This window comes from Papaver somniferum, chromosome 1 (genome assembly GCF_003573695.1).
Source record: "Papaver somniferum cultivar HN1 chromosome 1, ASM357369v1, whole genome shotgun sequence".
NCBI classification, from domain to species: domain Eukaryota; kingdom Viridiplantae; phylum Streptophyta; class Magnoliopsida; order Ranunculales; family Papaveraceae; genus Papaver; species Papaver somniferum.
This window is the reverse complement of record NC_039358.1, coordinates 173,123,887-173,195,975: the sequence shown is the minus strand read 5'-3', so window position 1 is coordinate 173,195,975 and position 72,089 is coordinate 173,123,887.

Below are 72,089 nucleotides of genomic sequence, written 5' to 3'. Positions count from 1 at the left end.
CAATAGGTGCATATAGTTATAACCGACAAAAAAATTCAAAATAACGCCTGCTCACTAAGATCGCGACCATTGGCCAACATGTGCAATCTGCAGTAGATGTCTATATAAGCTTTGCTTGCATCTCCATGTAGCAATCTGTAGTAAGAAAATCCTTAATACTTGTTATTTTTTGCTGATAATAATATTTCATCAGTAATTGTGATGGAGATGTTGCCGGAATTGACTACCGAGATATTACAACGCCTTGAAACTACAGAAAGCGTTTTAGCAAGCAAAAGGGTTTGCAAAGAGTGGAATAATGTCCTTGCGGATAAAAGAATTGGACTCCTTTTTGGTGTCACACACGGAATGGAGAAAGACAAAGTTACTCAACTCTTCTATAGAGAACGTATTAACGAGGAAGATTTTAACCTGATGGTAACAGCCAACAATAATCACGTCCCGGATAAAGGAATCTATGAATGGACTAATTCACACCCAATAGTTGGATCCTACAATGGTCTGGTATGTTTTTACATTTAACACCATGTCATACAAGATCATGTTTACATTATGAATCCAACAACGCGGGAGCACATCCATCTTCCATAACTAAGCATCCCAATTGCAAGAGATCCAATACTTTCATGGTATCTGCGGTATAACGTAATTGGGGGTTTCAGCTACTGCCAACGTACCAATTCGTACAAGGTAGTTCGCATTGACAGGGATGGTATAGTTCAAGTATACACTCTAGGAGACGAGAGTGGATGGAGAAACATAGGGGAGACTCCTTATACTTTTCGGGGTTCAGGTGTCTAAGCACATGGTTGTATTTTCTGGAAGGAGTGTCTTAATCACAATATAGTATCTTTCAATTTAGACACCGATACGTTCCATTAACATTCTCCACCCCCGCATCATATATATGGGGGTCAATTTTGGATTGATTCTTACCCATCACTTGGGATGGTCATGTGCGGAGATCGCATTTTATTTTACTACATCCACGAGGCGGTTGATAAGCCACAGATAGATTTCTGGGCACCCATATCCGAAGAAAATATTCATACATGGGCACCTGGCGGGGAACGAAATTGGGATCACAAGATGAGCATTATCTTTGAAAAGTATGGGGATGATTGGCCGACTTGTAACCCGATAGCCTTTGGAAATAACAACGACCTCCTATTGTGGCAGAATAGGCGTTTATTGCGTTACAATACACTCACCAAAACTTGGACGGAAATTTGGGGGACAGTACCGTGGAAAACATGGGTTCGAATTATTCACATGAAGAGCGCAGTCTCGTTGAAGAATTTTTACGGGAGGAGCAATTGATTTCCGATGATCCAATCGTATTGCCCGTATGAATTTTCGTTGATACTCCCGCCATGAGTATATGACTAATGGTTGATATTCTCGTTATTGTCCTGTACACTAAAAAGACTTACGGGTCATTACAAAGTTTATTTTCACCCCTAACGGTATAGAGTTTCTTAGTTCGTCAATATGAAATGGCACGTCCATATGGCAACAATATTAAAAAAGCACGTCCCCGTATGAACCATTACAACTCTCAAGAACAATCATGAACTCAATTAAGAATTTTTTTTTAGATATCTATCTTGAGGAATCACAAAGTCTGAGACGAAGAAAACTTTGAGATTTCTATCTATCTTGCCTGAAAGAGATTATGACAACCCCGATAACAGAAAATCAAAATTAGGATACACGAACTTTCAAGGTAAAGTTAGTCGGACCTGGCTTCACTAATCCCCAAGGATACAAAGTGTTAGGGATTGTATTTCCCGGTCGAATGAGTCTCTCTATTTATAGATGTTCAAGACTGAGGGTTGTTTAGAAGTCAAGCTAATATAACTAAAGATTCAAGCAAACACTTTATATGTTTAGATCAAACTCTAATTAAGATTTCAAGTAAGCATGTGAGAAGTTTATCTTGAATCACATAGAAGAATATACACAATGGTTCGGGTACGTGAACCGTGTATAATCATATTTCTTAGGCAAATATACCTTTGAACTAATAAGCAATATCGTATTCATTTAAACACTTCAGAATTTAATTTTGATGCACATACACAAAGTGTTCCAGTGATCATAGATGTCTTAGTGGTATTTATGAGAGTCATAGCAATGCTAAACATATTTAAAAAATAAGCCTTTGAGAATCTGCTAAAAATCCACTGGGGACCATTGGTGAAACAGTTTGTGATCCATTGCGACAGTTCATGATTCCGGGATCTACGGTTCGTGAACCGTTAAAGACTCGTGAACTCTAGGCTCTACGGTTCGTGAACTGGGTTCACCAAACTTTGGGCCTTTCACTAATTTAGATTACTACGGTTCGTCAACTGGGTTGGTGAACTGTCCCATTCTAAACTTAAGGTTTTCAAACTGGTTCGCCAACCTTCCCATATTCTAGAAACTCATATATCTAGGGTTTGTGAGATGGTTCTTCAACCTACCATGACCCAAAATTATAGAAGTTATGAATTTTCTATTTAATGTTTGAAACCTCCCAAATGATAAAATCATTGTTTGGAAATTTTCAAATGATCCAAAACATTAGTTCTTTAAAAATAAGTTGTTACAAACTAAGTTTCAAAAGGACCAATAAGCATCCATCGCCTGAATCATATTTCGAGATATTTAACAAGACAAGCTTGACTGAAAATTTCTTCTTTGTAATAAATTTACTAGAAGTCATATGACATAATCCAAAATACATAAAATGGTAAAGCTTGTGAGTAAATAGAATGGTTTAATCGTCATATACCTTGTTGATGAAGTTATTCAAATGTCGTCGTTGATTTTCAGTCTTCGAGGGTGATGTCTGATATCAACTACCAATTTTTTAATCTTCATATACTTTATTCATCTAACATCCGTAACAAGCTTGAGATAACAAAACTTGTGAGTTCGACCGCGCAGTGCTCTAACAATCTCTCTCTTTGTCAGTTTTAGTGACAAAACTATTTAATGCATATGGATCCAAAATAAATAATCTTTCATCTCAAAATATATTATACTCGGTTTCCTTGGTTCTTCAACATCGTCTTGAATTCTTTGTACTTCAAGTTCTTCTACGGTTTTGCATGTGTTCGTTCACCTCCTTTGTTGTTGAAGATCGGTAGCAATAAAACCTTATGAGAATAATGAATAAGAGCTTTGTTAGAATGAAAAATCACTCTATTCAATGGTTGTTATATAGAAAAATAATATTGTTACCTTCCTCAAAGTTCAATTGCACCACAACTTTGAAGCAATACTACGATGATATATTCTACCCCTTAGTAAATACTTATTTCTTTTGCAAAATAGGTAAAACCTATAGATCATAATCCCCCCCCCCCCCCTACATAATGCTGCGAAAAGATATATGTTGTAGTAGGATACTACTTAATAATTTTCCATCTTTTTGTCACCAAAATTGGCAAAGGTGAAAAATAGGGATCATAATGAGTTAACAAAAGAATATCAAGACTAGAGAACATATACCAGCTTTTAGTTTAGACGATTTCGCTCAAGAGAAACTCGACGTCTTCATCAAGGAGATATATAGGTACAAGAATCTCCTATAATTCCACATCAACTCTCCCCACAAAGATATGACAATTAAGCACAAGTTCAAAAGAACACTCCCCCATTTGATGTCATTCCAGAAAAAACAACATGAGCGACCTTACTCTAATCAGAAGAGAAGGATTTTCTTGGACATTAACAAATTTACTCGCCAGTTACGAACAAAGTAGATTTGTATCCCAATATTTTTATCTTTTCTTGCCAGTTACGAATAAAGAAGTTGAAAAGAACAATTTTAATATTAAAGGCACAACGATACAAGATTTCCGCGAGAAAAATAATCATCGACAAAAACTATTCGCTATACCAGTTACGAACAAAAAGAGTTATTTATTCGATATGACTCAATATAAGAATTATATCTTTCCTACTATTAGAGCATAGCTCGGTTGAACTCACCAAGCGTTGGTATGTCAAGTTTGGTTGTCATATTTTAGTGTGTCAAAACTCATCTAAAGTCGCTTGATTGTAAATTAGAGTCAACTTCGTTTAGGTTAGACTAGAAAGTCTAGGAATGTGGAGACATACAAGTATTACTTCGAAGACCTGAAGAATGTGAAGAAGAAGTGAACTACAAAGACAACATCATCCTTCCTCTTGAGGTTAGTAATATTGACTTGAAATGTTTCATTCCTAACGTATCTTTCAAGTCGTGCAATATTGAAAACATAACTGCGAAGCTGTATATACTGTACATATTGTATAATACTCTAGTGATGTGACATGGTCTTATTAGTATGATCATAGTATTAGAGAATTAGACTACGAAGTATAACGCTTATCTTTTGAACTTCGTCGACATGATATCGACATAATCTTGTATATACTGTTATGATTTATTTAAATGGGTTACGGTGAAAATTTCATCCTAGGAAACAACGTTTTACATTTGTTTAAAAGAAGTACATTCATGAACTTGTTTATGAATCGAAAGGGAAATCGTTAGACTTATTGGTATGGTTATTCATTGCAAATCTTTGGATTACCAATATGTGTGAGATGGTAGAACCGATCGTAACTTTGTTATGTATCTTGGTACAACTAATCACAAGTGCCTGACTTATGATTTGGTATGACTAGTTTTTATTAATCAGTGTAACCGATCCTAAGTAATCACCATGAGATGGTATGATCGATATTTGTAATTGGTGTGACCGATCCTAGTAATTTGTGTGACCGATCACAAAGTGTTGTGTAATCGATCATTCTAATTGACAACCAGTCCTGATAATTGGTGTAACCGATCCTGGTAACTGGTGAGACCGATCACAAGCAATACCATGAGAATATGGTAACCGGTCCTGATAATTGATGTAACCGATCCTGATAACTGATGTAACCGGTCCTGGTAACTTGTGTGACCGATCACAAGTATTTCCATATTGAGGTATAACCAATCCTAGTGACTGGTAGAACTGATTGAACCCATGTATGTGTTTTGATCAAACACATAGTAATCTTGGAATACAGGTGAACCAATTCTAAACTTGTTTGGAAGTGTGGTATAACTGATTCCAAGAATGTAAATCCATGTAAATATGAATAAGGATTTACAGTGAAGAGATGTCAATATACTTTGAACACGTACATTAACTCTTATCATTTATTGTTCAAAGATATTTCTTAGTACTCAAGGAGATCCTGTACCGAAATAAATTGAGAATCTTTTAATTAAGGTTTTTGGTTTTATATGCTTTAGAGAATAAAATGCATATCTCTAGAGAATAAAAATTAGTAATGTGCATTTACTAATTGGATATTTTCTATTGAGAGATTTCGGAAATTTTGGACAAGCATTTATTGGAATTAGGAAAACCGAATTTGGCTATTCATTGCATATCTTGAGAATATTTTCGGTTTTGGAAATTCCTTGGTGTCCAAACATCCTTGGTCTATAAATACCTAAGTTTGCATATCTAGCAAACTATCCTAAGAGCAAGGAAAACTTCATTCTTGTTGTGGTGGAGCCGTCTAATCGGAGAGGAAAGTATCATAATTAGGTGAAATCTCTTACGACCGCTCGTTTAAAGACTTCTGTGGGATCAAGAAGCTCTACGAGTACCGTTGGTGGGAAACTAGATAATTGCAGTGTTATTGTTTTCGATTGATTTGATTGACTAACGGTTGTTGAAACTTTGATTGCACCTAGTTTTTTTATTCTTGAGGATATTCTCTTCTGATATAAGATTCACTCAAACTAGATCGAAGTATCGACGGGATCTTTAGAACTGTTTGTAAATCTAAAGACATCTTGTGATAATCCATTGTTAACAGACTCCGTTCTGTGTGTGATTGATCACAAGAGATTCAAGTGGTGTGCAGGTGTTTATTGAAGATCAAAGAAGATTTGAAGACGAAGAAGATTTAGTTCTCATATTTTTGGTGTGCACAAACCTTGAACGGCTGGGATCCAACTAGAATCAGATTTATTCGATTGATTAGTTGTGTGAGATCGGCATTCTCAATATATCTCTTTGAGATTTATTTGGATTGAGTACGAATCTAAACTTGACTACTTCGGTAGTTATTGGATAGATTGATCTAATCAGGCAAAGGAGTTTATTAGATTAAACGGAAGAACCTTTGCACATGACTTGAGATATCTTTATCTTGAAAGAATCGAAAGAGTTGTTACCATACAGATTTGTTGTTCCTTTACTGTTAGGAATACGATCCAAAAGAATTGTTACAGTGCATGCACTGATCGAAGTCGGAAGCGCAGGGATGTTGAGGAAACTAAGTGAACTAGGCGTAGTTGCTTGGTCTTAACTATACGAAGTTGGTATAGATTTTGTATAGCGGTTTAATTTTGAGAGCATTCAATTCTGGACTTGGTCCCGGGGTTTTTCTGCATTTACAGTTTTCCTCGTTAACAAAATCTTGCTGTGTGATTTACTTTTGTTTTCCGCAATTATATTTGTTTATATAATTTAAAGTAAATTACACAAAAGTTAACTCCGATATACTTGATAGTGATCCTATGGAGTTTGGTTAAGTCCGAACCTATTATCAAATATCACACTTTGGTAGTCGTATTGTCTCGATCTCGTATCCATAGACAATCACACAAAGTGTGAATACCGATTCGTTGCATTGTCTCGACTTTGTCCATAAACGATTACTTTCGGTAAGGGGGCTTATAGGTGGATAATTAAAAGATTGTGGTGTATTTGGGTACCCTCGTCTTTTCACCTAGCCATGTACCAGACGTAGAGATTAAAGATCATCACTTATTTCCTGGCGTTTATGCAATCAAGGAGGAAAGAAGATTCCTAGAGAACATCTTACGGAATCCTTTAGCAATATATTTACAGAGTGTAACCGTGGATAAATCAATACTACAATTCTCAAAATAGTTTACTCCTCTTTTAACAAGATATAAGTGCTTAACCAATGAGAACATATGAGATATCGTTTTAATCACTAGAAATATGACAAAAAAGAGAAAATCTCACGAAATAAGCGGTACATATATATAATCCATGAAGATTAGGTATTGCGAGTCATCTTATAAAATAAAATTTACTTAAGTAAACAGTAAGCATACAAGATGATAATATTTGGAATAGTTAATGTAACACATACAAACTACTCCAAAAGTTAGTGTTCCTCCTTAAAGAATAAGAATAAGAATAAAAATTCTTATAAGGAGTTAACTAGTAAAAATAAGGAAAGAAAGCATCTAATTAGTTACCAGTAGAAGCATCATTGGTTTTGAGACGTTTGAGTTTGTCTTCAACACCATCCACGAACTCTATATGGAAAATCTCTTTATTGAGAAGATCATTGACATGCGATTTCATGAGAACAAGGTCAGAAGAAACCTTTTTCAACTCAGCCCTTAGCATGTCTTGACTTTCAAGGCTCCAACCAGTTGAATCTTTTCTTCTGAAAATTGTTTAAGAAATTCTTAAACAACATTAGCAGAGATCATCTCTTCTTGTTCTACATCTTGATGGTCATATGAAAAGTAGAAATATGCATTAAGATGATCCTTAGTAGCATTAGAGTCTTCAACTTCATCTTCTACCAGAGTTATTTTCTTTTTCCCTTTTGACCTAATACCACTGCAGTTGTTGTCTTCTTCCATGTTTTCGTGAGACAGAACACCTGATATGGGAGGATTATTTGAATGCAGGAGAGACTTGAATGAGAAAACTCAATTCAAGTGCAAGGAAACAGTTGGTGAACCGTATTTCCTTACCCAAGAGTTTCAGCAAGACATAAACATTACTTCAAAGACTCACAAATACTCTTTCGGATCCACGAGGTATTATTGGGCTAAAAAAGTGTTCTTTCTATAGTCATATACTAGGTATCACTGGGGCCTTACGGCCCCGACTCAACCTCTCTTATTACGTACATACTTTATTCCATTAAAAAACACTACAACTTAGTTAATGTATCCAACTTAAAAATCAACTATAACTTAGTCAATTATACAATAAATAACTTATATCATTCCAGGGTACCCATTCTTCTATAATATCAGTAAACACCTAATACATCAGTACTAATAGAATCAATTTATATTTAGGCACACGGTTCCAACAAAAATATATCTTGAGAAAAAATATATTAATTGCTTGATTTAGTTTTGTCAATATGTATCCCTGATTATTTTTAAAAACCAATCATCGTTACTGAATACCAAAATAAATAAATCAAAAGAACGGATGAGTCCATGTTGGAAACTATAAATTAGTTTGGTTTGGGTTAGTACGTAATGGTGATAACGATAAGAGAGCAACAAATGAGAAAACAAAGTACTCAAACTGGGTCAACTCTATGAATAATTAAATCGTTGCGCTTTACTTCGAAAGTACAATATGGTAGTCTTTTTTTATCAAAACATATGTGATTTACAAATCATGTGATTGTGATCCTAATATGGTCAAGTAGGGCGATACTACACAAAAGACATGTAGTGGAATACAGGTACTATAACAATGTGACACTAATGCATCAATACGTCTAATATCCAATTTAGATAAAAGCAATTGGTATATCAGCCTGCTCAATTTGGAACTTAATCGGTATTTCAATTTATAACCAATTGTCATTGGTTAAAAGATGACAAATTTACTTAGATCCTCAATGGTCCTCAATGATCTTCGCATGTTATTGTTAATTTTCTGATGATACTATTCTTTGTAAATTTTTGATGCTCCCCTATCATGAAAAAGTATATTATAAGACCATTGATGACGCGGCATGTTTCATGAAATACATGTCGAGGAAAAATAATGTAATATCGTCTCATTAAACACCTAAAATACATCTACATTATAGGAATAAAAAGAATTTCATGAAATACATGCCGATAGGGAAAAAAATGTAATAATGTTTCTGCTAACCCAAAGATTGGTATACTTGCTTCAAGAAAAAATATTGGTACAATATTTCATGTAGAAAGAATTAGGTCAGGTTTTTAAAGGAAGAGAGAAGATTACACCTACAAAGTATATATGATAGCACTTGATTTTGAACTAATCTTGAACAATAAATCACATTCCTTCGACAAACAAACAGGTGTTAAAAGGCTTGATATTAACTAAAAAATATGACAACAAATAACTAACTAAAAAAAACTCATTGAGTAAGATGATTCTACATAAAAATATGCAGAAACTCATAAACAAAATTGCAGGCGAAAAAATTAACCCTTATCAAGAAATATATAAATCAATAATCTCAAACAAAAATATAATTAAAAGCCCTAGATATGTACATATTCATACCTATTGCAGTCTACATTGGTATGTCACGTTCATCCAAAATAAGAAAGCAGTAATATATGTTGATTAAAAAACGACATGAAAACAACCATAAAGTTTAACATAAAATGTAGCATGACACTACCTTTTAATCCTATTTGACTTATGCTAGTCATTTAACCCGAAACCAAATCCAAATGTCTTTGAATTATGCTCGACTTCCCATTATTGCATTATTTTTTTGACGATGCAAATGTGTCTCTGTAGTTCTTTTTCATATGTCCCCTCATTAGACTCTGAATCTTCTTTGAAAGATTTACCCAGTAAATAATCTTAAAGCATTTTACTTTCACGTGACAATAGATGAGTTGCAGAATTTTTTACTAGATTGTTGATTTCTCCAATGTCATCCAATTCTAAAAATTGGCTATATGTGATGCCATTCTAGTCTTTGTCTAATTTTTGATGTTGTCTAAACTTTGTCAGCTCATTTTTTTTTGTCTTCTCTTTTCGTTGTACATATATATGATCCTATTGTGATGATCTTTAATCCAATCTTTTTTAGATTCATAAAACTCAATCGGATAATATTACGTAAACACGATCTCGTAATAAGAAAATATTTAGACAAAGGGTTGAAATATAATAACTATAACGGATCTCAAACCTTAGTTATTGCTCCGATTAATTGCTCCGGACATATTCATCTGTTACAAAGTTTATTTACTAAGCATGACCTTGATATTAAGTACTAAGAATTACACATTCTCAGGATTTTATGAGATAATATGAAAAAGAAAAGCGACATGCCTCTGGATTTTTGTGCTTTAACTTGCAAAAGTGTCTTTAATAGATGTCTTGAAAAGAGTTAATTAGTGTTTGGGTTGTAGATTTTGGTATGGTAGAGGATTTGGGTCTTAAGTTCGTCAAATTTAGTGTTTGGGTCGTTGATCCGTTAGTCAACTTATTTACAAATTTAACATCCCAAACTCTGTTTAAAATTTGAGTTTAATGATATCGATTGGAGGACTTGTAATATGTTTAAAATATTGAACGGTTTAGAACTGCAACATGTGGTCATTGAAATCGTTCTTCAACGTGGCAAACTCACTTTGAAGAGTATACTCGAACCAGACCACCATCTCGCTACCGATTTCTTGTTCCTTCACTTTTCTCTAAACTCTCAATGGGGTATTAAACTTGGAAATATCGAGATCTTTTCTTGTTCCGAATTTGGTGTTCGTCCAATTTTACATTTAGTTAAATTATTATTTTCCCCCAATTTCTAATTATGTTAATATGTAATTTTGATATTCCAGTAAACTTTTGATATATGGATACAGAGGAGGAGAATCAAATACTTAAGACGAAAGAATCCCTCCTCCTATTGAGCCAAACAAAAAACCCTAATAATAATTTCAGACTAAAGTTTTCTGGTGGTGGTGGTAGTGATCCCTCATCATCCGTTCAATCGTACTCACGCCAGTGGTGGTTAGCTCCTACCAATTTTCACGACGGTGATGTTTAGCACTAACCGTGGTGGTCGGAGTAAAAATTGTTACAGTCATCGTTTAATCATGCCCAAGGCGGTGGTGATGGTATAAGTGGTTTGGTAGTGGTGATGCTTGGAGTAGCCATTTGCATAGTATGCCTCCTCTTAATCATTCCCATGGTGGTGATGAAACGGGTTTAACAATTTTGTATGGTTTAGTTCGATCTATGGGTGCTGCATGTAGCTTTAACAGTGGTATTGGATATTTTTTCTTGGGTAAGAGATGAAGCTCATGTAATGGAGTGGTAGATTTTGTAAATATTAAATTAACAGAAGTTAAATGTACGACCAAAATTGCTGGTCGACTTAGTTTGACTAACAGTTCAACAACCCAAACACTAAATTGGACAAACTTAGGACCCAGATCCTCTACTATACCAAAATCTACGACCCAAACATTAAATAACTCTCCTGAAAACACTATCTTGTGTCCTATTTATAGGTGTCAAAGAAGCGTGGTTAAAGAAAATCGATATTTCCTTATAATTAAAATTGTATGAATTTCTCCGATTAAGGAAATCATTTTCTTAAGATAACTTAAAATACTGAATCTAATTTTTTATTTTTTATTATTCGGATTCCAAAAATAATACAACTATGTTAAACTTGGATTTGTGCGCTATATTTCCCAACTCAAAATGGGCTAGTATTTATGTATAGCCTATTAGAGATGAATCTATTATACATGCACTACCCAACTTTTACCTGATTAATACCCGACATTCCAATTTATTAGTGCATATATATTTATTTGAACATAGTGTACCAATTAAACACGTTTTTTATTTCGCATTGTTTCAGGGGTCTAAAATGCAACCAGGTGTGCTTGCATTCCAGGGTTATCAGTGCATATATATTTTATATCTAACTGAGTTACCTTATCTTTTCCACTACTACTAACCCTTTCATCCCAACCTTTTTGGTTACTGAGGTTAGTAGAAGTTTCAAAGAAATACTAATTAGTGAACTCACATATTTAAAACTAAGTGGCGATGGGACATAGTTTTATTTAGCTTAGTTAGACCCCTGATTGCAGACATTATCAACGTACATATGTGGCTACTTGGCTTAGTAAAATTCTTTATAATGAACATTATAAATTTGCAGTTTATAACAATGGTAAATGATATTTTCCTTAAGTCTGCGCCTAACTACTCCAACTCAGAAAATAAAGAATGGATATACCTAAGCAAACCCATTGAACAGTTGAAGGTAGGTATAAAGTATTTTGACTTTCCTAGAACACCTCCTTACAAAAGAATTTAACAGTATACTGATTTTGTATGTATTTAATCATTTGTTAATCTATGATTGGGCATGGTAATGTTGTTACTCAAAGACAAAAATATTACTGCATGCGTTATCAAATCATTGATCTTCAAGCTAACTATCAGGTAATAAGAATGTGACATATACCTTAATACACCTTAAAGAACCTATATACCTTATTACACCTTCGAGTGTCTTTAAAAAAATGAGTTCGAACCTACGACATCAGGTTTTGGAGACCCGAAGCTTAACAATGGGGTAAAGGTAGGCACTTTAAAGATCCAGTTGAAACAGTGTTTTTCAGACACGATATCGTAGAATAGGAATCGGTCTTATTTCAGCAAGTTGCATGATTCCGTGATAATTGAATATGACCATAGATTCAATGGTAGTCAACGTATAATGTGATTTGTGTGGATGCACATATGTTTTATATTGAAAAATACCAAGTCTAGTTTGAATATTTAGTTATCAAATCGAAGTTAAATTATTTATTTGAAAACGAATAAATGTAAAATTCAATATCTGCTATGATAAATTAGCTTGCGAAAAAACAATACTTTCAAGAACATCAGATTAATAAATCTACATTGTTTTGAATAGTAAGCATAAAATATGGAGATATTTACAACATGCTAATAACGTTATCGTTGTATGAGGATGATAACATGAATAATGTAGAAGCTATTGAAATTGGTGAAGCAATTGTTAAAGCTTTTTGAGGCTGTTAATGTATATTGCATCCTATAAATAAGGCGAAACTAATAACCGGTGCCTTATTGAGGCCAATATCTCATACTCAGGAAAAACCAAACATGAAAAAATGGTAATTTTCATTCTTTTGTCTGGGATAATTACAACAAAAACATAATCAAATAATTTTAAATTAACAAACAGTAACCGAAATAATATAACTTGACTATAAGATATCTTACCAAGAAGTAGATTGAGAAAACTAAAAAAGATTCTTATATATGAAAGAACATAATATTAAAGCATCCTTATCCTCTAAATTGAATGTATATGTCTTTGCCTCATCCATAAATTTGAAGCTTCTTTTTTTTTTTGGGTATTCCACTTTTCTTGCATAGTTATATTCTTTCAAGAGTCCAAATCTTGGTTTCTACATATGTCTTCAATGTTGTTTTAAGTCTTATAGCCTACTGTGATTTGTTTTGATTCCTCCTTCTTTGTATTTACATAAACTGACGCCATGTATTTGCAAATTTTCATTTTGGACTCATCCTTGGAATAAAAATATATTGACGCACGTTCATTCTGCGGATACGGATTCCATGATCTGGTATCCCGAATATGCAATCATTTTCTCGTAAATATCCATGAGTAGTAAATTAGAGTTGTCCTCCTCGTTTTTCATTAATGATTTATTTTCCAGATAATCCTTAAGCATCATATTGTCACGTGGAGATAAGATGCCAATGCTGAAATATAGGCATTGTCCTTTTTAGCTTGATCAGAATCATGCAATGTCAAAATGAGTAAATACAGTACCGTTCCAATTTTTATTTAGTTTTGTAATGTTGTTTATTTTTTCAAGCTCATACTATTGTTTGTTTTCCTTCGTGTGGCTACATATGCCTTTTCAACTTTAGGCTATGTTTAAATCATTACTTATAATATTTGAATGTCTGACTCAAAAGGTTCAAATCTTACACAACTTTCGTTGTTGTTTTTTGCTTCTGATTCTGTAAGAAGTTTTCCGATTTATATTTGTCCTACATATCTCTAGTATCTTTTTCATGAATCCAAGTAGGGGTATATACTCAATTCCAACTCTTTTCGTTGTTATGTAGCACGTTTTTGTTTTTTCAACATCGCGGCCATCCACAATCTTGTTTTCCATATTATTCGCTACTTATTACTTCTGATCCTCTGCGAACATAGTATGTTATTCTTTGGTTGATTTTAACTTTGCATGGTGTGTCTTATATATATAAACATATGTAGTGATTTATGGTTATCCAAGAAATATATTTAGCATTCATTGAATTTTATTTTATACCTCTACCGTGTATTTTATTCAAGAATTTATATCATAAAAAAATACTATCAAGATAGGAAAATATTTGTCACATATATGGTTATTAAAAATATAATTGTTGGTACTTCTAATACGGATACAAAAATATACATCACGTACATGGTTATTAAAAATATAATTATTGTTTATAACTGAACTTAAGGTCTCTTATGCAATTGGCATCGTATATTTAGTAAAGTATCAGATAAAAATAGTATTTTTCACATAGTATATACTTTTAATAAAGTATTATGCGGTTCGTATTTCTAGTAATACTATATTGTTTTTGCATTTTAATGTTTTCACCTAGAATTTAAAACATTTTTGTAGCTCTTTATGATTTTTATGGTGCACACTGATACTATTGGCACTGAAATACATATCGACTAAAACTTAACATCAACTTCGCTGGCCACACAATTAAGTTACATATTTGTGCTTCTAAAAAAAAAAAAAGGTTTATGAGTTCCATAGAGATAACAGTTCAATTCCGTATAGATTACATAACTGATTACTCTTAAACACCTATATGGAATTTAATTTCATACATTCCATACACCTGCAAACACATACATACATGTAAGATAGATATCAAACAGTGACAATGACCACGGTGATCACTCTATTGGTAATATGATGTATAAGTACACTGTCTATAGAACAAAACTTGTAATTTTTTTCAATGGCTTCCCAGAGCAATAGTAAGTCTCAAAGTCAAATCGGCTACACTTTCTCAGCATTGTTTGTAATTCAAGCTTCAAGGGATCTTATATCTATCCTTTAATTGTATAAAATATGTTACGTCCATTCTCAAAGATAGTAAAATCTACAAGACTCAAGTGCACTTGACAAACCCTACCCCTCGGCACTCAACTTCTCTCAGCTACCACTAATATATTATTGCTCGAAACTGTTGGCTTCATTGCTCATTTCGTTGTGGTTGTACTTGCCGTGTGACACTTTAAGTAAAATGTAATGATAGTAACATATTGGACCATGAAAACGAAAAATGAAGTCAATAATATTATTAAAAACATAACCATAACATTTCTTTTTACAAAACCCTAGTCAAACCTCATTTCAGATTCACTTTTATGACTTCTCTACATCATCTTCCTCATTTGCTCCTCATTAATTTCTTTGCCTCACCATACTTAGTGCTCAAATATCACTCAAGAAACAACAAAAATTTGAATGTAAATGCATAATCCAACAATTCAGAAATAGTCTAATCATGTAGCCAAAATCTCTGAATATTGTAGAGAAATATATGGACTACAACTTACCATTTAGGTCACTTTAACTGATTCTTGCATATGATCCCAAGGCAAGCCTTTCAACAGATGAACCTCGACTTATTTTGCAGTTCTGCCATACCAAACTTCAATTCTTTTTAACTTAAACACTTAAGAAAAAAAAAAAGGAGGCAAGCATTATCAACTGCATAGGATTTCAATGGCTTTTCAAATATAACAGGCCTTATTATCATGATGCAAATGAATTCCTGAAAGCGGAAAGGGTAAAAAACTACCACATAGTAGGCCTAGTTTCACTCTGGAGTCATCATTGAATCCTTACCTTGCCCAGTCCATGTTAACTGGATCCCCCACACCATGTTTATTAACTAAAAAACTTACAATAGGTCCCGACTGTATTATCATTGGAGTGGACACATCTCAATTCAGATAATCACAAAAACGGTGACAACAAGAACACAATTTTCAAGTGGTTCTCCGTAAGACCTATACAATTTACAGAACTTACTCATGAAACATCAGAAGAATAACTTACCAATGTTTAGTGACAAAACACCTTGTGTAGCTCGTAAACCATGTGTACTGATGTGGTTTCTAGGTAAGAATTCAAAAGAAGAGGAAAGGGGCAGCGATGGGGTCTGGCTGGTTGTAGTGGTGCCAAAAAGTAAAACACTGGTTGTTCTCTGAAAGTGAAAGCCAGAACTGACTATAGTGTATGGACTACACAAACTTATGTTAGCTTTCCTTATGAGATAAATATTGTATGCTTCCTTAGGTTGCAGCAGAGGACATATACTATGTTTTTTATTGAATTTGTTCTTGCTACACTTGAATCTTTGATGATTAATTTATTGAATATTCTCTTTCTCTTCATTCGCTTCTTTTTAGATGCTTTCCAAACTTCTGACAATGTCAACTTAGACGGTTACACATCATCTCTCATATATGCCACTACATATGCTTATCACATTTTCTACATTTATTATCAACCAAGATAATAACAATGAGGGATGCAATATACTAATTATGACATTTGGTTGAAAATGAATAATATCATATTTAGATACAAAAATTCACTTTACACACTAATGGAAGGATACAATTGGTCACTTTGAAAACAATACTACATGCATGAAGATTTCCTAAGCAGTTAAGAATTGCCGATTCAAGCAAAGACATGAAAACTGTCTAGTCATACTACTGTTTAGATCAGGAGATAAATCTGATTCAAGCAAAGATTTCTACTAAGCATTTCCACCAACTTTAAAATCAAATATAAGAAAACCAAACTAATTTTACTTGATAATTAATCATACTGGTTATCATTATCTTTATTTCATGCTCCAATCATCTGCGAATAGTTTTACACTTTCGGAGGACAAAGGAGAAGAGGAAAGAACATTACGTCCATCTTATACATTCTAAAAACATTTTGTTTTAATGGACTAAAGTAAGACTTGTATCAATTAATATCTTTGTCAGTTAGAGTACTAAGAAAAATGAGAAGATGACTGGAAAAAAACACACAAAGGAATGACTAAATGCAGCTATAAACACCGACCTTTTTGGTGGGTTAAGCTTGTGGGCAATCCATGATGTACACCTTCTACTCCACATACTCTTTCTAATTATCCTAGAGATGTAGCAAATCAACAAATATTTAAAGAAATTGCATCCAAGTTAGGAGGCTCTAACAGACATCATTGTGCCAATGAAAAGCAACAAATAGTTTGTGACTATAAAAATAAAACTCATTATCTGAATCCCTAAGTGTTAACTGATCTATTGAAACCCAACATTACTATTAACTTCTAAATTTATCACAAAATTCAACATCATTACCTATACCACAAATATATAAGTTCGAAAAGACTTTTCCACTGGATAAAAAAAAAACACCATATATTAGCGACAATCCATTCACAAACTTATCATAGGTTATAGTAAATTACTAAATTTGGGTATGCATTAACTTGAACACAGAGTCACCACTTAACGATTGAAGATAAATGTGCGGTTAGATCTAATAAATCTTCAAACACGTAGTCTTAAATATACCTCATCTGTGAGTGCACTAGTTTACATTCTAGGTTCAAAATCTGCCATGTTGTCTGCTGGGAATCTAACACCAACTGTTGGAACAATCTGCACAGAGCAAGTTTAAGAAAATTTTTGAGTTTAACATGTGATTTGGAATTAGGAAGTTCAATCTTGCAATGAACATGAATACCATGATTTCCATTATGAAACTCATATGAAAAAGATAAACCATACATTCAAATTAAGCGTAACCTACGCAAACCAAAATCTAATTAAAATACCAAAAATTATTTTAATCATCGTGCTAAAATTTGAAGAGATTCTCGTAAGAACCGTTAGTGGCTGAGAAGTAGGAGCAAAAAACCCTAGAAATTGATAAACCAAGAAAACCCTAACTCTGCCCAAACCAAATTGCAAAAATCATACAAATCTTATTAGAACCCATACAAAGGAGTAACTCAATAATTCGAAATAAAAACGATTCGAAATCCTAGATATATTTCGAGATACATATCTGTTCGAAGCACTACAATATCTTCCTGTGAGAAACAGTGATGCAAATAATAAACCGCGAATCATACAAAACTAAATTGAAAAAATCAAACAGAATTTCGATTATCTGTATTGTCTTTTAGAGCAACTGAAGTGGACGACTAAACCCAAATTTGGTGTCGAGTGGGCTGGCGTAGTGGGACGGACCATCGATCAAAATTTGATCAAAGAGTAAAACTCGGACCAAATTTGGTCGGCGATTAAGACCAAATCCAAATATAGTCGTGCGTTTATATAATGTCCGCCTACCCGACGGGTGTTGGTATAATGTCCGCCTGTAGCCGCGCGTTCGTAAAGTTAACGCCTGATGCAGGGCGTTGGTATAATGTCCGCCTGGATGGGGCGTTGGTATAATGTCCGCCTGGATGGGGCGTTGGTATAATGTCCGCCTGGATGGGGCGTACGTAAAGTTAACGCCGGACACCCAGGCGTTGATATAGTCATGATCCCACCTTCACAAAGTTTTGAAAACTTTGCTTGGGGCGTTGTCTTTATCAACGCCCCATTTTTTTATTTTTTTTTATTTTTGAACCCGGGCTAACGTATAATCTCCATCCCACACACCAGGCGTTGGTATAGTTCACGCCCCATACAGACGTTATCTTTATCAACGCCCCATACCAGGCGTTATCTTTATCAACGCCCCATGCCAGGCGTAATCTTTATCTACGCTGGACGATGAAGCAGACTTTATATCAACGCGCGACCAAATTTACTCGTCACCCGCTACGCCACAGGACGGACTAAACCCAAATTTGATCTTTTTTTTTTAGTCTTTGGTCTTTAGTTATGCTCGCACCACTGTGGACACTCTTAGAGGGGAGAGAGGAGAAGAGGAAAAGGAAGGATAAAGGAAAGCAGCTCATCATATTTTTGTCACCCCGTAACCCACATTACCACGAGTCTTTCCCAGCCGTCCAAGTCAAAGCTCGATCCGGATGCTGTGGGCCGCCGGATGAAAATTTTCGGTAAATCCTGTCCACTATTTGACTCTTTGATCACAAAGACAAAATTGATGATGGGGAAAAACGATTTGCTGGTTTTTAAGGAATTGAGGAGACGACCGTATGGAGGAGACTCCTCGAACCGAGCGAAATGTTAAACCTCACACAGATGCACCGCTGCAAAGGGGGTGCTTTAGATTCGAGAGATCAATCTGTAGTACTCCGGCCTAAATCAAGACAATGACCGTTCCAGAGTAAATTCGGTCACAAGAGAGGATGGGCTGATCTGTAGGAGGGAAGCTGAGAAATGTGTGGAATAAATGGTAATCAAAGATTGTGGGTGTGTGAATTCTGAATACGATAAGCTCTGAGTGATTGAAATTGCTCAATTGAGAGTAGTTGCTCGATTGATGAGTTGATGATCTCGTGTTGTCAGTTTGACGTGAGATTGATGATACTGATGATGTTTCAATCATGATTCAGAGACTTATTTATATTGTTGGAATTGTAGACACCATGATTCCATGAAGTGTGACAGTTGATGGAATCAAGGAGTGGGGAAGTGGAGATCGTGTTTGAAACCAGTTGCTCAACGTGTGGAGACTTGGTCGATTTTCCACCCACTACCTCGTGAATTCCTTCAACTGATTGCACGACTTGCTCACATTCCATCGTGTGTTTGAACACACGTGCCGTAGACCGCGAGACCAAAACCCTAAGTGATATCCCCCAAGTAACACGATTGACGTCTCGTGGTATGTTTAGTCAATTGATGACTTCGTGGTTTGATGGAACGATGAGTCCATGTAGTCGTTGAGTTGAACATGATGTTTTGAAACTCGTGAATTGAACATGTCATGAGACAGAGGTATAGTTCTTACGATGAAGTGAGCAAGTTGCTCATTCGGTGGATCGTTGAATATTGATTGTTGAACCAATATTCCTTGGTTTGAAAAAATATTTATCATCTAAGCAAGTGTTGCTCATGTGATGAATTGTTGAATATTTGATCGTCTGAGCATGTGTTGCTCGTCTGATGGATTATTGGCAGCGTACCAAAAATATTAATTAGAATACTGGTCGTTGAACCGAGCATAATTAATAAAATTAATGACCATGAGGTCGTTATAAAATTATTAAGGTTAGAATCGGGAATGATGATCCTTGGATTCAGAAACCCTAATTTGATCAATTGATGATCAATTCATGGTTCGTCAGAATTTCAACCATGGGACGAAGGAGGGAGCGATTACATGGGACCGTGGATCTACCATGTAGTGTCCATATTCTCTCGTGAGCAAATACGAAGAACTCCTGAAGAGTTGACGATTTGTTGGTGAAAGAATGATTAAATGCTGGTTTAATCATTTATTCGAAAATGCTCGTCTGAGCCTTAGGTGAGAAAACCTAATTAATTATGACGAGGCGAGGGACCGACCATGGAGTCATAAAACCGGCCCTGGATTGTCCCGTGACCGCCTGACGATCACTTCATGAAAATCCAAAGTGTTTGGGAGAGTTTTGGACCTAATACGAGCATTTGTGCAAATTAGGTCAAAACTGTGAAAATTGATGGGACCGGCTTCCGTGAGCCAAAGAGCCAATCTTGGTCGGTCAAGATAGTGTGCTCGTGTCCCCAAGGCATCCGCGTCTCAGTCCTGAGAATTTTGATAGTTTCTGGCGTGCAATTGAGCATCCATTCGAGAAAATATGCCAAAATTAGGGTTTCGACAAAACTGAGGAAAACACCATGAGATGATGAAAAATAATTATAAAATAAGGAATGAGGAGGCGTGGGACCGCCGTGGTCAAGGCATGGTCGGCCGGCCGCGACCACGGTCCTGTGGTGCCTTTTCCTTAATTTTATAATATTTTGATGATTTTATGAAAAATTCATGAATTTTGAGAAATTTGATGAATTTTGGGAGTTTCCATGAATTGAAGGAGTTTTCATGAGTTCAAGGAAGAAAAAAATATTAAAATAATAAAACAAGGGCGTGTGGGACCATGGAAGGCATGGCAGGCCGGCTAGGACTCGGTCCCACGAGTTTTCCTAATTTTTTTAATATTTTTAGGTATTTCGATGATTTGAGGGAATTTTTCCTAATTTGAGAGAAATACCATGAAATCAAGGAATTTGATGAATTCAAGGAAAACTAATAATAAAATAATAAAACAAAGGGGCATGTGGGACCGGCTAGGGCATGGCCGGCCGGCCAAGGCCCGGTCCCACAAGTTTTCATAATTTATTTTATTTTATTATTATTTGATGATTTGTGCAAAAATACCATGAAATCAAGGAGTTTTTTCATGAAATTAGAGAAATAATAATAATAATAATAATAATAATAATAATAATAATAAAATAATAAGGAACCGTGGGTGTGGGGCCGGTTGGGACCAAGGCATGGCCGGTTGGCCAATGGTCACGCCCCACACTCCTTTCCTTAATTTTATATTATTTTTTATGGATTTATGGAAGTACCATGAAATCGAGGAGTTTACTCAAGACGAAGGAGATTTGATAAAATGAGAGAATTTTCATCAAATCATGGAAAATAATACAAATGCATTAAAAATATAAAACTAGCGTGGGATTGACCACGACACGATCGGTCGTGTGTCCGTGCTCCCAGCACCCTGGTCAATATTTTTAATTATTTATTATTTTCTTCTCTATTTTGCATAGGTTCATCGTTTCGTTGTATTTTTGAAATACTCGTTCGTGCGGTGATTGTTAGTGTATCATCGTTGAATACACCTTCACCATTTGAATCGGGGCTTACTTAGTGGTAGCTCAGACGCCCGGTTGTTGATTATTTATTACTAATTGTGGAATTCAGTGGAGAATAATTCACAAAACTGAGTAATAAGATGTTTATTATTAATTCATAGGATCAGCTGAGGATTCGACTACGAATTCAGAATAATAAAGTGAGCATTACCATTCCATGGGATCGTAGATTCGACCATAGAATCAGAGTAATTAAGGTTTATCTATTACCATTTATGAGACCAGTTGTGGATTCGATCATGAAATCGGAGTAATGAGATAATATAGTTATTGCTATTCTATGAGATCAAGTTGTGGATTCGATCATAGAATTAGAACAATTTTTATTGTCATTCCATGGGACCAGTCGTGGATTCGACCATGAAATAGGAGCGATTGTAATTAGGAATAATTAACTTCGTGGCTCTATACTAGAAGAGGAAGCTGTCTAGGAGCATTAATTATCCTGATACGAGCTTTCCGGTAAGTCATATCCTTTATATAGTCAAGGTAAACTTGTTGTTTGTTCCTGAAGACGTTATCGCTCTATACTAGCAGAGCAAGCTGTCTAGGAGCTGTCCATCTCGTGATGCTATATAGAAATAATCACTGAAAGTATTCAGTATTAAAGATATATGCCGTTGTCCGGTCGTGAGACTACATATCTACATGTACTCTGAGAGAAAGTACTCTCCGTTGAGAATTCGATGAGAGACCCGTGTCTCGATACTCACGTCTGATTGTTGAACCAGGGATTCGTATAATTATGAGTTTACGAATTTAGCCTTTGTCGAAAATCCACCATCTACATTTTATTACGGTGATACTGAGATAATCAGATGATTAAGTCTTAAACATATCAACACGAGATTAGTAAAACTAAGAGCATAAGATTTGTTGACTGATTGACATCATGTTTTCAAATTGACGGAGAGAGAGAGAGACTCTGAGGATTGGGCGACATTCTGAGTCAACTCGGTTTCAAATTTTTTTCTAATTTCTTCAATCTTATGATCTAATCTACTCTCTTGTTTATAGACAGATCAAATGCTACTTCTCTAATTTCTTATAATCCTTTTTACTAGTCTTTTAGTCTGTTTTGATTTCATATTTTCATCAAACAAATACTTTTTAATTTTATCCTTTAAGTTTAAAATATTATGCAAAACTAATCTCATCTCTCCCTATATGTGTTTTCTTTAAAATATCATGCAAAACTAATCTCATTCTTTCCTACAGATGGAGCTGTTGTTAATATGGAATTTGTTTTTGGGAAAATTGTTGAAGGTAGCTCAGGATCAACTAGAATTGCTAAGAGAATTCGATTGTATGAAGAAAGCTCTGATAACTCTCCATCCTCTGATTTGAACACTATGAATGACCTTACTTCTCCAAATCAAACTACTCAAAAGGTCATAGCTGAGGGAAAGCAATCTAACAGCACATGAAGGGAGAACAAAGGTATTTATTTTACAAAACCTCATTCACATATCAGTTTTTTCTTTCAGTATTTTTAGAACTCCCATCATTTTAGATTTCATAAATTCACTACTTGCTTTCTCATTGCTTTCACTTTTATAGTTTCTTTTACTCTCTGCAAGATGAAAATTTTATCATGGAATGTTCAAGGCATTGCAAACAATTTCACAAGGGATCAATTGTAAAATCTGGTTAAACAACTTAGTCCTGATTTATGTTTCTTTCTGAAACCAAAGTTGATTCTCAAAGAATGGTCTCTATAGCTCAGTTTATTCATTATCATAACTATAATTGCGTTGATAGGGTAGGCTATGCTGGTGGCCTCATTTTAATGTGGAAGGATGGTATATCTTGTGATATAGCAAGTACAACAGATAATATCATACATGCTCTCATCAAATTAGATCCTAGTAAACCAGAAGTCCTTATCTCTTTTATGTATGGCTCAACCTATAATGACCCTAAGAAGAAACAGTGGAATTTTTATATGAACTTAGTGAAGTTGTCTACCAACCTTGGCTAGTTCTAGGAGATCTTAATTTCCACTTGTCTAAAAATAACAATAGTTCTGATGTTTGGGTTCAGAATAAGGTTAGAGACTCAGGCTTGCTTGATCTTGGTTATGATGGTAAAGATTATACTTGGACTAGTAATATTTATGGAACTAGTCCTAAAAGAGCTAGATTAGATATGGGTCTAGGTAATAATGACTGGTTTATAAATTTTGTTAATGCTAAAGTTCTCACCTAAACCATACTGCTTCAGATAACTGTCCCATTCTTCTTGTTACTGAACCTTTTCCTAGTAGATTATGGAGACCTTTCAAATTTTTTGGTACTTGGATGCAACATGATTCTTTTAAAGACCAAATGTAGGCTGCTAGGAATGTTACTGTCACTGGTAGTCCTGCTCAAAAGTTTCAATATAAACTGAAGCATACTAGGATTACTTTATCCCATTGGAACAAAATGGAGCTTGGTGATATTCAAAAGAATATTACAAATCTCCAGAATAGTATAGAAAGTGACCAACAAGAACCACCTTCTAATTCTCAGTTTACTAGAGTTACTTAAGGCTCTGACCAGAGACCTTGAAAACTGGTATAAAATCCAAACTAGTTTTTATAAGGAGAAATCTAGAGATAAGCATGTTCTAGATATGGACAAAAACACTAAATACTTCCACTCCCTGGTTAAAAGAAGGAAACATAGAAACAACATTAGTGCCCTTTGTGACAACAATGGTAACTGGGTTACAGATAGAAATGACATTAGTCATCTCCTTATTGATCATTTTAGCTCTATTACCTGTACTAGTAATCATGTTTTATCTGATGATGTTTTTTATATACTTCCTTCTATTATTACTGAGGATGATAATACCAGATTGCTTTCAATTCCTTATGCTGATGAAATTGCTTGTGTTGTTAAGTCTATGCCATCATGGAGTTCACTAGGGCATGATGGTTTCCAAGCTGGATTCTATCAGTCTCAATGGAGTATTATAGGTAAAGATGTTGTTGATGTTGTTCAGAATTTTTTTGAGACTGGATTCATGCCTAGATGCTTAAATAAGACATACATTTGCTTTATTACAAAAGTTAAAGTCCCTAAAAAGCCTGTTGATTTCAGACCTATTGGTCTCTGCAATGTCTCTTATAAGATAGTCTCTAAAATCATTGCAAATAGAATAAGACCCTATCTTAAAAGACATATTTCTCCTTATCAGGCAGCTTTTGTATACAGTAGGTCTATTCAAGACAACATCATTATAGCTCATGAAGTAATATATATTGAAAAGACGAGGGTACCCAAATATACCTCAATCTAAAACTTTTCCACCTATAAGTCCTTTCTCCAAAAGTGATTGTCTATGGACTGAGTCGGGACAATGCAACTAATCGGTTTGCAGTTCGTGTGATCGTCTATGGATACGAGATCGAGACAATACAACAACGAAGTATGTTTACTTGATAAAAGGTTCGTACTTAACCAAACACAATAGGATTACTATCAAGTAAATAGGAATTAACGTTTGTGTATTTTACTTCTAATTATAATTAAAACAATTATAATTGAGGAAATAGAAAAATAAAAGACACAACAAGATTTTGTTAATGAGGAAACCGCAAATGCAGAAAAACCCCGGGACCTTGTCTAGAATTGAATACTCTCAGGATTAAGCCGCTATACAAAATCAAACCAACTTCGTATAGTTGAGAAAAAACAACTAAACCTATAGTTCACCTAGTTCCGTCTGTATTCCCACGCCTCCAACATGTAATAAGTCACGTACTTGGAACAATTCCTTTGGTTCGTATTCCAAACAGTAAAGGAACAAAATATCTGTTTGGTAACAACTCTTTTCAACCAAGTGATGTGAGTTCGACAAATGGCTCTTCCGTTTATCCCAATAAACTCCTTTGTCAGGTCCTTAGATCTATCTAATAAAAACTACCAAAGTAGTAAGTGCACATTACTAATTTTCATTTTCCAAAAATAAAATTAAAAACCTTAATTAAAAGATTCTCAATTTATTTTTTTCGATCCGGTATTTTTCCTTTAGCTATTAAGGAATATCTTCGAACAATAAAAGATAAGCGTTACTGCACATGTTAAAAGTATGTCGACATCTTTACTTTGTAAGTCCTCTTTCAAACTTACAATCTTGAAACCGATTTGCCACACTTCCAAACAAGTTTAGAATTGGTTCATCTGACTTTCAAGAACTACGTGATTGATTAAAAACACTCAATCACCAATCATGGGTTTCACGGTTCTACCAAAACAAGTTTCGGTTCTACCTCCATGTGGGTACTGGAATTAGTCACACTAGCTTTCCAAATTTCGGTTGACTAGGTACTAGGATCGGTTCCCACATATATATGGTATCTAACTTGTATTTGTTGCGCATGTCCATAGGATCGGTTCCCAATATCGAAAAACGTGTTGCACATGTTCATAGGATCGGTTCCCAATATCTAGAAACTTGATGCACCTCATACAAGGATCGATTCCCCTCTTATGATCGGTTGAACCTCGTACTAGGATCGGTTCCCCTTTGCCTAGAGTTGGTCACACCAATTACAACAAATCGATCATACCATCTCAGGTGATTACTTAAGATCTTCACTAATAAAAGTCATACCAATACAAAAGTCAAGCCTTGTGAATAGTTTTACCAAGAACATAAGCAAGTCATGAACGGTTATACTAATCACACATATTGGTAGTTCAAAAGATATGCAATGGATAACAATACCAATAAGCCTAGCGATTTCCTTTTTGATTCACAAAACAAGTTTATGAATTTACTTCCTTTAAACGAATGTAAAACATTGTTTCCTATGATGAAATCTTCACCTCATACCCATACATAATCACAATAGCATTCAAACGATTATGTAGATGTCTTATATACGAAGTTCAAAAGATAAGCGTTATACTTCGTATTGTATTCCTTAATACTACGTCTAACTAGAGTATAATCATTCATGCTTCGCAGTTATGTTTTCAATATGCACGACTTGAAAGATCGTTAGGTAATGAAACAGTTCAAGTCAAATAATACTAACCTTAAGTGGAAGGATGATGTTGTCGTTGTAGCTCCTTACTTCTTTACTTCTTCAAGTCTTCACGTAATACTTGTAATGTCTCATATCCTAATACTTTCAAGATAACATATACGAAGTTGACTCTAGTACATAATCAAGCGACTCTTTAAATGAGTTTTGGTTCACTAAAATATGACAACCAAACTTGACATACCAACGCTTGGTGGGTTCAACCGATCTATGCTCTAAAAATCTCCCCCTTTGTCAATTTTAGTGACAAAACTCTTATATCATATGGATAAACAAATTACAAGAATTCATTACACATACGCTTGATTCCCGAATTCAACAACACAATAACCCGTATACATTCCATCCATAAATGTCGTTGTTGACATTATAATAACAAAGCTAATACTCCCCCTAAAGGTAAGATAGGTAGATTTTCAATCCGCACGTCTTTGTTATTCCTTTGTAGTCCATATAACTACAAGTTTCATATGATATGCTACTCCCCCTTAGTCTATGCTTTACTCTTTCGTTAGATATAACATTTAAGCACCAATGTCCTTTCCCTTAGTGATACCAATCAATATAAATCAATACCAGTATCACTTGTTTACTCCATATATTTCTCCCCCTTCTTGTCACAAAATGACAAAGAAACGAAAAAATAAAGGACAAACCGAAAGCAAGATAACAATAGTTTTTCTTAACCGGAACCAATTGAATCACACACACATCCATATACACATCATGGAATAAAACATCAATTGTACCGAAATTTTGTTAAGCAAAAGAAATAATCATATGCAATAAAATCAGGCTTTTCTTAAACAGGAAAACAATTAACTAACAAAGTCGTTACCTCAAATTTCGCATCCTCTTCTCCAGTATGTTTGCATCTTCTTTCAAGGGGGAATTGATACAGAAATATCATTATGTTGTCATCCTTTTGCAAAATAAAAAAATAACAACAACCAACCTTTACCAGACAAAGGTTGAAAACCGGTTTTTAACTATTGCAAGTGTAGATGGTGGATTTTCAACAAAGGACAAAATCGTAAAATCATGATACTGCATGTTTCTGACACGGATTTCAGGCATGTGATGATTCATATTTTACAATCCATGGTGAATTTGTTTTCGAAAGACCTCCACTAGCTGAGCGTTCGATACCTCGCGTTTCATCATGCCCTCTATGAAGAATAACATAATTGGGCGGTTCTCCGTAAGATTGAGAGCATTAACGCCTTCAGGACGTCGGTGATACTCACTGTTCCCTGACTACATGAGAGATCCCCCCCTTTACATAGAAGAACGATTGGTCGGTTCTCCGTAAGATTGAGAGCAATAACGCCTTCAGGACGTCGGTGACATTCACTATTTCCTGACTATGTAGAGATACTGTGTATAGATCTAGACGGTTCTCCGTAAGATTGAGAGCAATAACGCCTTCAGAACTTCGGCAACACTCGCTGTTTTATGACTATGCACCTTTCAAAACGGGTATGACGCTTTAACTGGCTAGTATCCCTTCTGATAGATTAATTCTACCGTGACATTCACTACTGAATTCCTAGAAGATAATCTATTTTATCTCATTGCTCCGATTTCATGATCGAATCCACGGCTGATCTCATGGAATGGTAATAATATTATTACTCCGATTTTGTGGTCGAATCCACGATCCCATGGAATGGTAATGCCCATTTTATTATTCTGTATTCATGGTCGAATCCACGGCTGATCCTATGGATTGATAATAAACAAATACTCACTTTTATTACTCAGTTTCATGAATTATTCTCCACTAAATTTCATAAACTAATAATAAATACTCAACAATCGGGCATCTGAACCATCACTGAGTAAGCCCCACAAAAATAGTGCAAGTGTACTCGACAATGATGCACGACTGAACACCCGGATGCACAAACGAGCATTAAAAAATATGGAAAGATGAGGAATCCTACGCAAAACAAGAGAAAACAATATAAACAATAAAATAATAAGAGAAGCCATAGGCCGGGCCCACTGGATGGCCGAACGTGCCCTAGCCGTGGCCGGTCCCATGCCTCTCCCATTATTTTTCTTTATCTTGTTATTTTTCATGAACTCATGAAAACTCCTCCATCCCAACATCTTTCCTTGTTTGAGCAAAACTCATGGATTCTCCATAATATCACGATTTCATAAAAATTAATAATATAAAATTAAGGAAAGTGTTGTGGGACCAGGCAACATAGCCGGACCACCATGCCCTAGCCGTGGCCGGTCCCACACCTTGCAATCCCTAGTATTTTATAATTATTATTTTCCTCAATTCATGAAACTCCTTGGTTTGAGCAAAAATCATGATTTCGTCGTAATTTCTCAAATTTTGCTCGAATCATGAAAAACCAAAAGCCAACATGGTTACACGACCGGCTAGCCTCTCACGACGATTTTAAATGTTAAAATGCTCTTATTTTAATATTTACAAAATATTGATCAATTGAGCATACATGCTCATTCCAACAAAAATCAAGAATTTCAGTCAAGATGAAACTCTTCTGAAAATTCACAATGTTGATCGAACGCACATCAGAAAACACTGAAACTCTCAGTACGGAAACACGGACACCATGGTAAAACGTGCATGCCTTCTTGACCGACCAGGGTCATCCCTAGGGCTTGCACAAAGCCGGTCCCACACGTTTTCATAATTCTGACCTAATTTGCTCAATTGCTCATATTGGTCCCAAATTCTCTACAACTAACCTGGGGATTGCTCAAACAACCAACAAATGGTCCTGTGACCACTGAGAGCCGGTCTCATTCTCTCTTGGTCGGTCCCTCACTTTTCCATAATTAGGTTTTATCACCTAATTCTCAATCGAGCACTATTTCAATGAATGATGAAACCGAATTTAATCATCATTCCTTCACCAACCGGTCAACTCAGGACCCTGGTGTACGCTCAGATCAATTGGGCATCACATGGACATCCGTAGTCCCATGTGGTCAGTCCCTCCTTCGCTCATGACCTATTTTCAGTAATTCGTCAATTAATGAGCAATTGATCAAAAATTAGGGTTTCGAACAAATGCTTAACAAATCATCATTCTGAGCAAGTTCAAACACTAAATAAATTTATGTTGATACAGCAAACAACACGCGGATTAATTATATAACATTCAGTAATCTACCAATATTTTAATGAATATTTTATTGGGTCACACACCAATAAATAATTCGTCGAATTGGGAAATACTTGCTCAATTACTCGAATATTGATCCAACTATCAATATTCAGTAATTCGTCAAATTGAGCAATACTTGCTCAATTGCTCGAATATTGATCCAACTATCAATATTCAGTAATTCGTCGAATTGAGCAATACTTGCTCAATTGCTCGAATATTGATCCAACTATCCATATTCAGTAATTATCAGTAATTCGTCGAATTGAGCAATACTTGCGCAATTACTCAAATATTGATCCAACTATCAATATTCAGTAATTTATCAGTAATTCGTTGAATTGAGCAATACTTGCTCAGTTTCTCGAATATTGATCCAACTATCAATATTCAGTAATTTGTCGAATTGAGCAATACTTGTTCAATCGCCGAACTATCAATATTCAGTAATTCGCAATACTCGCTCAATTGCTCGAATATTGATCCAAACCATCGATATCCAGTAATTCGTCGAGCAAGCTCAGTTACTCGAATGTTCTAATGAGCAATTCGTCATTCATGTTCAGTTCAACAAAACCTAGACTCATTGTCTAATCAGTCAACGTGACTAATCAAATACACGTCTGTCATGCAGACTCCACGATTCGTGAGATTTCAATCACGTCACATGGGGGATACCAATTAAGGTTTTGGTCTGGCGGCCTACGGCACGTGGATTCATCCACGATGAGAATGTGAGTAAGTCTTGCAACGATTGAAGGAGTTAGCAAAGTAGTGGGTGGACGGTTAACCAAGTCTCCGCACGACTTGGAACTGGTTTCACCACGATCTTCCACTTTCCCACTCTTTGACTCAAGAAACCGTCACACTTACAGGGATCAATGGTTCATCATTCTTGCAATATAAATAATTCCAAATCGAGGACAACAGAGGATGATCATCATTCGTCAACAACTCGATTAAAACTTATTCACATAACTCAACTTCAACAGTTCATCAATTTGCAGAAACCTTCAACACATTCACAATCCTTGATCATCATTGATCCCACACAATTCTCAGCTTCCCTCCTACAAATCAACCCATCTCCCTCTTTGTGACCGAATTGACTCTGGAACAACCATTGACTTGGTTTAGGCCGGAGTCCTACAGATTGATCTCTCGAATCTAAGCACTCCCTTTGCAGTGCATCTGTGTGAGTGTCGGCAGTTTGCTCGGTTGAGGAGTCTTGTCCACACGCTCGATTCTTCACTTTCCTAAAAAACCAGCAAATCGTTTTTCCCCATCCACAGATTGGCGACCACAGTGGGAGATTAATCTCTCGGTTGCAATCTCTCATTTTCACAAAATGGTTGATCTTAGGTCAGGTTCAGTTACCAATCCTAACCCAAAAAATGCTAGCACTAGCAACAGTGGTACTCCAGAAACCGTTCCTACTTCCAACAATGGCGGTAATACTACTCCTCCACAAACAAATATCAGAAGTAATCCTCTCTTCGGTCGGTCTTCCGAAGAAATCAGAGAAAATCCACCCACTACCGCCGATCTCATGAAAGTCCAGGAAGTTCTCGCCAAAAATCAAACTGATATGGCTACTACTCAGAAGGAGCTATGTAACTACCTCAAAACTCTCACTGACAAGATGTCAGATAAAACTCAAGAGAAGGGAAAAGATAAAGAAACATCTCCGACGGATCCCGAAGTTATTCCGGTCCCTGACGATGATGAAGCCCGCAAATCTGCGGAACCTGAACCTGCCGGTTTCATCACCCGTGAAGACCTGGAACGTTTTATGGAGAATCGGGGAAAGGGACATACACCGTTCGTGCACCGTCATCAACTCCATATCCCGCTGCTACGCAAAGAATCCCTCTCCCAAAGGGCTACACCTTTCCAACGTTCACACTCTACAATGAAACGGGGAATGCTCGAGAACATGTTTCTCGATTCTTGGAAGCATTAGGAGAGCATGAACACAACCATGTGGTCTGTTTTAAGGAATTCTCAAAATCCCTGACGGGTCGAGCATATACTTGGTGCAACAACATTGCACCAGGAAGCATAGCCAATTCGGGAGAGATGATTAATGCTTTCTACAGGAAATACTTTTTTGTTTCTGAGCAGATTACTCTTTATGACTTAGGGAGGATGGCTCATAAAACTACTGAAAATCCGAATGACTATGTGAAGAGGTCCAGGATTCAATCTTTGGATTGTCAGGATCCTAATGTTACTGAGCAACAACTAGTGGACTTGTGCATCAACGGAATGATTCCAGTCTATAGAGCCTTGTTGGAAAATCTTCGATTTCAAATCTTTTCGGAACTTCATGAAGCATCCAAGAGATCAACAACCACTGCTCCAGCTTTGTTAGAAAGAACCAAAACTGTTAAAGTCGAGGAAAAAAATGCTCGAAGCACCACCAACAGGCGTTTAATCAACAAGGAGTACAACGTTGAAGCTTCCATGAATGTTGTTGAAGGGAGCAAGAGAAAATCTGAGGCACAGCAACACAAGAATGCTCCTCCGACATCTCACCCTCCAAAAGCACCAATGAAAGACAACCAGACTAGAAACGCGCAACCACCAGTTCAGCATCAACAGAACGATCAGGAAGCGCATGACTTCCCCTTTCCCATTGAAGAAGTGATCGAACTATTAGAAGTCTAGATTCAAGATGGTGCAATCAAATTACCTCCCGTCAAAAAGGAACCAACTGAGGAACAAATGGAAAATGCACGTTACTGCCATTTTCATAGGTATGTCAGTCATCCAACAAGTGATTGCAGAACTTTGAAGCGCATATTCAAATAAAAGGCCGACTCAGGGGAACTAGGGACTGAAGGAGTGCACAGAAATCCTCTCCCGATCAGATGTTTGCACTCTCCGAGCAACCGGTCAAGGAAACAGTTCAATCCTTAATTGAGCATGTCTGCGAGTTGTTGTACTTGTCAAAGACCCAAAGAGACGACATGTTTGCTGCACTGAACCACATTGTGTCAGGGAAACTACTAACAATTCATGAGACACTCCCTGAACCTCCAGCAACAGACAAAGAGATGTATGACTGGGGACTTCTCACTACAGTCCATCTCAAAGGAAATGAATTCAAGCGAGCGTTGGTCGACGTTGGCACTGCTGTTAACATCATCCCCCTGAAAACCCTCAGAGCTGCTGGCATCACTCGACAAGAAGCAACTCATGCTCCTATCTCAGTCAGAGACCATGAAGGAATCTCCAGATATTCTTACGGTTATATCGTTCTCAAGATAAGAAATGATTCAATCTGGACAGAAACCAAATTCTTCATAATTAAAGAGGATCCGAGATATGACATGGTTTTTGGGCGATCATGGATTCATGATGGAAAGGTTGCTGCGATATCTTCATCTTCAGTTGCACATTTTTCCGTTGAAGAAAGCTCTGACTCGGAGGATGATCAACCGTTCGAACATCTGGGAAAAGTCGAAGCCTTGATGGAACTCACACAAAAACCTGAGAAAAGCGCACAAGAATTTGTCAGGAGGTTCCGTACTCAGGAAAGTCTTATTTCCCCTGATGCATATGTTTTACCAGCTTTCAAATATGCTACCCTAATCTGGGGACTCAGTTCTGCTCAGAACCTAGATATCATCAAATGTTATGAATGGTTAATCTCACCTCAGAAGTATTACACTAAATGGTTGGAGTCTTTCCAAACTGAGAACCCCATTGAAAGGTTTATCGCTGAAGACATGGCTCAGTTCCACAAGCAATACTCAGCACACTTTTCCTTGCATGAGTGTCCACATGTGCCGCAGAATTGGAAAATTCCACCAACATGGAATCCTACTGAACGAGGAATTCCGAACCAACAGAGGATATTCAGGGCACGAGCAACCAAACCCAACAAGTTTCATGAAGGAGATTTGGTTCTTAAGGAAACTAAACGCAATCTGCATTCCACTAAGAGTTCTAACTGGGAAGGACCTTTTATGATTGCTAAGTCAGTAGCTGGAGGATACTAAAAATTGGATGACATCAAGGGAAGGACAAGTATACCAGTGATCCATGAGAATTGGCTCAAGACTTTTGACGCATGAAGCATTCAACATTGGGTGTTTTATGTCCAAGACAAACGCTCAACTCATCTGGCGTTTGCATCTTAAGATTTTCTTTTACCTGTATTTTTAATTCCTCCAAAACGTTTGCAATACTTGCATCCAGTATTTGAATTCAGCAATTTATCAAAAGTTCTTTTGTTTAAAAAGAATCTATATCGAATCCAAAATCCAGAAGGAAATCCTCAGCCACTCATAAATTCAAAACCAATCAAGAAATTCAAAACCAAAATAAAATCTCACATCTCTCAGAAGTTCAAAGTTCAAGAGATTATGGAAAGAAAACTAAAGAAAGCCACCAAAGTACGATTTATGCTTCTCAGCATTCTCCAAGACTTGCAAAGACGCTTTCTCCAACTCCAGCTTTTGAGTCAACTCAGCAATCTTGGCCATTTTCTCCACCACAGCATCACTGGTATAAGGTATATTCTTCACTACTGCATCCTTGATGGTGTTGATCTTCTGACGAAGCCACTTCAAGTTAAAGCCAAGTCTCTCAGAATTCTCCAAGTTGTACTCCCAATCAAAGAGTACATCTCGAGTGACGGTACTTCTGGGCCTGGTACGAATATCATCTATGACACGCAATATGTTTCCTAATTGCATTGTCAAGAAGTAGCTACGTTCAGGATCTCTTGTAACGACGATATGGCCATACATCTTCCACAACTTCTCATACATGCTGGCATACCCAGTGGGAACACTGAATCCACCAACAAATACATGATACAGGAGTGAAGTACCAAATGGAGGCTCACAAATAATCCCTACATTGGGATATTAGTGTATTACTGTACGATTCTCAACTACTGGAGCATCCTCTATTGTCATTGCAACATCTTCTTCTGGGACAGTCTCTTCTGTTCTTGGTTCAGTTTCAACAGCAACTGAAGTCTCAGTTTCCTCCACGGCTTAGGCAGCGATATTCTCATAACCCGGAGGTGCAGAGCTGGTGAGGCCACTGCTTTGGTTCACCATATTTCTCGAATCATCAACATTAGTTCCATTATCCTCAACTTCAATATCCAGTATCTAATACGAAGATTACATGAAATTAGAAGGATTCAAGCATAAGGACCAAAAGAAATCATAAAGTCCAGCATGTAAGTGATCTAACACTATATAAGTTCTTTACTATGCATCCAAGACATGGGTAAATAGTGTAGAAGTCATGAAATACGTTTTTCAAACAAGCACATCTGAAGAAATTCTACACTGCCCTGTATGAAACGATGAACTGGGAGCAATTGGTAAGGAATCTAAGGTTGAGTCATATACCATTCTCTTCGTATGTATGTTCTCTACAACATATCAAAATTACATAACAATCGGATGAATGAGCAAGGAGATGTGGCCAAAACATTGGACAACATACAATCTGAAAAAGTTCTGAAAGTCTCCTGGAAGTTTATTGTTTCGCCTTTTTCAGGCCCTAAACATGCTCAAAACTCAAAAAGCTTCTCCACTAATCTTGGAAATTTTCTGGGCTTGAAGATACATATGCAGATCGCGAAAATCCGACTTCGAAAGAAGATTCTACGGTGTTTTTAGGCTGAAGTCTGAAATTTTCTGGTGACGTATTTCAGCAAAATTACTCGTATACTCACATGGATTCTCATTCATTCATTCCCAAATCAACAATATCATAATTCTATGAAGAAATTACAGGAGATATACTTACTAGAGGAGTCTCTAAATCATTTGAAGGCTCGGCAATGCCGGAATCCCCATTGGCAACCCCGCCATCTTCATTCAGTTCGGGATTTCGGGGATTCCCCATATTCTCATGTCCCAAAGAAGAGTGTGCTTCATCAACATGCTGCTTATCTACAATGATTTACTCCTGGATGCATCAACAACAATTATCATTAATTCATTTCAAGGCATATTACGATGATTGACACAAAGAAAGATACTTACGTCGACTTCCTCGTCAACGCTGGATCCCTGAATTGTTCGACCAGGAGAAAAACGAAGACCGTCAATAACCGATGAGAAAAAATCTGAAACGAATTAACAATATTCTTTTAAGATCCTAATCGCTTGGACGAGAAAGCCGCAACAGTAAGGAAAAGCGCTAACAACTCACCAACGAAGCGACAGGGGACTGCACATCATTCGGTATCATCCTATGAGATGTCTTGCTCCTACCTTCTCCGCCTTGGGGACTTTCTTGGAGTTATAAGAAGTCTACACGGATTCGAGATCTCACAGCACGACCATCCTACACAGAATTAACAAATGATTAAAGTGCAACTATCACATTCTTTGCCAAAATCATGAGAAAGCTTACTTGTGCGCATTCTGGAGACGTCTTCCTCTTGTCACCACGGGAAAGGTATTTCAACCTTGGTCGAGCAGAAATCAAGTCAAGGGAAGGAAAATCTTGTGCTGGAGATTTAACATCCATCATAAAAGCATACAAACGCTCAAGTTGTTGATGCCAGAAGTCTATGTAACCCGGAGTCACAAAATTAGCACGATCAGAGCATGGGAATAAATAATCATTTCCCTCCACACGAGTGCAATCTAAATTAGCCTTCAGATACTCAACTGATGGTTTGTTCATTCGGTGACCTGGGACACACTGGTCGACGCCCATTTGTCGAGCTGCCCTGTCGATGTTATATTATTCTACTCGGAATTCTCCATGCATTACTGATACTAGGTGGCCAGGAGTGCAACTCAATATGAAAGATCTATCTTCATCATTCAAATCAGTACCAGTCTTCAACGTGACATTTTCCTCAGTAGTATTAAAAGTGATCAGTTGCGAGAAGAGATCAGGGACCAACACCCAGGATGAAAGTTGAACTCAGATTCAATGTCCAAAATGTCGGTAATGCATATCTTGTATTGCGTATGCTTTGTGGACCACCGCATGATCCTGGCGTTGTCTTTCTCAAGGAAAGCATGGCGAGTGTCGACATTGGGTCCTTGCAAGACACTACGGGGAATTGGAGCATATTTGTAAAGATGCTCCCACATCAAAGCTTGGAGGAACATAATATTAACATATGTTTTGATTTTCATGAAACCATTGGACACGCTGGACTCTATAACTAAAGAGTCTAAATTGGCAAACAGTGAACCCAAAAATAGACTGCCAATTGGAAGTTTCTCACCTTTAGCCATCTTTATGGCGAATGGAATCATAAACGGCTTCAACAGATGTCCACTATATTCAAGAACATCTCTAGAGAGCAACAAGCATAAGAAAGCAGCAATGGACAAGGCGCCATCAACGGCTTCTTCAGGGGATCCATCCCTCGGCCACCAGTATTTCAGCCATTGAGCATAAAAAAATTTGGAAGACTCGTTGAATTCATGCATTTTAGCTTCCAAAGTGCCAGATATCAACTTCTCTTCTGCTGAGAGTTCTCCAGGGAAATTTCCAGTGACTGGAAGATGCAACAAAGCAACCACATCTTCTAAAGTAACAGTGAACTCTCCCCATCTGCATATAAAGGTGTGAATAGGGATGCACCAACGAGCAAGTAAAGCCATGATACCTGGTATGTCATGATTAATGATTAAATGCCCAGCGGCTTGAATGGCTCGTGTTACTTGTGCATGATCCAGCATGGTCCTGACACGGCTGTGACCCAGCATATTCTTGCCCATCCGGAGAAGTGTGCCAAAGGTTTTCGGGAAAGATTGAGTTCCACATGAGAAGCCAAATAATGTTTCCCTTCCAAACAGAACTGAGTTATTGCTGAAGGAGATACCAACTTGTTCTGAGCAGTGGTCCTGGGATTTATAAGCAACCAAAACGAGAAACCTAAAGGACGCTTTTCAGGCCTGTACAAATACTCAAAGAATCTGTCTTCGATGCTTGGGATGTTCTTGGGTTTGGGAATTTCCTCCTTCCCCTGAGAAGTCCCAGAATCATCGTTTTTGGAGCAATCATCATCTCTGGAAGACGCATTTGTAGAAACACCCTCTCCGGAAGTGTCTCCTCTAGAAACATCACTTTCAGCACCATCATAGAATCAAGTCATCTCTGCAAAGTTGCTGCGACATTCCACACGAATTCCATCAGTACAATGGAATTAAAAGTAATCAAACAATCACGATGCTCACATCAGTTTCTGCAAAAAGTGGTAATTCTAAACTCTTACCTGTTTACGGTTTTACGAACTTAATGATAATAACGTGAAACCCCGAAAACTTGCTTACTATTTCAAACCTACAAAAAGTGAGCAAAAGACTTATCATGCAAGAGTCAACACTGACTTTTCACGAAACCATGAATGATTCATATAACCTTCCATATGAACATCCGCTGATTTTTTACGTGTACATACACTATAAAATCACCAAGCTCATACATACACTACGAATTCATCAACTCATGGATATATTGTTTACTTTCAAAAATTTTCCATAAATCAAAGTTTGATTTTTCTTTTTACAACAAAAACGTGAACATGTCACGTAATTTAAAAAAATCGTGAATTAATAACTCACGTGAATTTTAGATAAAAAAAAAACTTTTTGCTCATACGAGCATTCGTCTATAAAACGAGGATCGTTACTATTTTTTTAAATTCTACATGTTCCAAACAAAGTTTTGAATGTTCACAAATAAATTTTATCATGAACTACAGGTCTTTTCAAAATTCCTTTAACTCTAAAGATTATTATTTATTGCTTCTACTACGAACGAACCTACGTTCCTAAAAGTATTTTTGAAAGTTCATGCTTTGAAAATAAATTTAGGTTTTCATGAAACCTCATAAACAAAGTTTTCTCTACTGAAACTAGACCATGTCTACTCAATAATATACGTATCTCTTTCATGTTAGGGATTTTTGCTCGTTTCTTAAACTATTGAACAAACGTGCATACGTATTCTCAAAAGCAACAAATTTCATAAAACCTACGTATAATACTTGCATGAAATTTTTGTGTTATGAACAACTCATGAAAAACAGCAAACACACAGTGAAAATAAAAAAAAAATTCACGCACCCAGTTGGTGCCGGCCGGAAACTGGCCGGCCGGCCGTCGATCGTCGGTGACTGGAAATTCTGGCGTGATTTTTTTTTCCTTTCTCCTCCTGCTGCTCGGGTGTGAGGTGACGAGAGATGGTCGGTCACTTAAAAAGAAATTAGGGTTACTTCCGTTTTATATCAATTTTATTTCCAAAACCTAATAAAACATGGGTTTCCTTTTTTGGGCTTGGGTCCATAAATCCTAAATCGACCAACACTAGACTTTTGATCGGCCAAATCAGCAATGCTTCATCTCTCCGTGCTCACGAAATCACACTCTATCACACTATCAGAGTCCTCATCCGAACATTTTCTCGTACATGACACCATTGGAGCAAATCGAGGATTCTGAAAATACCTTTGTACGACTGAATTCAACCGCTGATCTCGTCGATTGAAAATCACCATTTAATGCTTACTACGGAACATGATTGTCCCTCAGTAAGCAGGGGACTTAATGTAGATGGTGGATTTTCAACAAAGGACAAAATCATAAAATCATGATACTGCATGTTTCTGACACGGATTTCAGGCATGTGATGATTCAAATTTTACGATCCATGGTGAATTTGTTTTCGAAAGGTTTCCACTAGCTGAGCGTTCGATACCTCGCATTTCATCATGCCCTATATGTAGAATAACATAATTCGGTGGTTCTCCGTAAGACTGAGAGCATTAACGCCTTCAGGACGTCGGTGATACTCATTGTTCCCTGACTCCATGAGAGAGACCCCCCTTTACATAGAAGAACGATTGGGGGGTTCTCCATAAGATTGAGAGCAATAACGCCTTCAGGACGTCGGTGACATTCACTATTCCCTGACTATGTAGAGAGACCGAGTATAGATCCAGGCGGTTCTCCGTAAGATTGAGAGCAATAATGCCTTCAGAACTTCGGCAACACTCGCTGTTTTTTTACTATGCACCTTTCAGAACGGGTATGACGCTTTAACTGGCTAGTATCCCTTCTGATAGATTAATTATACCGTGACATTCACTACTGAATTCCTAGAAGATAATCTATTTTATCTCATTGCTCCGATATCATGATCGAATCCACGACTGATCTCATGGAATGGTAATAGATAATCTTATTACTCCGATTATGTGGTCGAATCCACGATCCCATTGAATGGTAATGCTCGTTTTATTATTCCGAATTCATGGTCGAATCCACGGCTGATCCTATGGATTGATAATAAATATCTACTCACTTTTATTACTCAGTTTCATGAATTATTCTCCACTGAATTTCATAAACTAATAGTAAATACTCAACAACCGGGCATCTGAACCATCAATGAGTAAGCCCCACAAAAATGGTGCAAGTGTACTCGACAATGATGCACGACTGAACACCCGGATGCACAAACGAGCATTGAAAAATATGGACAGATGAGGAATCCTATGAAAAACAGGAGAAAACAATAAATAACAATAAAATAATAAGAGGCGCATGGGCCGGGCCCACCTGCTGGCCGGCCGTTCCCTAGCCGTGGCTGGTCCCATGCCTATCCCATTGTTTTTCTTTATCTTGTTATTTTTCATGAACTCATGAAAACTCCTCCATCCCAACAACTTTCCTTGTTTGAGCAAAACTCATGGATTCTCCATAATATCACGGTTTCATAAAAAATAATAATATAAAATTAAGGAAAGTGTTGTGGGACCAGGCAACATATCCTCCCGGACATTCCCTAGCCGTTGTCGGTCCCACAACGTGCAATCCCTAGTCTTTTATAATTATTATTTTCCTCAATTCATGAAACTCCTTGGTTTGAGCAAAAATCATGATTTCGTCGTAATTTCTCAAATTTTGCTCGAATCATGAAAACCAAAAGCCAACATGGTCACACGACCGGCTAGCCTCTCACGGAGATTTTAAATGTTAAAATACTTTTATTTTAATATTTACAAAATATTAATCAATTGAGCATACATGCTCATTTCAACAAAAATCAAGAATTTCAGTCAAGATGAAACTCTTCTGAAAATTCACAATGTTGCTCGAACGCACATCAGAAAACACTGAAACTCTCGGTACAGAAACACGGACACCATGTTAACACGTGCATGCCTTCTTGAACGACCAGGGTCATCCCTAGGTCTTGCACAAAGCCGGTCCCATACGTTTTCATAATTCTGACCTAATTTGCTCAATTGCTCATATTGGGCCCAAATTCTCTACAACTAACCTGGGGATTGCTCAAACGAACAACAGCTGGTCCCGCAACCACCGAGATCTGGTCTCATGCTCTCTTGGTCGGTCCCTCACTTTTCCATAATTAGGTTATATCACCTAATGCTCAATCGAGCACTATTTCAATGAATGATGAAACCGGCATTTAATCATCATTCCTTCACCAACCGGTCAACTCAGGACCCTGGTGTACACTCAGGGAAATTGGGCATCACATGGAAGTCCGTAGTCCCATGTGGTCGGTCCCTCCTTCGCTGATGACCTATTTTCAGTAATTCGTCAATTAATGAGCAATTGATCAAAAATTAGGGTTTCGAACAAATGCTTAACAAATCATCATTCTGAGCAAGTTCAAACACTAAATAAATTTATGTTGATCCAGCAAACAACACGCGGATTAATTATATAATACTCGGTAATCTACCAATATTTTAATGAATATTTTATTGGGTCACACACCAATAAATAATTCGTCGAATTGGGCAATACTTGCTCAATTAATCGAATATTGATCCAACTATCAATATTCAGTAATTCGTCGAATTGAGCAATACTTTCTCAATTGCTCGAATATTGATCCAACTATCAATATTCAGTAATTATCAGTAATTTGTCGAATTGAGCAATACTTGCTCAATTACTCGAATATTGATCCAACTATCAATATTCAGTAATTCATCAATAATTCGTCGAATTGAGCAATACTTGCTCAGTTTCTCGAATATTGATCCAACTATCAATATTCAGTAATTTGTCGAATTGAGCAATACTTGCTCAATCGCCCAACTATCAATATTCAGTAATTCGCAATACTTGCTCAATTGCTCGAATATTTATCCAAACCATCGATATCCAGTAATTCGTCGAGCAAGCTCAGTTACTCGAATGTTCTACTGAGCAATTCGTCATTCATGTTCAATTCAACAAAACCTAGACTTGTCTAATCGGTCAACGTGACTAATCAAATACACGTCTGTCATGCAGACTCCACGATTTGTGAGACTTCAATCACGTCACATGGGGGATATCAATTAGGGTTTTGGTCTGGCGGCCTACGTCACGTGGATTCATCCACGATAAGAATGTGAGTAAGTCTTGCAACGTTTGAAGGAGTTAGCAAAGTAGTGGGTGGACAGTTAACCAAGTCTCCACACGACCTGGAACTAGTTTCACCACGATCTTCCACTTTCCCACTCTTTCACTCAAGAAACCGTCACACTTACAGGGATCAGTGGTTCATCATTCTTGCAATATAAATAAGTCCAAATCGAGGACAACAGAGGATGATCATCATTCTTCAACAACTCGATTAAAACTTATTCACAGAACTCAATTTCAACAGTTCATCAATTTTCAGAAACCTTCAACACATCCAGAATCCTTGATCATCATTGATCCCACACAATTCTCAGCTTTCCTCCTACAGATCAACCCATCTCCCTTTTTATGACCGAATTGACTCTGGAACGGCCATTGACTTGGTTTAGGCCCGAGTCCTACAGATTAATCTCTCGAATCTAAGCACTCCCTTTGCAGTGCATCTGTGTGAGGTTCAGCAGTTTGCTCAGTTGAGGAGTCTTGTCCACACGCTCGATTCTTCACTTTCCTAAAAAACCAGCAAATCGTTTTTCCCGTCCACAGCAAGCAAAAGTTGAAAACCCCGAAACACATATGCTTTTATGCTAAACCAAACGATTCAACATATTGTGACTTTTTCACATATTGTTTGAATCAGAACCCTTCATGATCCTTTGGTAAAGCCTACCAACATGGGCTAGAACTTAATGCTGCTAAACCAAAAAGTCACCCACACCATAAGGGTTCACAACATATGAGATCGAATATTAAGGTCGTGAAAACCGAAATCAAACTTCCCATAAACATACATAGCAATAATATATAGCATTCAAGCACATGCTATGTAATTTAAACCAAGATAAGCATGGATAGACTGCATTGAAAGCATAAAGAATTTTACTATTACACAAAGGTTCTTAACATGCATACAACATTAAAGATTGTTCACCAGACAAGCCTACAATAATATACATAATATTATACAATAACAGGTTTAAAAGCTAATCCGAGATGTCTTTGTCAGTATCTTCTTCCGAAGAAGTATCTTGATATTTGTCTGAGATGCCACTCAAGGCTTCAGTAAGATCTGCATGTATGTTTGTAGCATGATCAATCAGATCGACAATGCAGTCATTCTTCCTTTGTAGTCTTCTTTTAAGATTTTGTGGGTCTCCTTCAACTCTTATAGGAGGAGGAGCATTAAACACTTGTGCTCTCATTTTGTTGAGAATTCCTTCTCCTAATTTTTTTGGAATTTTTTCCCTGGCGTTTGGCCAGACAATTCCAAAAGAGCTGCATATTCTTGTAATCAAACAAGCAAAACCAGGAGTTCTTCTTTTACCTCTTCGAACTGTGATCATTTGTCTGATCATTAAACCACGGAAATCAAAATTTTTGATTCCTCTAACAAGATGATATGTAAGTTCAGCAACATCTCTAGTCCACTTGGTCTTATGCGTATTGCTAGGACACAGGTTTGCACAAGCTAGTTTTCCAAAAACATTGAGATGAAATTCAATATTGTGAATAAGAAGGGAGTTACCTGACCATGCTCCACCAATTACTTACGAGATAGTATTGTTGTCAACTCTATATTTTTTCATCCGAACATGGTAAGAAGGTATTCAGGTACGGATATAAAATCAATACTGAAATCACTTGTTTGTTAACCTCAAATGATCTTTTACCAATCATAGTACGAAACGTACATCCTTCAAAATTCATCTCATGCATATTAGCATAAAAAAGCTTTACAAGGTCCGGAGTAGCCTTGAAAGAGCTTTCATCGATAATACCCCATTCGTGATTTTTCACAAAATTCACATAATTTCTATCAGAAACTTTGACAAAGATCATTTCCATGATGGGTTCTTTGATTGAACCGAATTTCACAAGACATTCATCATTCAAAAAATAATTTTGAGACCCAACATCATAGGTAAGACTAGGCATGTTTTCATAAGTGATATTCTTAGTAGTGTAGAGCATATTATTCCTATTTGAACTTTCTCCAACATTGAAATTACTTCTACCCCTATTAGCCATTGAATCAACAAAAGTAATAGAGAGCCACTTACAATCGATATGCCCTGTTGAATGTTGATTATCCTTGCCCGAGTTGAATTGTAATGATTTGAGAGAGACCCTTTGTTCTTGTTGCAACTTAGGATTGATTGAAGCAAAAATTTCCACTTGAATCGAACATGCAAAAATCAGAAGTGAGAAACTTTCGAACCCTTGTATGTTGTAGAGGTTTCTTTGAAACCGAAGATGATATAGAAAGAGATAGTCCCATCTTTCTTTGTTTTTATCACCAACTCTATCTTGTATTTGGATGTGGATCCGGATCCAAATAGGAACAAACACCACGTACCGAAACTTGATAAGGGATGTCGAAAAAACGGTCCTTTGACCAATAACAAGTTGTCCAGGTTTTGAAAATTTGGAAAAACTAGGCGTTGACATGAAGTTATCAGTCAATAAAATTTCACTGGACAAGTCAAGACCAGTTTTAGTAGGCTCACAATCTATATCTGAGTCATTATAATCTTCAAAAGAAAATTCTTCTGAAGAGTTATAGAGAGAGTCATCTTGAAGAATATCAGATTCTTCTGAGGTATAATTCATTAAATACTCATGAATGAGATGATTTCCTTTAGAATTATTAGTTTTCTTTGAGTTGTCCAGTTCTTTGAGAAACTCATCAACATCATTTTGAACTCTACTAGAGTCTTCAAGGATATTGAGTGTTTTAGATAATGACTCATCTTCCTTTTATTCATATATCTTAATCTCATTTTTAAGTCAGAAAGTTGTTTTTCCATTTCCGCAAATTCAGATAATTTTCTGTCGATTTTGCTAGAAGCATCTTCTGTGAGATTAAGATATAAGCGACATTCGTCGATTGTCCAAAATTCTTTGGATTGAAGCGACTCAACAATTTCATTGTTTGTTTTTGATTCAAACAGCTTTGAGTCATCTAATCCTGCCATCAGGTTAAGTGAATCACTTATTAGATTCAGTTTCTTATAGGTTGGATCGCACCAAACACAGATTGTTAGATCTTTTCGTGTTTTCCTGCTCTGATACCAATTGAAAAGACGAGGGTACCCAAATATACCTCAGTCTAAAAAATTTCCACCTATAAGTCCTTTCTCCGAAAGTGATTGTCTATGGACTGAGTCGAGACAATACAACTAATCGGTTCACACTTCGTGTGATCGTCTATGGATACGAGATCGAGACAATACAACAACGAAGTATATTTACTTGATAAAAGTTTCGGACTTAACTGATGTGATTTTATAGTCGTAAATAGATTTTTCGTTCACTCGGACTTGATGAGACTGATTTTAGACTTAATATTATAAAAATATATACAAAAGGTTGTAGCAATAACGAGAGGTACTGAGACTCGGGATTCCACCATTAATCAAAATCAATTGGTTTATATATTGGTTCTTAACAATTATAGCTCTTTTGTAGACTCTTTTTCTTATCCAAAAGTAGATTTTATAAAGAATTAGATGTAAATCATAAGCATAGCGCATCAAGAGTTCTTAGACTAAGCATACGCTATCAGACAAAATCACAAATAATCAATGAAAATCATAAATCAATTAAAACAAGTGAAAAAGTCATAAAGAATCAAATATAGTTACCAAACAATTGTGAAATAAGGCTTCATCCGTCATCTCAGTGTTGGGGTTTAGCTCCTCATATCAAAAACACGCTCAAAATAATAATGCATGGATGAATAGGTGTTTTATTGAAGAAAAATTGAGTTTGTAACAGATATAATTGTTACCGCTGTTACAGAGCCGACTGTTACAGAGAATCCTAACTGAAATAATTGTTGCAAAACTGTTACAAATTCGAAAGAAATAATGACGGTTATGTGCTTCTTCTTCTTCCTTCTCTGTTGATGATGAACTCGCCTGCAACTGTTGAGTTGTTGCTCTGCAGGTCTTCCAAACCCTCCATTCGGTCCCCAAAACTCCCCATTATCCTCCTTGTAACTCCCAACACCTTATACATATCACACAAGTCGACACAATCTCAAGAATATCTCCTTCTCCCTGTTTTATTCTCTGCAAGTTACGGCTTTTATTCTTCCCTTTATTTTCTCTGACGCGTCTTCTAAACTTGTCCAAAATCTTCTAAATCTGGTAATCAATCCTGGCAGAATCCAAACACAATATCCTCTCGAACCTTGTACGTAACTTCCAACCAAACTATCCCGAGAAACTTTCTTCTTTCCCTGTTTTGATGCAAGTCTGGTGAGCTTCCTTTTTTATCGATCTCATCTTCAATAACCTCCCTATTTGGATGCACTGGATCATTCCCAGTCCAAAACAAGACCAATGTCCGACTAAATTTCTCTAAACTTTCCCGGAAAATCTGAGAGTATTCCTCAACCCCTGTTTTACCAAAACAGATGACCTGGCCAATTTTAGTCGCCGCAATCAACCATACAGACCCTGTTTAGTCGAAACAAGTCCAGCCCATTCAAAATATTCGATTGAATCTCTTTCCAGATCGTCCAATTTTCGAACCCTAAATCTGCCTGAACCTCCCCTGCTTTCCCGCCAAATTTGAAATTCGAATGGTGAAGATGGAGTGCCCCTTATCCGGTCTAGGGTGCAAACAACACTTTGGATTCCCCTTGGTAATTAGGTTACCCCTTATCCAAATGATGGATGCCTTTAGTGATTTTCTCCCACGAGCACAAAAACCACTTTTCGAGTCAATTTCACCGCAAAAGTTTATTTCACCAAAAATACCTACAAAAACATAAAATGCCAAAATAAGTACAAAAATGGGTACTAACAATATAGAAAATCGAGATCAAAATAGACACATAAATGTGTCCATCAAATACCCCCAAACTTATTATTTGCTAGTCCTCGAGCAAATCTAAATAGAAAATAAAATCCTAACTCACTGTCACAGGCATCGTCGGTTGCATTTAGCGTATGCAACAAGCCTTTAAACCCCTAGGTGGCCCTAGTGGCTGAGTTATAGTCTCGGGAGGGTTTACCAGAGATATACCCTCAAAACCTTTACTTTATACCCTAGCTATCTACGCAAAACCTTGGAAGGCACTAAAGAATCTCCTTGGTTGGCATACTTATTGACTACAGGAGGAAGTACCCTGATGCGAAATTCCAATTGTTGTATACGAGTTTGAACTTAAGCATACTAAAATTCATATATAAGTGACAGAGCTCTACTCAGATAGTCGCACTATGGACATCAATATTCGGAGTCAACAAATCACATGGATAAATTAAGAGATGGGTATAGAAAAACATATATGGTTTTGATGTTGACTAGGTGAACGGTGTTTCTCATATCTGTCTGAAGGCCACTGCCAAAATGAACCTATCCTAATGGAATGAGATACTGGTCTGACTAATATCAACACAACTGGCATATACAAGGGAACCAGTGGTCGATAATCCTAACTCTAGTTCAACACAACTGGCATACACAAGGGTACCAGTGGTTGACTTTATTGAATTTATTCCAGTTGGTCTAGTGGTCTGGTCTCAAATTTTTTTTTTTTTTTCATTTTTGGGTATCTCAATCACTCTATTTCACCCTAGCAGTGGTAACAACTTGATTCGTGAGCCCCACCTAATCACTTAGAGAAACATATTTTAAAAAGAAAACAAAAAAACATAAGTGAAAAGGACTCAACGAGATATCGCGAAACTACCATGTTATTTCTAACACCTGAGCTATGTGCTTTTATGAATAGACTCTTTAGATGTTTCCATCTAATCAGATTGGTTCCTCAACTCCTACAACCAAGATGCTTCCATCCACTTATATTGGTTAGTGTTATCCTTAATAAGCATAAATTTCTAGGCTCTGGAGTTTTAAAATAATGCAACTAAAAAGTTTCTCCCATACCCCCAAACTTAAATCTAACATTGTCCTCAATGTTCTAAAGATAAAATTAAAAGCATGAACAAGGAGAAACTGTTACCATTTGAAGAAAAAGAGTTAAGGAAAGATATTACCGTGTTGCATGAGCATGGGTTACCTCCCAAGAAGTGTTAAGTTTAATGTCTTCATCCAGACTAAGAAAGGATTAGTCACCTCATAGCCAGACTAAGAAAGGATTAGTCACCTCATAGAATCATAAAGTAATAGCCGAAATATCTGTGGGTTATCAAAAACCTAATAAAGCTATCACAAGTAAAAGGAATCTGCAACCTGCAAAGAAAATAAACAAATAAATCACACCCTTGTCTAGTTTCCTGTTTAAGACAACTACATCTAGTTGTGGTCGGGTTCAGGCTCTATGAAAGGGTCTAGATAAAATATTTTCATGGGTTGCGTTTCCTCGTATCTAAGATCCGATTCAGGTATTAGAGTCAGGAAAAACTCAAGTAAAAACTTAGAAGCACATAATAATAACCTAAATAACTGTTGATCCTTAAAGTCAATCAGGTTTGACTCACTGTAGATGGGGAAAAACGATTCGCTGGTTTTTAGGGAAGTGAAGAGACGAGCGTGTTGTCGAGACTCCTCAACCGAGAAAACTTCCTATCCTCACACAGATGCACTGTAAAGGGAGTGCTTAGATTCGAGAGATCAATTTGTAGGACTCTGGCCTAAACCAAGTCAATGGACGTTCCAGAGTCAATTCGGTCGCAAAGAGGGAGATGGGTTGGCCTGTAGGAGGGAAGATGAGAATTGTGTGGAACCAATGATGATCAAAGATTTTGGATGTGTTGAAGGTTTCTGCAATAATTGGTAAACTGTGAAGTTTGGATAAGATCTGATGGATTGATGAATTCTTGAGAGTAGTTACTCGAGAAATTCTGTGTGGACATATGCTGATGATGTACTCAATCATGGATTCAGAGACTTATAGTTATTATCAGAGTTGTGGACACATTGATCCCTGTAAGTGTGACGGTTTCTTGAGTGAAAGAGTGGGAAAGTGGGAGATCGTGTAAAAGTCAGTTCCATGTCGTGTGGAGACTTGACTGATCGTGCACCCACTACTTTGCTAACTCCTTCAACCGTTTGCACGACTTACGCACATTTCTCATCGTGGATGAATCCACGTGTCGTAGACCGCCAGACCAAAACCCTAAATGATATCCCCCCATTTGTGACGTGATTGATGTCTCACAAATCGTGGAGTCTGCAAGGCAGACGTGTTTTAATTAGTCAGTTATTGGATGATTTAGACAGTGAGTCTAAGTTTTGTTGAATCGAGCATGATTGACGAATGCTCAGTGATTCATGAGTATTAATGTTGCTCGTCTGAGCAAATATTGTAAATTCGACGAGTTGTTGAATATTGATGAGTTGCTGAACATACATGGATTATTCGAGCAACTGAGCAAGTATTGCTCGATTTGACGAATTACTGATAAATTACTGAATATTGATAATTGGATCAATATTCGAGCAACTGATCAAGTATTGTTCAATTCGACAAATTGATAATTTTGACGTGCAACTGAGCAAGTATTGCTCAATTCGAAAAAATACTGAACGTTGATAATTTGACGCGCAACTGAGCAAGTATTGCTCAGTTCGACAAATTATTAATATTACTAAATATTGATAGCTGGATCAATATTTGAGCAACTGAGCAAGTATTGCTCAATTCGACGAAATATTTATTGGTGACGTGACCCAATAAAATATTTTATATTGGTAGATTACCAAAAATTATATGATTAATTCAGATGTTGGTTGTTGAGTCCATCATGAATTCATTAGTTTTTGAATCTTGCTCCGAATGATGATTCGTATAACATTTATTCGAAACCCTAATTTCAGATCAATTATTTGTTAACTGATGAATCGCTGAAAATAGGTCATGAGTGATAGAGGGACCGATCACATGGGATATGGCATCCATGTAGTGCTCAGTGCTCGAGTGAGCATGCACCAGGGTTCTCAGTTGGGGAGTTGGTGAAAGAATGATGATTAAATGCCGGTTTCATCATTTATTGAAATAGTGCTCGATTGAGCATTAGGTGATAAAACCTAATTATGGAAAAGTGAGGGACCGACCAAGAGGGCATAAAACCTTCCCTTGGTGGTCGTGGGACTAGCGGATGGTCGTTTGAGCGAATTCCAAGTTGGATGGAAAGAGTTTGGATCCAATATGAGCAATTGAGCAAATTAGGTCAGAATTATGAAAACGTGTGGGACCGGCTTTGTGCATGCCCTAGGGATGACTCTAGTCGGTCAAGAAGGCATGCACGTGTTGTAGTGGTTTCCTTATCTCCTTACTGAGAGTTTCAGCATTTTCTTATGTGCGTTCGAGCAACATTGTGAATTTTCAGAAAAGTTTCATCTTGACTGAAATTCTTGATTTTTGTTGGAATGAGCATGTATGATCAATTAATCAATATTTTGTAAATATTAAAATAAGGACATTTTTAACATTTAATATTGCCGTGAGAGGCTAGCCGGTCGTGTGACCATGTTGGCTTTTAATTTTTCATGATTCGAGCAAAATTTGAGAAAATATGAAGGAATCATGAATTTTACTCAAACCAAGGAGTTTCATGAATTGAGGAAAATAATAATTATAAAAGACTAAGGATTGCAAGGTGTGGCGCCGACCACGGCTAGGGAATGGTCGGTCGGCTATGTTGCCGGGTCCCGCACGCCTTTCCGTAATTTTATATTATTATTTTTTATGAAACCGTGATATTATGGAGAATCCATGATTTTTCGTTGAAACGGAGAAGTTTCATGAGTTTAGGGAATAATAATAATAATTTATAAAAGCTAGGGATTGTCAGGTGTGGGACCGGCCACGGCTTGGGCATGGCCGGCCGGCTGGGTTGCGCAGTCCCGCACACCTTTTCATATTTTATAATATTATTTTCATGAATCCATGAAGTTATGGAGAATTCATGGGTTTTGTTGAAACGGAGGAGTTTCATGAAATTGGGAAATAATAATTATAAAAAGCTAGGGATTATAAGGTGTGGGACCGGCCACGGCTTGGGATGGCCAGCCGGCTAGGTTGCCCGGTCCCGCACACCTTTTCCTATTTTATAATGTTATTTTTCATGAATCCATGAAGTTATGGAGAGTTCATGAGGTTTGCTCAAACAAAGAAAGTTGCTAAATTCAAGGAGTTTTCATGAGTTCATGAAACTAACAAAATAGGGGAAAATAATGGAAGAGGCATGGGACCGGCCACGGCTAGGGCACGGTCGGCCGTCCGGTGGGCCCGGCCCCTGAGCGCCTCTTATTATTTTTTGTTGTTTTTCTCCTGTTTTACGTAGGATTCCTCATCTTTCCATATTTTTGAATGCTCGTTTGTGCATCCGGGTGCTCAGTCGTGCATCATTGCCGAGTATACTTGCACCATTTTTGTGGGGCTTACTCGGTGATGGTCCAGATGCCCGATTGTTGAGTATTTATTACTAATTTATGAAATTCAGTGGAGAATGATTCATGAAACTGAGCAATAAAAATGAGTAGTTGTTCTATTATCAATTCATAGGATCAGTCGTGGATTCGACCATGAATTCAGAATAATAAAGTTAAGTATTACCATTCCATGGGATTGTGGATTCGACCATAGAATCGGAGTAATTAAATATTACCATTTCATGAGATCAGCCGTGGATTCGATCATGAAATCGGAGTAATAAAGTTATCTATTATCATTCCATGAGATTAGCCGTGAATTCGATCATGAAATAGGAATAATGAGATGATACAATTGTTTATTGCCATTCCATGGGATCAGGCCGTGGATTCGACCATGGAATAGGAGAAACTGTTATTGTCATTCCATGGGATCAGGCCGTGGATTCGACCATGGAATAGGAGAAATTGTTATTGCCATTCCATGGGATCAGGTCGTGGATTCGACCATGGAATAGGAGCAATTGTTATTGCCATTCCATGGGATTAGGCCGTGGATTCGACCATGGAATATGAGCAATTGTTATTGTCATTCCATGGGATCAGGCCGTGGATTCGACCATGGAATAGGAGAAATAATAGATCATTCTGGGAATTCAGTGGTAAATGTCACGGCAGAATTAATCTATTGCAGAAGAGAAATTAGCCAGTTAAAGCGTCATACCCATTCCGAAGGTGTATAGTCAGAAGACATCAAGTTGCTGAAGTCCTGAAGACGTTGTTGCTCTCAATCTACGGAGAACCGCCTGGATCTATACACGGTCTCTCTACATAGTCAGGGAACAGTGAGTGTCACCGACGTCCTGAAGGCGTTGTTGCTCTCAATCTATGGAGAACCGCCCAATCGTTCTTTTATGTAGAGGCGGGTCTCTCTAATGTTGTCAGGGAACAATGAGTGTCACCGACGTCCTGAATGCGTTGTTGCTCTCAATGTTACAGAGAACCTCCCAATTACGTTATTCTACATAGAGGACATGATGAAATGTGTGGCACTGAACGCTCATCTAGTGGAGGCCTTTCAGGGAACATATTCATCATGGCTTCGTAAAATATGAATCGTTTCATGCCTGAAAGCCGTGTCAAAATGCCTCATGAACATTAAGTCCCCTGCTTAGTGAGGGACAGTCATGTTCCACAGTAAGCATTAGATGGTGATTTTCAGTCGACGAGATCAGTGGTTGAACTCAGTCATACAAAGGTAGTTTCAAAATCCTCGATTTTCCCCATTGGTGTCATGTACGAGCAAATGCATAGATAAGGACCCTGATAGCAAGATAAAGTGTCATCTTGTGAGCACGGAGAGATGAGTCACCGCTGATTTGGACGATCGAAGGCTCGGTTTTGGTCAGTTTAGCGTTCATGGGCCCAAAACCCAAAAGAGGAAACCCATGTGTTTTAGGTTTTTGAAATAAAAATAATATAAAAGGTAAGTAACCCTAATATTTTATTTATTTTTTTACCGTGTACCTCTTCTCTTCACCATCTTCACGAGTTCAACAAGGAAGGAAAATTTTTTCCGGAGGACCGATCACAGCCGCCGATCAACGTCCAGCCAGTTTCCGGTCGACGACAAGTCAGTGCAATTTTTTTTTCTTTTTTTTGCTGTTCGTTCTATGATTCATGAGTTGTTCAAAAAAAAAAATCCTATAGTTGCGAGCATGCGTAGGATTCATGAAGAATTTGTTTTTAGAAAACGTAGGTATGCCCGTTTTTTCGCTAGTTTAGGAGACGAACAAAAATCCCTAATATGGAAGAGATACACAAAATTTTGAATAGACATGGTCTAGTTGCAGTAGTAAAAGTTTTGTCTATTAGTTTTCATTAAAACCCAATTTTGTTTTCGAAGCATGAACTTTGTAGATACTTTTAGAAACGCAGGTTTGTTCGTAAGAGTAATAAATAATGATCCTTAGGGCTAAAGGAAATTTTGAAAAGACCTGGAGTTCATGATAAAATTTGTTTATGAACTTCCAAAGTTTCATTTAGAATATGTGGACCTTTGCAAAAATAGAAAAGTCCCTCGTTCCATAAACGAATGCTCACCTGAGAAAAAAATTATTTTTTTTAATATATTCACGTGAGTTATTAGACTCACGAATATTTTTTTTTTAAAAGGTACGTGACTTATTCACGTTTTATTAAATAGAAATCAAGTTTTGATTTATGAAAAACTGTTGAAAGCAAACAATTCATGAGTTGATGAATTCGTAGTGTATATATGAGTTTAGTGATTTTATAGTTTACGTAAAAATCAGCGAATGTTCACATGGAAGGTTATTTGAATTATTCATAGTTTCATGAAAAGCCAATGTTGACTTTAAATGATAAGTTTTTTGCTCGGCTTTGCAGGTTTGAAAGAACGAGCAAGTTTTGGGGTTTTACGCTGTTATCACTAAGTTCGTGAAATCGTAAATAAGTAAGAGTTAAGGATTACCATTTTTGTAAACATTGATGTGAGCATCATAATTGTTCTGTTGCTTAATTCCATTGTGCTGATGAAATTCATGTATGGATATCGCAGCAACTTTGCAAAGATGACCCAGTCTCGTAGCACTTCTGAAGACGATGTTTACTCTAGAGAGGATGTTTCCACAGATGCATCTTCCAGAGATGATGGTTCCTCCAGAAATGATGATTCTGAGATTTCTAAGGATAAAGAGGAAACTTCCAAGACTAAGAACATTCCAATTGCTGAGGAAAAGTTCTTTGTGTACCCGTATAGACCTGAAAAGCGTCCCTTAGGCTCCTCATTTCGGCTGCTCATAAATCCCAGAACCACTGCTCAGAACAAGTTGGTGTTTCCTCCAGCAATAATTCGGTTCTGTTCGGAAGGAAAGCATTATTCAGCTTCTCATGTAGAATTCAAACTTTCTCGGAGGCCGCTGACACACTTTTCTGGATGGGCAAGGCATATGCTAGGCCATAGCCGTGTAAGGACCTTGCTGGATAGTGCACAAGTGACACGAGCCATTCAATCTGCTGGGGATTTGATCATTAATCATGACATACCAGGTATTGTAGCTTTGCTTTCCCATTGGTGCGTTCCTACTCACACCTTAATATGCAGATGGGGGGAATTCACCGTTACCTTAGAAGATGTAGTTGCTTTGTTACAACTTCCAGTTACCGGTAATTTCCCTAAAGAGCTTTCAGCAGAGGAGAAGGAAATATCTAACGTATTGGAGGCCAATATGCACGAACTCAGTGAGTCTCCCAAGTCTTGCTATGCTCAATGGTTGTCATATTGGTGGCCGAGGGATGGAATTCCTAAAGAACCGGTTGATGGTACTTTAACAATTGCTTCTTTCTTATGCTTATGGCTCTCAAGGGATATCCTTGAAGATTGTGGACACTTGTTGAAGCCGTTTGTGATTCGTTTCGCCATAAAGATGGCTAAAGGTGAGAAACTTCCAATTGGTAGTCTATTTTTGGGTTCGTTGTTCGCCAATTTAGATTCTTTAGTTATAGACTCCAGTATATCCGACGGCTTCATGAAAGTCGAAACATATGCCAATACCATGTTCCTCCAAGCCTTGATGTGGGAGCATCTTGAGAGTTACGCCCCAATTCCTCGTAGCATCTTGCAAGGACCCAAGGTCGATGCTCGTTATGCCTTCCTAGAGAAGAATAATGCCAGGATCATGCGCTGGTCTACAAAGCAGCCACAATATAAGATATGTATTACTGACGTTCTGGACATTGAATCCGAGTTCAACTTTCGCCCCTGGGTGTCGGTTCCTTCCCTTTTTTCGCAATTAATCACTTCCAATATTTCTGAAGAGAATGTCATGTTGACTACTGGTGCTGGTCTGAGCGATGGAGAAAGATCTTTTATATTGAGTTGTACTCCCGGTTTCTTGATATCAGTAATGAATGGAGAGTTCCAGGTAGAAGAATACAACATTGATAGAGCAGCTCAACAGATGGGCATCGACCAGTGTATCCCAGGTCACCGAATGAACAAGCCATCGGTTGAGCATTTGAAGGCTAACCTGGACTGCACTCATGTGGAGGGAGGTGAGTTTTTATTCCCATGCTCTGATCGTGCTAATTTCGTGACTCCGGGTTACATAGACTTCCGGCGTCAGCAAATTGGGCGTTAGCATGAGTTTGCGATGGATGTCAAGTCCACAGTTCGAGAGTTTCCTTCCCCTGACATGATTTCTGCTCGACCGAGATTCAGATACCTTTCCAGTGGTCACAAGAGGAAAGCGTCTCCAAATGCGACACATGTAAGTGCTTTCCTCATGATTTTAGCAAAAGCATGATATTCACACTTTTAATTGTATTGTTGACTCCGTGGTAGGATGGTCGTGCTGTGAGACCTCGAATTGATGTAAACTCTCCAGACCTCCAAGAAAGTCCCCAGGGTGGAGAAGGAAGAAGCAAAACAGCTCATAGAATGATACCGAATAATGTGCAGTCCCCTGCCGCTTCTTTGGTGAGTTGTTAGCACTTCTCTTATCGTTACGATTTCCTTGTCCATGTAATCAGGATCTTGAATATCATTAATTTGTTTCAGAATTTTTCTCCATCAGTTATTGACGGTCTCCACCTTGTTTCTAAACGAACAATCCAGGAATCCAGCACCGATGATGAAGTGGATGTAAGTATCCTTTGCGTAAGTGATTATGAATTTTCCTTGATTGAAGTAATGACGATTATTGTTGACATGTCCATGAGGAGATTTCTGTGGAGAGCCAACATGGTCATTCTATTTTTTCATCTTCGAGTGGTAGAGGGAAAGAGAACCTTCGAGAGTCGGAATCGAATGGAGATAACGATGCTACTAATGTTAATGCCGACCATCCCAATCCTTCGGACGACTTGGGAAGTCCTCAAGTAAGTATCTATCTTGTATTATCTTCATAGAAGTATAATGTTTCTGATTTGTTCATGAATGAATGAAAATCCCAATGAATATATGAGAAATTTTGCCGAAATACGTCACCAGAAAATTCAGACCTCAGTTTTTTAGTTAAAATGTTGTAGAATCTTCATTCGACGTCGGATTTTCGCGATCTGCATATGTATCTTCAAGCCCAGGAAATTCCCAAGCTTTATCATAGAAGAGTTTTGAGTTTTGATCATGTTTAGGGACTGAAAAAGGCGAAACAGTAAACTTCCAGGAGACTTTCAGAACTTTTTCAGATTGTATGTTGTCCAATGTTTTGGCCACATCTCCCTGCTCGTTCATCCGATTGTCATGAAATTTTGACATCTTATAGATAACATACATACGAAGAGAATGGTATATGACGAAAACTTTAATTCCTTACCAGTTGCTCCCAGTTCACCGTTGAATACAAGGCAGTGTAAAACCTCCTCAGCTGAGCTTGTTTGAAAACGTGTTTCATGACTTCTACACTATTTTCGCATGTCTTAGGTGCATAATAAGGAAATTAGATGATGTTAGTTCACTTAATTTATGAATTTTATGGTTGTATTGGGTTTCCATGCTTGAATCATTCTAATCCCATGTAATGTTCACATCAGGCACCAAATGTCGAAGTTGGGAATAATGGATCCAGTAATGATGGTTTGGGAAATCCCAGTGATGGGACCTCCATACATGCACCTAAGGGTCATGAAACGCTGTTTGTTGATGTCGTGGAGGTGGCGGAAACTCCAATTGTGCCTGAGATGGTGGAACCCGAATCGAGAATGGAAGAAGCTGCTTCTATTGAAGTTGTCCCTATGATTACTGAAGCTGCTGCTTCAGTGACTGAGAACCGAATAATAGTGCATGAGTATCCAACTGAAGGGGTTTCTTTTTCTCCTTCATTTGGTGAGCTACTCCCATATCACAAGTTTGTTGGCGGATTTAGCGTTCCCATCGGATATGCTGCTATGTACAAGAAACTGTGGGAAATGTATGGACACATCATTGTTACTCAGGATCCTGAGCGTAGTTATTTCTTGACAAGGAAAGTAGAAGCCATACTGCGTGTTATAAATGATATCCGCATCACAACTAGAAATATTGTCACCCGGGATGTACTCTTTGATTGGGAGTACAACTTGAAGAAAGCTGAAGAACTTGGCTTCAATTTGAGGTGGCTTCGTCAAAAGCTTGATGCTATTAGGAAAGCAGTAGAAGGTGACACTCCTTTCGCCACCAATGATGCCATGCTGAAGATGATGAATGAAGTTGCTAATTGACCAAGAAGATGGAGGCGGAGAAAGCTGCTTTGTCAGTCTTGGAGGATGCAGAAAAGCAGAAATCTTATTTTGCTAACTTTCTTTAGTTTTTTTCCTTGATATCTTGAACCCTGGATTTCTGAGAGATATGAGGCTTTTAGATTTTGGTTTTGATTTCTTGATTGGTTTTAAATGGTTGAGGATTTTCTTTTGGATTTTGGTATAGACTGTTTCTTAAAATGAAAAGACTCTAATAAATTATTGAATTCAAATACTGAATACAAGTATTGCAAACGTTTTGGAGGAATTGAAATTACAGGTAAAAGAAAATCCTAAAGTGCAAACGTCAGATGTCTTGAGCGTTTGTCTTAGACATAAAACACCCAATGTTGAATGCTTCATGCATCAAAAATCTTGACCCAATTCTCATGAACCACTGGGACGCATGTTCTGCTTTTCATGCCAGCCAATTTGTAATACCCCCCAGCAAACTTCTTAGCAATCGAAAAGGGTTCTTCCCAGTTGGAATCCTTTGTCGAGTGTGGATTGTGTTTAGCTGCTTTGAGAACCATATCTCCTTCATGGAATTTGTTAGGCTTGGATGCACGAGCCCTGAATATCTTCTGCCGGGTTGGGATTCCACGTACCACAGGATTCCATGTTGACGGGGTTTTTCGATCTTGCGGCATATACGGAAACTCGTAAAAGGCAAAACATCTGGGATACTGTTTGTCAGACTTTGCCATTATTTCGGAAATGACCGTGTTAGTGGAATGATGAATCTTGAGAGGTTCAGCATCCAACCACTTGGTGAAGTATTGCTGAGGTGATACTAACACTCATAACGTTTGGTGACAGCCGAGTTATGAGTAAAACCAAGTCCCCCGACCAGGGTAGCATATTTGAAAGTTGGTAATATAGATGTATGAGAGGGAATGAGACTTGCCTGAGTGCGAAATCTTTCGAGAAACTCATGTACACTTTCTTTGGGTTTTTGTGTGAGTTCCATCAAGGCTTCTACCTTTTCCAAATGCTCGAACGGTGGATCATTTTCCGCTTCATCCAAGTCAGATCCTTCTTTAATGGAGAAATGTTCAATTGAAGATGTTGGGGTTACCTTCTCAGCATGAATCCATGTAAGTCCCAGAACCATGTCATATCCTGCATCTTCTCGGATTATGTGAAATTTTGTTTCTGACCAGGTTTCTCCAACTTTCATTTTGAGGATGATGTAGCCGTAAGCATCTCTAGAGATTCCTTCATGGTCTCTGATTGAGACAGGACCGTGAGTTGCTTCTTGTCGGGTGATGCCAGCGGCTCTGAGAGTCTTCAGAAAAATGATATTAACAGCAGTGCCAACGTCGACCAACGCTCGCTTGAATTCATTTCCTTTGAGGTGAACTATGGTGAGAAGTCCCCAGTCGTACATCTTCTTGTCTGTTACCGGAGGTTCAGGGAGTATCTCCTGAATGTCTAATCATTTCCCAGACACAATGTGGTTCAATGCAGCAAGCATATCATTTTTTTGAGCTTTCGATAAGTACAATAACTCACAGACATGCTCAGTTAGGGATTGGACTGCTTCTTTGATCGGCTGTTCGGAGATTGCAAAAGTTCTTATTGGGAGAGGATTCTTATGCACTCCTTCGGTTCCCAGCTCTCCTGAATCGGCCTTTTCTTTGAATATACGTTTCAAGTTTCGACAGTTACTGGTTGGATGACTGACATACCTATGGAAACAACAGTAACGCGGATTCTCCACTTCCTCATCTGTTGGCTCCCTTCTGACAGGAGGCAGGTTGATCGCACCATCTTGAATCCAGGCTTCCAATAACTCGATCACCTCTTCAATAGGAAAAGGAAAGTATGTTGCTTCCTGATCATTCTGTTGACGTTGAGCCGGCGTTCATGCGTTTCGAGTCTGGTTGTCCTTCTTTGGTGCCTTCGTAGACGTCGGAGGAGTATCCTTATGTTGTTGCGCGCCAGCCTTTCTTTTTCCCCCTTCGGCGACATTCGTGGAAGCCTCCACATTGTATTGTTTGTTGATTAAACGTCTGTGGGTGGTGCTTCGAGTGCTCGACTCCTCGACTTTGACGGTTTTGGTTCTTTCTAGCAAAGCTGGAGTCGTAGTTGCCGATCGCTTGGCCGCTTCATGAAGTTCCGAGAAAGTCTGAAAACGAAGATTTTCCAGCAAGGCTCTATAGACTGGAATCATCCCGTTAATGCATAAATCCACCAGTTGTTGTTCAGTAACATTAGGATCATGACAATCCAAAGCTTGAATTCTGAATTTCTTCACATAGTCGTTCGGATTTTCACTATTCTTCTGAGCCATCCTTCCTAAGTCGGAAAGAGTAACTTGCTCAGAAACGAAGAAGTATTTCATGTAGAAAGCATTAATCATCTCTCCCCAATTGGCTATGCTTCCTGGTGCAATGTTGTTGTACCAAGTATATGCTCGACCCGTCAGGGATTTTGAGAATTCCTTCAAACAGACAATATGGTTGTGTTCATGCTCTCCTAATGCTTCCAAGAATCGAGAAACGTGTTCTCGAGCATTCCCCGTTCCATTGTAGAGTGTGAACGTTGGATAAGTGTAGCCCTTTGGAAGAGGGATTCTTTGCGTGGTAGCAGGATATGGGGGCTGATGACGGTGTACAGATGGCGCATGGCCCTTTCCCCGATTCTCCATAAAACGCTCCAAGTCTTCACGAGTGATGAAACCGGCGGGTTCAGGTTCTGAAGCTTTGCGGGCTTCGTCATCGTCAGAGACTGGAATAACTTCGGTATCTGGAGATACTTCCTTGTCTTTTCCCTTTTCCTGAGTTTTGTCTGACATCTTGTCAGTGAGAGTTTTGAGGTAGTTACATAGCTCCTTTTGAGTTGCATCCATATCAATTTGATTCTTAGCGAGAACTTCCTGTACTTTCATGAGATCAGCGATGGTGGGTGGATTTTCTCTGAGTTCCTCAGGATGCCCTCCGAAGAGAGGATAACTTTCGACATTGGTGTGAGGAGGAGTAGTGTCACCACCGTTGTGGGAAGCGGGAATAGTTTCTGGAATTCCATTGTTGTTGCTAGTGCTAGCGTTGTTTGTGTTAGGATTTGTAACTGAACCTGACCTAAGATCAACCATTTTTGCGAAAATGTGGGATTGCAACCGAGATATTAATCTCCCACTGTGGTCATGAATCTGTAGATGGGGAAAAATGATTCGCTGGTTTTTAGGGAAGTGAAGAGACGAGCGTGTTGTCGAGACTCCTCAACCGAGCAAACTGCTTATCCTCACACAGATGCACTGCAAAGGGAGTGCTTAGATTCGAGAGATCAAGTCAATGGTCGTTCCAGAGTCAATTCGGTCGCAAAGAGGGAGATGGGTTGGTCTGTAGGAGGGAAACTGATAATTGTGTGGAATCAATGATGATCAAAGATTTTGGATGTGTTGAAGGTTCCTGCAATAATTGGTAAACTGTGAAGTTCGGATAAGCTCTGATGGATTGATGAATTCTTGAGAGTAGGTACTCGAGAAATTCTGTGTGGACGATAGTTTATGATGTCCTCAATCATGGATTCAGAGACTTATTTTTATTGTCAGAGTTGTGAACAAATTGATCCATGTAAGTGTGACGGTTTCTTGAGTGAAAGAGTGGGAGATCGTGTTAAAGTCAGTTCCATGTCGTGTGGAGACTTGATTGATCATGCACCCACTATTTTGCTAACTCCTTCAACCGTTTGCACGACTTACGCACATTTCTCGTCGTGGATGATTCCACGTGCCGTAGACCGCCAGACCAAAACCCTAAGTGATATCCCCCCATTTGTGGCGTGATTGATGTCTCACAAATCGTGGAGTCTGCAAGGAATACGTGTTTTAATTAGTCAGTTATTGACTGATTTAGACAGTGAGTCTAAGTTTTGTTGAATCGAGCATGATTGACGAATGCTCAGTGATTCATGAGTATTAATGTTGCTCGTCTGAGCAAATATTGTAAATTCGACGAGTTGTTGAATATGGATAAGTTACTGAATATACATGGATTATTCGAGCAAGTATTGCTCGATTCGACGAATTACTGAATATTGATAATTGGATCAATATTCGAGCAACTGAGCAAGTATTGCTCAATTCGATAAATTGATAATTTTGACGTGCAACTGAGCAAGTATTGCTCAATTCGACAAAATACTGAACGTTGATAATTTGACGCGCAACTGAGCAAGTATTGCTCAGTTCGACAAATTATTAATATTACTAAATATTGATAGATGGATCAATATTTGAGCAACTGAGCAAGTATTGCTCAATTCGACGAAATATTTATTGGTGACGTGACCCAATAAAATATTTTATATTGGTAGACTACCAAAATTTATATGATTAATTCAGATGTTGGTTGCTGAATCAAAAGTATCAAAAGTATTCTTTTAGGTTGAAGCAACTCTTAGGCTGTAAAGGACGTCAGCTAAGGGAATCAATTACGTTGAGAATTGCGAGGTTCAAGAGACGTAAGGAGCACGACTGCATCTGAATTGCTTGGAGGTTTAGTTCAGCTTCAACTACATTGCATTCTGATAGTAGGATAATGGCGGCTTAATATAGTTTGGTATTCCAAGATGGACGAGGTCTCGGGCTTTTTCTACAAGTGTAGTTTTCCTCATTAACAAAACTTCCCGTGTCTTGTGTTTTTCCTATTCCGCATTATATATTGTTTTAATAGGAATAACACAAGTAGTACGTATTCAATCTAGGTAGTTTAAGTCCTTATTAGTTGTGATCAACAACGAGACTTGTTCTTGTTGAATTCGTATCTTAAAAGATAGATAACAAGTTAATTTCATACTTGTCAGAATTCGGATCCTCTTGATTTGCATACGACTAGATTGATCTTGGGTATTAATTTATGAGACCGTCTAAGAACTCTTCAACACAATCAGGTTCAGGGACTTTGTTGTCTAGACATATTGATTGTGAACGAGATAAGAGAAAAACTCTATATACATATTGTTCAAGGATCTTTAGTTTAGATATACTTGCAATTGTATTAGGTTATTTTCATACAGGTTGCCCAACGAAAAAGTTAATGGTGTACTTGATATCCCCTCATTTTCACTATACTTCGTAACTCCATATGCTAAAGTTGTATGAAACAACTAGTATATGTTTCCTTGATACTTTGATCATAGTATAATGACCAAGTCACCGATACCAGAAATAAGTAAACAAACTTCTTCGTATATTATTTTTTTAACGAATACTGGTTTAAAAAAACAAAGATAGAAATGGAACAAGTCAACTTTGTTGTTACTAACCTTGAATTGGAGGACGTTGTGTTTGTTGACGCCGATAAGTCTTTAGGTTCTCCATGACTAAAAAGAGCGAGTCTCACATTTCTGTGTTCCTAGTCTTACCTATCGAAGTTGACTCTAATAATCAAATCAAGAAGCTTCGAGTTTTGGAACTAAAATATGATAACTAAACTTGACATACCAACACTTGGTGTGGTTTCAACTGAGCAATGCTGTTAGAGCATCGCTCGGTCGAACTCGCATGTGTTTCTATCTCAAGCATGTTTGTCAATTTTAGTTGTCAAAACTATATGTCTTGATTTCTAGACTACTTATAGCTAAGTCTCGGTTTAGGACAGTTTAGTGTAGTTGAGCTCCAGACTCCATGGCGATCATCTTACGAAGACGAAGAACTACTCAAGGAACCAGTGGAACTTCATCCGACTAAAAGGTATGCGGAGACTTGAACTTATCTATCACTCAAAAGTCTATCTACCCTATCTCCTACTCGTGGGACAAAGTCGTATAAGTATGATAGTTTTCATACATACACATTTGTTATTTCGATCCGAGTTTACTCGTCTATCTTTTTCTCGAAATATGTGTTGGTAAGCTTTCGCTTTAACCACTTTTCATCTTAACCTGTGACGAAAGTCATGATGACGTTTCAATCTTGAAAATAGCTTTGATGACGATAGTCATGAATAACGATTGTTATAACATTATAGAAGAATGTTTAGATGGTTGAAATATAGAGTTCTGATTACGTAACCAACTATGGATATAAACATATATAGTGTGTTCGCACATTAGTGTATAAATCCATGTGCCGGAAACCAAGTGTGTGCATATGTGTGCATACGGGATTGGTGAAGGAGACAGGTTGGGTACGCGTACCAGCGGAAGTTTTCGAACCAAAAATTTCTGCTGAGTTTGTAAGTTTGCAAACTTGTTAAACCAGTCACCTTGGGTACGCATACCCGTACGCGTACCCACGGAAGTTTTCGACCGAAAATTTTTGCTGAGTTTCTAAACTCAATTCCGGTAGCAATAGTACAGGTACCCATACGCGTACCCAAGCTGGTTATATTTCTCAAATCGGAAGTTCATGAACTTAAACAATAAATCAATAAGGAATGCAATCTTTGCAAACCATGGCTATATTGTTCATGAATTGATTCAAGTGAATCAAACCGATTTTGTTTTAATTGTGTCTATTCATAAAGACCTAACCAATTGAACAACTCTTCAACTAGTTCTTATGAGTCATTTGAACTAGTTATGTGAAGAAGATGCATATGGTTAATATGGAAGTACTCATATGGCTAATCATTGGTTAACTATTCGTGAACCAACTAAGTGTACATGTTTAGGTGCGGTTACTCAAACCTAAATGAAATACATTTCATTTTTGTTTGACAAGATAAGTTTCGATCTAACGGTTGAAAGACATTACCTTGGTTAAACCAGGTTTTTCATCTAACGGTGAATATTGAATGCTTTGTTACCAAGGTAACTTGGATTGCAAACCCTGATTTGAAAACTATATAAAGGAGACATCTAACAACTGTAAAAACTAATCCCCACACTTCCTGTGTGATACTAGTTGGTTTTGCTAGAGTCGATTCTCCTTTAACCTTAGGTTTCTTCTCGAGACCCTGTAGGTTAACTACTGAAAGACTTTATTGGGATTGTGAAGCCAGACGAAACTACTTCTCTTGTAGTTGAGCGATCTGATCTTGCCATTTTCTATCGTACGAGTTCAATTGAATAATTGACTTGAGATTATATCTCCGATAGGGCAAGATAAAAAGAAATCACAAACATCTTCGTTTCATCGTTTGTGATTCCACAATATCTAGTTTCGCCACCATACGATTTAGATTGTTGTGAGGTGATTGATAATTCTAGTCTGTTCTTCGGTAATATAAGTCCGAGTTATCAACTGGTTTCTGTTCACCTTGATTTTATCAAAAGACGGAACAAAACTCTTAGGTTTATCTGTGAGAGACAAATTTATCTATCATCGCAGATTTTTCTGTGTGATACAGATTTGTTTATTAAAGTCTTCGACTTTGGGGCGTAGCAAATCTTGGTTGTGGGTGAGATCAGCTGAGGGAATCAAGTGTGTAGTATCCTGCTGGGATCAGAGACGTAAGGAGCACAACTGTACCTTGAATCAGTGTGATATTGATTAGGGTTTAACTAAAGTCCAGACCGAAGTTAGTTTGTAGCAGGATAGTGTCTTTAGCGGCTTAATACAGTATGGTGTTCAATCTGGACTAGGTCCCGGGGTTTTTATGCATTTGCGGTTTCCTCGTTAACAAAATTCTGGTGTCTGTGTTATTTCTATTACGCATTATATTTTTTTATATAATTGAAATATCACAGGTTGTGTGTTAGGATCAATCAATTAGAATATCCAACCTTTGGTTGTTGATTTAAATTGATTGGCACTTGGATATTGGTCTTTGGTACCATCCAAGTTTATCTCTCTAGTATTTGGTAAAGACTCGCAGATTTCCATTTTCTTGAGTAAAGATCAAATCAAGATATTGAGATATTAACTCTTTGATATACTTTTATCTAGATTAAGTCTGACTGTCTAGTTGATTCTCTAAAAAGTATATTGGAGTTAGTCCATACAGATTGCTAATCGAAATATTGGATGAGGTTGTTAGACCCCCGCTTTTTCAATTGGTATCAGAGCAGGCAAACACCTTAAACCTTATAAGTTTGTGTTTGTTTGATCCTCAAAAGTTTATCCCTGTGGGAAATCTTTTCGGGAGACTTGCTCATGGCATCTGTAACGCACACCAGAGCTCCTTAAAAACTATTCAAAGATTGTTACTCTTTAGACCTACGGTATTCTTTAATAATCTTATACCATCTAGTATACTTTCGAAACTAGATGATGTAAAACAGTCCAAAGGGAAAACTAAAAGTTCTTCTAAGAAAAGATGGTTAAAAAAATGCATTCAACGCTCAAAGGAATGGAATCTCACTAGATTTACTCTTAATCTTTTTGAGGAATATTTTTAGAATGGATCAATTTACAAAGTGAAAAAGCGGGGGTCTAACAACACCACCCAATATTTCGCTTAGGAATCTGTATGGACTAACTCCGAAATACTTTGCTTGAGAATCAACCAGACAGTCAGACTCAATCTAGATTAAAGTATCTCAAGGAGTCAATATCTCTCACTTTTTTTGATTTACTCAAGCTAAAACAATAGCGAGTCTTTAATCAAACACAAGGAATAACTTGGGAGGTACCAAAGACCAATATCCAAGGATCAATCAATATCAATCAACAACCAAAGGTTGGATTTCCAATTGATGATCTTAACGCACAACCTGTATTATTTCAATTATATAAAATATAATGCGGAAAATAAATAACACAGACACCAGAAGTTTTGTTAACGAGGAAACCACAAATGCAGAAAAACCCCGGGACCTAGTCCAGATTGAATACACACTGTATTAAGCCGCTACAAACACTAGCCTACTACAAGCTAACTTCGGACTGGACTATATTTGAACCCCAATTAGTCTCCCACTAATTCAAGGTACAGTTGTACTCCTACGCCTCTGATCCCAACAGGATACTGGGCACTTGATTTCCTTAGCTGATCTCACCCACAACTAAGAGTTGCTGCAACCCAAAATCGCATACTTGATAATAAACAAATCTGTCTCACACAGAAAAGTCTATCAAAGGATAAATCTGTCTCCCACAGAAAAACCCTAGGTTTTTGTTCCGTCTTAAGATATAAAATCAAGGTGAACAGGAACCAATTGATAATCCGGTCTTATATTCCCGAAGAACAACCTAGATTAATCAATCACCTCTCAACAATCCTTCTTGACTACACAAGCGGTTTGTCGAGGAATCACAAACAGTGAGAAGAAGATGTTTGTGACCTCTTTATCTTGCCTATCGGAGAGCTCTCACGATCTCAAGCCAATCAATAGATTGTACTCGTACGATAGAAGATGCAAGATCAGATCACACAACTACGATAAAAGTAGTATCGGTCTGGCTTCACAATCCCAATGAAGTCTTTAAGTCGTTAACCTGGTTTTAGAGAAGAAAACCAAAGGTTAAAGGAGAATCGAATCTAGCGAGCGCACTAGTATCACACAGACGTGTGGGGATTAGATTTGCAGAATGCTAGATGTCTCCTTTATATAGCCTTCAAATCAGGGTTTTGCCTTAGTTACAAAGCAATCCATATTCACCGTTCGATGAAAACCTGATTTAGATTCAAGCTAATATTTCTCAACCGTTAGATCGGAAACTTAGCTTGTCACACACACTTGGGTAGACGTTTACTGGGTTTGTGAAAACCGTGCCCAAACGTGTACGTGTATGTTGGTTCAACATAGTAACCCAAAAGGTTAACCACTTGAGCAATTCATATTAACCTAGCTCTTATTCATCATAACTAGTTCAATTGACTCAAATGAACTAGTTGGAGAGTTGTTCAATTGCTATGAGATCTTATGTAACTACGCAAGACATAATTGAAATAAAGATGATTCGATTCGATGAATCGGCTCATGAACTTTATAACCACGGTTTGCATAAAGCATTCTTTAGTAATTTAAGTTTCATGTTCCGAGCACATCTTTAGATCATAACCACTTAAGCTCACAAACAAGTTCGCGGACTTAAGGCAACCGACAGAGTTTTCCAAACTCAACAGAAAATCTCGGCCAAGAGACTTCCGCCAGTTCGCGGACTAGGTCCACAGACTGAGTTCGCGGATTTGAACTTCACGAACGAATTTGGAATCCCAGCAGAAATTCTCGGTACAAGAACTTCCGACAGTTCGCGGACTGAGTTCGCCAACTGGATTCGCGGACTTGGCAAAGCCAATTCCTCCGGTTTCTCTCAATCAACAAAGTTCAAAAACTTCGGATTAAGGAATACATGGTTATGTAATCTAAACTCTCATTCCAATCATTGAGACATTCTCAGAGGACGTTATATAATCGTTATTCACAGAACGTTTCACGTCAGAGCAACTCTCAAAGTAATTGAAACTTTTCATGACTTTCGTCACTAGGTAAAGATAAACTTTATCAAATCGAAACGCTTTACCAACACACGATTTCGAGAAAAAGATAAGTAGTGAATACTCAGCTCGAAATGTCAAATGTGTATGATCCAGTCTATATAGCATACGACTTTTTGTCTCATAAGAAGTAGGAGATATAATAGATAGACTTTTGAGTGATGGATAAGTTCAAGTCTCCACATACCTTTTTGTTGATGAAGTTCCACGGTTCCTTGACTAGATCTTCGTCGTTGTATGATGAATCTCCATGAAGTCCTTGAGCTCAAATACACTTTTCTATCCTAGTCCGAGACTTAGCTATAATAGACTAGAAATCAAGACTCATAGTTTTGATCACTAACATTGACAAATATGCTTGATATAGCAACACATGCGAGGTCGACCGAGCTATCTCTAACAATCTCCCCCTTTGTCAATTTTAGTGACAAAACTATTAATACATATGGAATACAAAAAAGATAAACTTTAGTGGCTCCTATTCCATAGTCTAATCTTCAACGTTCCTTGAAATCTTCGTCCTTCCAAATACTCCAATGATCCCAAAGGTTGTAAGTTTAGCACCACCGTTGTTGAAGATCCGTAGCTATAACAATGAGAGAAATCGAGATTCTCGATCATTATTATACAGTGTCATAGTATCATTATGTAACAACAAAGTCCAATTGCATCACGACTTTAACAACAATACTATTGTGATATGTATCACTACCCCTTAGTCAATACTCCATCTCGATCATGGAAACCACTCCCCCTTACACAACGATCCGAAAACCATATGTATTTGTAGTGTGAACTACATTATTTCTCCCCCTTTTTGTCAATAAAATTTGCAAAGGTAAAAGAACGGGATCATAATGAAATTTCCATAAGAGACATTTCATAGACTAAAAGAAAAATATATACCAACTTAATTTAGATGCAATCATAAAGCCGAAGCTAAATGCATTCATCAAGGAGTTTTAAGATACAAGATAACCCCTATAAAATTCCACAACCGCACACCCCGCAAGATATTACCATTAAGCACAAGTTCAAAAGAACTCCCCCCATTTGATGTCATTCCCGAAAGAACAACAAGAGCGACCTTAATTTCGAAAGAAAAGATGGATTTTTAATAGGACACCAAAAACCATGGAAATGATTTTCTATATCCAAAACTCAACCAAATTAATCACAAGTAAACCCATGATTAATTTAATTGGAATACAAAACTATATCAAACCACAAAAGTGACCAATTTAATTGATTGTGCTTAACATAAGAAAACTCACGGAGCTACGACTAAGATAACCATACGGAGATGACTACCTTAATCGTTCAAATACTCAACATAAGGAAAACCTTACGGAATATACGACTACATCAACCAATAAAACATGATTAGTATAGCCGTTCATATACTCAACACAAGAACTTGTGGAATATATGAAAAACTCAACTAGATTAATTACAAGAGAATCTATAATTAATCTAATTAGAATACACAACCAAACCAATCACTGAAGCAATCAATTTAATTGTCAAAAGATTTTGCTCGACAAAAGAAGACTTTCAGAGCAAATAACTAAATAACCAATCAAGATGATTAATTTAGTTCAAGAATGCTCAACATATAGCATCTCATGGAACAACCAACAAGGCCAACATTAATCGACATAGTTGTAAGGTGCTCAACATAAGATACACAATGGAGCCTTCACGGTAAGACATAACAAAATAGATCAATGAAGATCAATACCTTGGATAACATACAAGGATCTATTCTATTTTCCATCACTATTTTCATAACGACATAATAGACTTTATCCTTGTCAAACAAAAGATTTCATCCTATTTTCCATAAAATAAATGACTGCATAGGAATAAATTTTGTAATTGTCAAAAGTTTATTCGTCCTTTCATCAATTTATGAACGACTTTACTTTTGACAACATATGGGACCTTCAAGTTCACGTATGCAAACAATACATATCCCGTAAACAATTGCAATATCACAAAATCATAAAGATTAATACTGCAATAACAATCTTTCCCCTTAGAAGGTAGAATCAATCTTTTTCGCACGGATTTATAACAAGAGTGGTTACCAAAAGCGTATAAAAAGATTTCCTTAACAAAGAAGAACATACAAAGTCATTGGCGACTATGCACCATAGTTCACATGAGATGATTGTGAACACTCAAGAATATATAGCAATGTGAACTACTACCCATTATCGAACTTCCTTCTTTGTGATTCACCAACATCACTCTTGTAACAGCCACAAAATATCTTAGAATAGGATTTCTCCAAGAATCTCAGTGCCCAAGTCCAAGAGAATAGAACAAGTGCAACGAAACGGAGCAAACACTAAAAAACAAGAGACATGACAAAGACCAATATTAACTCATCCAAATTCAACAATTCTCATCTCCATTTTCAAGGGAATTCAATAAGGAAGAGAATTCAAAAAGAATGAGGTAAATCCGAGTTCGGACGAAGAAGTTACGGCCAAAACAAGTTTACCGAATATCGACGTCAAGTATGCATCGGGTTTGCGAACTTAAACCCCTGGATTTTGATTTTAAATGTTGTTATGCATACTTGGTATGTGTACCATGTAGTCCAAACATCCCGAACTATTATTTTCAAAACTAAACATTTAAGAACCTTAAATACAGATCAAGTTAGGTAGAAATGAACGATAAGCAAGATTATTATAAGTATTCTAAGCAAATAAAAGTACAAATCTTGCTCAAGTTTATAGACATATCTTTTTAGATGAATCCAATCGAATTCTACCGCCTTACCGAACATAATCTGTGTGCCCCAATTCTTGTGCTTCCCTCACCGTATACAAAGCAGGGCATTCCTTGGTGAGGATGCACTTCCAACACAATCAAGTTGCGTTGGGGTGAACAAAGTCTTGCTCACCGCAAGTGACCTTTGGATTATCATGAAAGAGATCACTTTTAGCACCTTTCACATCCAATTCCATTTTTCCAAAAAACTTGTTATGTTCCAACATCATGGATACTGCCTTTTCCATAGTCATGGAGTTTTCTGGAAGATCATTCCTTTTCACACTCAAAACATCATTGTCTTTCTTCGGTATCCACTTCTGACTGCATTTAGGAACAGTTAGAACCTTCTTCCCATCACTTTCTTCTAGAATTCTTGGAAGAGAATTGGATTGACTATTCTTTTGCAAGTTAGTCTTTCTTCAATGGGGAGCATCGGATCTTGTTTTCGTCTTTACGAAGTTATCCTTTTGATAACCATTACGATTATGAAAAGGATTCGTACGACGTTTATAGGCAAATCTAGGTCTATCATAGCACTGATTCCTTTGCCTAAAGGTTGAACAATTACAACCTGTAACGTTAAGACGATCAGTCTTAACATATGATCTTGGTTTCACAACTTCTTGTGATGCCCAAACAAGAACATCATGAAGTTTCTAGTTCCTTATACGGAAACGACATCTCCTTTCCAGGTGACCTTTATTTCCGCAATAGTGGCAAACATAAGGAATGTTCTTACCTCGATCCATGTGTGCTAACTTTGGAGGTTGATAAACTTTGCTCTTTTGAACCTTAACTTCCGGAGAAGGTATTTCACTTTTTCCATCAGTGGAAACCTTTTGTTGAGAAGAATCACTAGCCTTGACAAATTTTACCTCTTTGCTAGTACTTGGAGCATCTATTCCCTTATAGCCCAATCCTCGTGTATCACGTTGATTTTTACTTGCTCCTAGCATAGTGGTTAATTTGCTTGAACTAGTATTGAACTTTTTCAAGTCATCTTCCAGCATCTTGATTTTATCAAGAGCAGCAGCTAAATCAG